At 44.0% G+C, this 71280-nt stretch overlaps 4 protein-coding genes across 18 annotated transcripts; 1 reads left to right on the plus strand and 3 right to left on the minus strand.

The window, feature by feature from the left end:
* Nucleotides 1-5266: 5266 nt before the first annotated feature.
* LOC120684871 lies at nucleotides 5267-5838 on the plus strand. Its single transcript, XM_039966737.1, has 2 exons — nucleotides 5267-5728; nucleotides 5833-5838. The coding sequence occupies exons 1-2, from the start codon at nucleotides 5267-5269 to the stop codon at nucleotides 5836-5838; spliced, it is 468 nt and encodes a 155-aa protein (XP_039822671.1).
* Nucleotides 5839-12567: 6729 nt separating this feature from the next.
* Nucleotides 12568-31967, minus strand: LOC120685399 (putative disease resistance protein RGA3). Of its 15 annotated transcripts, none has more exons than XR_005679545.1 (15): nucleotides 31068-31935; nucleotides 30585-30670; nucleotides 28917-30486; nucleotides 28598-28708; nucleotides 28043-28329; nucleotides 27748-27944; nucleotides 27534-27660; nucleotides 27246-27431; nucleotides 20061-22290; nucleotides 19500-19633; nucleotides 19326-19393; nucleotides 18996-19236; nucleotides 18787-18857; nucleotides 13624-14110; nucleotides 12616-13259 (listed from the first exon to the last, which is right to left on the minus strand). XR_005679545.1 is itself a non-coding variant. In XM_039967298.1 (9 exons), the coding sequence occupies exons 7-9, from the start codon at nucleotides 26280-26282 to the stop codon at nucleotides 22005-22007; spliced, it is 1047 nt and encodes a 348-aa protein (XP_039823232.1). In that variant the 5' UTR covers nucleotides 26283-26505; nucleotides 27246-27431; nucleotides 27534-27664; nucleotides 27748-28329; nucleotides 28598-28717; nucleotides 28917-28977; nucleotides 29055-29819; the 3' UTR covers nucleotides 21889-22004. The 15 variants fall into 15 exon arrangements, 4 of the variants coding, with proteins under 4 accessions (XP_039823232.1, XP_039823234.1, XP_039823233.1 ...); XR_005679544.1 differs by having other exon boundaries at nucleotides 28598-28717; XR_005679539.1 differs by lacking the exons at nucleotides 12616-13259; nucleotides 13624-14110 and adding an exon at nucleotides 25368-26505 and having other exon boundaries at nucleotides 18574-18857; nucleotides 27534-27664; nucleotides 27748-28329; ... (2 more) ...; nucleotides 29055-30486; nucleotides 31068-31939.
* Nucleotides 31968-50489: 18522 nt separating this feature from the next.
* On the minus strand, nucleotides 50490-51455 carry LOC120684872. Its single transcript, XM_039966738.1, has 2 exons — nucleotides 51276-51455; nucleotides 50490-51170 (listed from the first exon to the last, which is right to left on the minus strand). Exons 1-2 carry the CDS (start codon nucleotides 51453-51455, stop codon nucleotides 50490-50492), a joined length of 861 nt encoding a protein of 286 aa, XP_039822672.1.
* Nucleotides 51456-60756: 9301 nt separating this feature from the next.
* Nucleotides 60757-64397, minus strand: LOC120684873 (putative disease resistance protein RGA1). The gene is made up of 3 exons (XM_039966739.1): nucleotides 63793-64397; nucleotides 62136-63282; nucleotides 60757-60846 (listed from the first exon to the last, which is right to left on the minus strand). Exons 1-3 carry the CDS (start codon nucleotides 64086-64088, stop codon nucleotides 60757-60759), a joined length of 1533 nt encoding a protein of 510 aa, XP_039822673.1. The 5' UTR covers nucleotides 64089-64397.
* Between the last annotated feature and the right edge of the window lie 6883 nt (nucleotides 64398-71280).

Genomic DNA, 71280 nt, shown 5'->3' on the forward strand with positions numbered 1-71280 from the left:
AAAAATTCACAAGAATGAGAAGAAGCTTGGAATAACTTGTATGCAGGTTGAATTCAAGGGGTAGCATCCACCATGGTCCTTCAAACTTTACTTGAGAACGAGCAAAGGACTAAGTGTGGGGGTGTTGTTGATGGTCCTTAAGTGTCGTTTTCAACCATCAACTCTTGCAGCTTTTTACTGGAAATAATCACCAAACGTTGATATAGGGCTTACAACTAACCATTTCCATGAGTTTTGGTGAATTGTCATCTGCAGGCACCCACATCTGTAAAAGAGGGAAAACACAAGTGAATACGAGGAAAAATGCACAAAAGATCCACACTGAAACGTGTCACTTACAAGGAGAGCCCACATGTCAGAGCAAATGGGGGAACCAAGGCAAATGCACCACGAGATCTTGACATGGGCCCACAGATCAGACTCCCCGAGGAAGATAAGGATGAGAGGCGACTAGGTGGGGTCGGCCGAACCTGGCTGGCCTCCCGTCCAGGTGCACTTCGACGTGGCGTGCCCCATACTCCTCCTGATCACCTTCCATATATGCTTTTGGCGGGAACCAACCCTAAAGACTATAAAAGGGGGCTCCCTCCACCTCTCACAACACACACCATTTCATATGTGAAGGAGAAGAGCCGGACTTGTCGGCATCTCTTCGGCTTTGTACCTCTACGGATACGGTACATTTGGAGTACATATCCGGGTTCTTCTAATTGGTGAGTTCTAGTTAGGTTGTTCTTTTGTCCTCATTTGTTCTTGGGTTCATCGTCCGTTCTCGTAGTGGATACTCTATAAGAGGGCCCCTGATAAAGACGGGATAATCCTACGCAACTCTAGAGTAGTAGTCGAAGGCATAGGCGTGGTGTCTGGGCCTTAGATTACCTTTGTTTGTCTCGTACTCAGCTGGTATTGTGGGGTAGATGGCAGGTGGTGATAGCCCTGTCCGTCCGCTACGGAGACAGTCTGTGTGGTTAGTACACTCCCCCTCGCCTGGATACGACATAGAGCGATACCGGATATTCCTTGGCAGACCAGAGTCAAACTGGTGCCTGAAGTGAGTGAGTGGAAACATTAGTGTATCTTTGCTTGAACCTATCCATAGATCAGAATCACATTACACTAAGGTCTCTTTATCTCTTATCTTCTTTGGGGTAATCTAGATAAAAGACAGTTACACACCCGTTCCTCGTGGAAAATACGATACCCTGAATACTCCCGGGTGAAGTGCTACAACGGTATTTCCGAGCGCTTGCGGATTCCTCTATGAGAGTTAAGAAATACCAACAATCATTTCTGGCGCCGTTGCCAGGGAACGGTTGCCGTAGTTGTCTTCGAACCTAGTTGCTCGTGTGTCTTTTCTTTCATCCTTTGTTTTCTTTTTATCCTTATTCCATGGATACCCTTTCTATCCACCAACTCTCTGCTCCCTCGGGCAAGTTCTTAGAGACACCACAGTCATCCAAGCCAATCATAGCTTCAGGCTTTGATCTCCGCCCTGGCTTCATAGCCATGGTCCGGGAACAACCCTTCTCAGGATATGAGCTAGAAAATCCATACTATCACCTACGAGAGTTCGAGCAAATGTGCTCTTGCTTGTCCATTGCAGGCATGGCACAAGAAACACTTGGTGGACATTATTTCCTTTCTCCCTTGCTGAGAAAGCGAAACAATTGTACACCCATAACGTAGGAAAGGTAAATGGAGAATGGGAGGAATTGCGGAACAGGTTCTGTCTCGCATTCTTCCCTATTTCTCGCATCGCTTCCCTGCGTAAAGAAATCCTCGACTTTCGTCAGGATGAGAAGGAGACCCTTGGGACAGCCTGGGCTAGATTCTCACAACTCACACATGCCGGCCCAGACTTGTCCATTCTCGACCATGTGCTGCTTCAGTACTTCTGGTTGGGGCTGAACAATGACACAGCCCAACAGCTTGATATCACCACTGGGGGATCTTTTGCCTATAAAACCACTTCCGAAGGGGTGGCACTCCTGGATCGTATCCTGGAGAACATCTCCTTCACAGAACCCCTCCCAGTAGTACAACCTTCAAGCAAGGAGGAAGTTTTGATAGCTGAGCCCATTCACTCTTTAGTAACCCATGACGAATTATCGGCCAGACCTTCCTCTGAACTAGAAGACCCGGAGGAGGAAGAAATTCCGCCTCTGGAATTTCCGTTTAACATTGAGGAGGATAATTTCTATGACTTTGGCAATACCACATTATATCCCATCTAGAAAAGGCCTCCAGTCCCTTTAGATCCACCGGGCGGTCTCGATAAGGCTTCCCTTAGAGAGACCGTAAAAAGGGTGACCGCTATCATGAGCAACGAATGGGTACAGGAAGGGGAAACATCTTCCGAAATAATCCAATTTCATGCCCACTCCTTAACCATTCCATGTTCCATAGAAGGGACTGCAGTCACGACTCTTTACAATCCCACGGTTGGAGTAAACATTATTTCTGCTTTGTTCACTTCTGATCACTTAGGCAAAAGACGTATTACTCCAACTACAAAATCCCTTAGAACTGGGCCACGTTCCACATTAAGAGGGATTGGGATTATGCACGAAGTGCCAGTTTGGCACAGGGAAACGGAGATTTCTCTAGACTTCCATGTCTACGAACTCCAGGACTTCGATATCTTGATAGGGCATCCCATAGAAAAGCTCTTCCTAGATGTTCTTAATCTAGGAGAACTTCAGGTGTTTCTTGGGGGAAAACCATTCACTTTGCCTATCGGCCAAGCCAAAAACTCCATGGCCGAATCTGTTCCCCAATAAGGACCCGTTGAGGAAGTGTTGGCAGTCATGCCAGAAGATGACTCTAAGCCCTCCTTAGAACGAGATGTTGAACTCTTCATCCAAGAAGAGGACGACTTAGAGGAAAAACTTGAATTGCCCATTCACGAGAAGCCGACACAACCTCCAATAGAACTAAAAGTCCTTCCCGACGGCCTTCGCTATGATTTCCTCAATGGTGACACACAAACTCCCATCATCATTAGTAGTCACCTTTCCGACGAGGAGACGACCAAACTCTTAGCTGTATTAGAAAAGCATAGATCTGTCTTTGGCTATTCACTTGAGGACCTAAAAGGGATCAGTCATACCCTCTGCACTCATCGTATCCCTATCGACTCTACCTGCACACCTTCTAGGGATCCACAGCATAGGCTAAACAACACGATGAGAGATGTCGTTAAGAAAGAGGTCCTTAAGCTCTTACACGCCGGGATCATTTATCCCGTGCCACATAGCGAGTGGGTGAGCCCGGTACAAGTTGTACCAAAGAAGGGAGGTATGACGATCGTTCAAAACAGCAAAAATGAACTCATACCTCAAAGACCTGTCACGGGGTGGAGGATGTGCATAGGCTATCGGAAACTTAACTCGGCCACGAAGAAAGACCACTTTCCGTTGCCCTTCATTGATGAAATGTTAGAGCGGTTGGCCAAGCATTCTTTTTTCTGTTTCCTTGACGGTTATTCCGGTTATCACCAAATTCCCATCCACCCTGATGATCAAAGCAAGACCACGTTTACTTGCCCATACGGAACCTATGCTTATCGCAGGATGTCTTTCGGGCTTTATAACGCTCCCGCATCATTTCAGCGGTGCATGATGTCTATCTTTTCAGACATGATCGAGGAAATCATGAAAGTTTTCATGGACGATTTCTCCATCTATGGAAAAACTTTTGATCATTGTCTCGAAAATTTAGACAGGGTATTGCAGCGATGCCAAGAAAAGGACCTAGTGCTGAATTGGGGAAATGTCATTTCATGGTCCGCGAAGGCATCGTCCTTGGACACCTTGTGTCCTAGAGGGGGATTGAGGTGGACAAAGCAAAAATCGATGTTATAGAATGTCTCCCACCTCCAGTTAACGTCAAGGGGATCCGTAGCTTCTTAGGTCATGCGGGGTTCTATCGCTGTTTTATTAAAGACTTCTCTCAGATTGCTAGACCCCTTACAAACCTCTTATCTAAGGATGCGCCCTTCGAATTCACGGATGAGTGCCTTCGCGCCTTTGAAATCCTAAAAAAGACACTCATCTCGGCTCCAATCATCCAACCCCAGATTGGAGCCTCCCGTTCGAAATAATGTGTGATGCTAGCGACTATGCTGTTGGTGCGGTCTTAGGCCAAACCAAAGATAAGAAGCATCACGCAATTGCCAATGCTAGCAAAACCCTGACAGGAGCACAATTAATTTATGCCACTACTGAAAAAGAGCTCCTTGCAGTTGTTTTTGCTATTGATAAGTTTAGATCTTACTTGGTTGGAGCAAAGGTTATTGTTTATACTGACCATGCAGCTTTGAAATATTTGCTCACCAAGAAAGATGCTAAGCCCCGTTTGATTCGGTGGATTTTCTTACTCCAAAAATTTGACCTTGAAATAAAAGATAAAAAGGGAGTAGAGAATACTGTAGCCGATCATTTGTCGCGTATGCAAGTTACTAACCTGCAAGAACCACCAATCAATGACTTCCTATGCGATGACATGCTGCTCAAGGTGACGGACTCCAACCCATGGTACGCAAACATTGTGAATTTTCATGGTTGCAGGTTATGTACCACCTAGGGAAAACAAGAAAAAGCTGATCTTCGAGAGCAGACATCACGTTTGGGATCCACCGTACCTGTACAGGGTGTGTACGGATGGATTATTGAGGAGATGTGTCCCTACAGCAGAAGGGGTATAGATCATAGAGAAATGCCATACTGCAGCGTATGGAGGCCACTTTGGAGCTTTCAGAACACAAGCAAAAATTTGGTAAAGTGGTTTCTTCTGGGCCACAATGTATGAAGACACCAGAGAAATTATTCGAAGATGCCGAAGATGCCAGTTGTAGGGAGGCATCACTGCTCACAATGCAATGCCCCTCACATACAATCTCCAAGTTGAACTATTCGATGTCTGGGGTATTGACTTCATGGGACCATTCCTAAAGTCTTATGATTGTGAGTACATCCTGGTTGTTGTGGACTACGTCTCCAAATGGGTAGAAGCGTTACCCTGCTGAGCTGCAGACGCCAAGCATGCGAGGAAGATGTTTCATGAAATCATCTTCTCTCGTTTCGGAACACCAAGGATGGTTATAAGTGATGGGGGGTCCCATTTCATTAACAAGACCTTCCGTCGCTTCCTAAAAGAACTTGGCGCAAGACACAACATTGCTACACCCTACCACCCTTAGACCAGTGGACAAGCAGAAACTTCTAACAAGCAAATCAAGAGTATTCTGCAGAAAACGGTAAACGAAATGGGTAAAGGATGGAAGAATATGCTACCTGATGCACTTTGGGCATACAGAACAGCATATAAGACCCCCATCGGCATGTCACCTTATCAACTGGTCTACGGGAAGACGTGTCATCTCCCAGTTGAGCTTGAGCACAGGGCCCACTGGGCCATTAAGAAATGGAACATGGACTACAAGCTCGCTGGGAGGAATACACAAATGCAACTGGCAGAGTTAGAGGAATGGAGAGAAAAGGCATACCATAGTGCCAAGATATACAAGGATCGTACCAAAAGATGGCACGACAAGAGGATCAAGCCCAAGGAGTTGAAGCCAGGTGACAAGGTATTAATGTTCAATTCTAGGGTAAAACTCTTCGGAGAAGGAAAACTTCACAGCAAATGGAAGGGCCCGTACACCATCGTCAACACATCTTCTCACGGGGCAATCACACTCCAGGATGATGACGATGAGTATTTCAAGGTAAATGGCCATTGGCTTAAACTTTTTCATGAACCTTTCCGACCCGGTGAAGTTTTCGATGAAATTAAGTTAGTAGATTTCGATTCTACACATCTTCTCCATAGAAATGAAGCCCATGCACTACCTGATCACCTAGCCCACGACCTTAGAAGCCCACACGAAGAATCTGGGGCCCAGTAGGGCCCAGAGGGGGGCGGACGAACCTAGGGGTCGGCCGGCCCCACCTCGTGGGCGTTGGTGCTGAACCTTTGAAATTTAAACCCTCCAACATCCCTTTTCATGTTTCCTTGTGTGGAGACGCTGAACTTCGGAAGGTTTGGCACCATTTTGATCCTCTCTTCCCTTTAAATTCATCTCCTCTCCTCTCCTTCTTCTCATTCATCCAAAGTCCAAGCACTCCACTCTTCCACAGCCTCTTCTCACCTGCAAAGCACCATTACCATGGCCGGAAAGTCCATCATCCCGTTCATTGGGTCTGAGTCCACGTACGGACTCAACGGCGAGCCGTCTCCAGCCAATCAAGCTCTAGCGAGTCCAGCAGTAGAAGAAGAGGCAATGCACATTGCCACAACACTGCTGGCGATCATGCCAGCGTCTGGGAGGAAGATGGAGGAAGGGATGCAACACGCCAACACCGTGAGGAACAAAAGCGGTGACGTAGTTAGCCACCATTACACCACCTCTCTCACCCCCATTAGTGACAACACTCCAAAACGCTTTAGGGTCGTAGGAGTCCGGACTCCCGGAGGGGGGTACGGTAAGGGCCTCTTTCCCGCGCTCTCCCCCAAGGATAAGGGAGAGGCCGAATCCATTGCATCCACCCCTAAAAGTGTGAAAAGGCACCTAACTCCTCCTCCCATCACACGTCCTGGGGGGCAGTACGAGGGTGAGGACGAGAAGGTCCAAAAGGGGCCTAAGGTCGTCCAGCTTCTGAAGACTATAGTTAAAGAAAGAAAACCAGAAGCAGGGCGACCAACTAGCGGAGTTGTCATTAGAACTGAAATCGGTCAAAGACGACCTCGATACCCTCCGTCGTGGCCTCAGCTCCAGGATCTCACGCCTGGAGAAGGGTAAGGACATCGCTTAGGTGTACGCCTCCACCAAACGATAGGGCGCATTTACTTTTCATGTTTAGTTCTTGAGTTTACCTTTGCATCATGTAATACGCACCCTTTTCATTTCAATATAATAAAGTTTGAGCTCCCCGGATTCCAATCCGGCAGAGTTCCCTTTTTATTTGTGCCATATTTTGTCTTGAGATTTTTTACAGGCACAGAAACAAGTGTGGGGGGGATGCACCTCGCAAAAATGCGACACAAAACTGACACGACCAGCACGCAAAACAGGAGGGCGAGATGGCCCACCTCATGGGCGGCCGAACCCATGGGTCGTCCGGCCCCTGGTGGGGCCCACTCGTCTCCCCCAGCTCCAGATCGTTGGTTTGCGTCTCCAAATCCTTAAACCTCCCTGCATTCATTTAAATTCAATGAATTTCTTCACAGAAAAATCACAAATCCCTTATGCTTTCAAAAAAATAAAACCTTGCATGCATTTTATTCTTAGCTTTCTTTTTAACTTAGTGAATAAACTCCTATAGGGACCCCATGCTTTCTATGTAATTGATCAATGAGATATGACTTGGTTTGATGGCATCATGCTCTTCCCTGCAAAAGCACTTGTTTTCTTTTTCAAAAGTTAAAATAATTATAGCTTGACTCCTCAAATTATCATGAATTCCTACCAAAGCCAAAGACAAGTTTTCATACTCTACATTCAAATGATGTTTACCTTTGCTTTGAGCTTTGTCAAATTCTTCGACCCCTATTAGAGATTTGTCATGCTCTCTTGATCAAGATCACGTACACATTATACTTCCCCACTGGGAGATAGTCGCCACATCCATCACTCCACAAAAATAAGAACTCTATGACCCTGCTCTCCAAAGCAACCTGGGCTATGCAAAAACAAAAATAAAAGATGTCTACCCAAAGAATGTAGACCACATGCTCATGGAGTATGCTCAAGGGGTAGCATCCACCATGGTCCTCCACCATGGTCCTTAAAACTTTACTTGAGGACGAGCAAAGGACTAAGTGTGGGGGTGTTGTTGACGGTCCTTAAGTGTCATTTTCTACCGTCAACTCTTGCAGCTTTTTACCAGAAATAATCACCAAACGTAGATATAGGGCTTACAATTAACCATTTCCACGAGTTTTGGTGAATTGCCATCTGCAGGCACCCACATCTGTCTGTAAAAGAGGGAAAACACAAGTGAACACGAGGAAAAATGCACAAAAGATCCACACTAAAACATGTCACTTACAAGGAGGGCCCACATGTCAGAGCAAATGGGGGAACCAAGGCAAATGCACCACAGGATCTTGACATGGGCCCACAGATCAGACTCCCCGAGGAAGATAAGGATGAGAGGCGACCCGGTGGGGCCGGCCGACCCCCTGGGTCCGCCGAACCTGGCCGGCCTCCCATCCAGGTGCACTTCGACGTGGCGTGTCCCCTACTCCTCCTGATCACCTTCCATATATGCTTTTGGCGGGAACCAACCCTGAAGACTATAAAAGGGGGCTCCCTCCACCTCTCACAACACACACCATTTCATATGTGAAGGAGAAGAGTAGAGAGGCTCCACCTCTTTGTATCATTAGCCTAGGGAGTGTGTGAGGAAGGAGTGCGGAGAACAGCCGGACTTGTCGGCATCTCTTCAACTTTGTACCTCTACAGATACGGTACATTTGGAGTACATATTCGGGTTCTTCTAATTGGTGAGTTCTAGTTAGGTTATTCTTTTGTTCTCATTCATTCGTGGGTTCATCGTCCGTTCTCATAGCGGATACTCTAGAAGAGGGCCCCTGATAAAGACGGGATAACCCTGCGCAACTCTAGAGTAGTAGTCGAAGGCATAGGCGTGGTGTCTAGGCCTTAGATTACATTTGTTTGTCTCGTACTTAGCTGGTATTGTGGGGTAGACGGCAGGTGGTGACAGCCATGTCCGTCCGCTACGGAGACAGTCTACGTGGTTAGAGCACTCCCCCCCCCCCCCCCCCCCCCCCGCCTAGGTACGACATAGAACGATATCGGATATTCCTTGGCAGACCAGGGTCAAACCGGTGCCTGAAGTGAGCGAGTGGAAACATTAGTGTATCTTCGCTTGAACCTATCCATAGATCAGAATCACACTACCCTAAGGACTCTTTATGTCTTATCTTCTTTGGGGTAATCTAGATAACAGACAGTTACACACCCGTTCCTCGTAGAAAATACAATACCCTGAATACTCCCGGGTGAAGTGCTACAACGGTATTTCCGTGCGCTTACGGATTCCTCTGTGAGAGTTAAGAAATACCAACAGTAATGTGACACACACACAGAATAGCCAACTCTCATGAATAAAGAATAAACAAGCAATCCTAAGGTTAGTGGGAGCATAGGCAAAGATTCCTAGTACACTATTTATGTTAGCAGATAAGTTACGTTAGCCACATTGCTTAGAGCTGCAGGTGCCGGGAAATTAGGGACATCGGGGAGAATGACCCGCACTAGAGAACATCCAGTCACGTTTCATCTTTGCATGAATTCCTACACCGTACTCAAACATCGGGGAGTACGCTAACCGAGAAGCAGCTTCCCGGCGGACCGATAGGGCTGTCACCACCTGCGGTCTATCCTAGTCACACCGTGGAGCACCGTCATATCCGAAGGATCCTGCATACCCGGGCACCATGCCTGCATATGAGGTCACTACCCTAGCACCCCCGGGTCCCCCACCCTTCGGATGGACAGGTAAGATGCTAAGGCAAGCCCGAAAGCACAACGAACCGATATCCTTACCCAGATCATCTGGTCTAAGCATGTAACTAGAATATCTTGGTAAAGCACAGATCAAGGCTAAACAAGCTACAAACATAGCAAGATATCCAAGAACAAACTCAATATGAATAGCATAAAGAAAGTCGAAATACAAAATCATACCAGAGGCCGAGGATTGCTCGCCGACCCCGAGGATGACTGGATTCGCTAAGGAGATGAAGTATTAGCCTAGGTCCACTACCCTAAGGAGTACAAGTCACAAGAGAGTGTAGAGAGAGAGGCTTCCAAGTGGTGTGTGTGAGAGAGAGTGGTGGGAGGCCCCTTATATAGTGCATGAGGTCGGTTCCCGCCAAAGCTATACATGGAAACATGCCTAACCGACCTCAGGAGGATAAGAACAGGCTTCCCGCCAAAACTCAGCCTTGGAGGCTACTAGGTGGGGTCGGCCGACCCCACCCCCCCTTGGCGCCAAATCCCACCGACCTTTGCTGGTTCACTGCTCTGTGGGTCCTGATGTCAGATGGTTGGTGCCGGGGCTTGGTTTGTCAGTTTGGTCTGGTTTGTGGGCCTCCTTTGTTCATGTTACGCAGGACACGATCGTCTGCGACTTCTGTCTACGTATTCGTCGTGTTTTCGTCTTATTCCAGACTTGTGCTTCTGAAATCATAAATTCTCGAAAATAACTGTGGAGCTAGATTAGTGATACAAATATGCGAGTAAGATGTATAGTTTTCCTTCCTTAATGAGTATAGTAGACGGTCACATTTCGCACTTAAGGACCGTCAACAGCGTCTCGCGCGCGAGCCGCCGAGGGGCTCTGCCAGGGCTCCATGGACGGCGGCGAGGAGCGAGCTGATGGCCGGCGGGGCTCAAACTGATGCGCCGCAAACTGATGGCGAGCGGGGGGGACGGACGCGACTGATGCGCCGGCGAGCGCGTGCTGATGCGCAGGGAGTCGGCACCTCCGCACCAAGGCAGTAGGTGCTCCCTTAGGCTCACCGGCGACCACGCGCGGCGCAACTGATGCCACGCGCGGCCACTGACCATGAGGTAAGCCCTTTTCTTATCTTATCTCAAAACTGATCTAGGGTTAGGGTTTGGGATGGGGATTTGCAGGATTTGTAACTGAGTTGGATCTGAGATTGCATTCCCCTCCTTCTAATCTCACTGAGTGCTAATCTTATGCACGAATTTGACTCAAAACCGAGAGGGTTAGGCCACTGACTTAAAGAAAACCCTAATTTCTTGGATTAAAAACATGAAGAACACCTAGAACCATGACTGTTCTAGGGTTTTAGGCATGAAAACATTTCTGACTTAACTAAAACATGTGTGCATGATGTGAATCTTAACTGAGTAGATTAAAAACATGAAAAAGGCTCATGCACAGATGGATCTACTCCAGAAACTGAACCTAAAAATTGATGGTTTGTCTAGGAGATCAATACTGGATTAGCATAGGTGACTGATACCAATTGTTAGGATTAAAACTAACAAAACCTAGCACTGACTTGATTAACCAGGATCACTAATTCAAAGTAGATCATTCCTAGTACATTAATTAATGCGGAATCAAATGTTCGGTCTATACCAGCGGTAGCGGCGTCCATGGCGCTGGTGGAAGTAGGTGTAGGCGTGACATCGTCGATGGCGTGAACGGCGTCAGGGACGTAGCACAGACGCTCCTTGAGCGTCCTCTCGGGGTAGCAGCGGCCTTCAGGACGCCACCGGCACTGCCCCGGGGGTGGTGCTCACGCTTCTCAGCCTTCCAGTGCTCTGATTGATCGGTGGATGGTGGAAATGATTAGGTTACTAATCCTGGGGTCAACCCCATCTTATTTATAAGCACTCACTACTGGAAAAAGGCCCTTAGGCACCGGTTGAATAGGGCCTTAGGTACCGGTTTTTCCAACCGGTACCCCGCAACCGAGACCAAAGGCTCTTGGCTTTAGCACCGGGTAACACAACCGGTACCAATGGCATTCATTTTTGTCAAAAATTTGCATGCGGTGGTGGCTGGGATTCGAACTTGTGACTTCTTGCGTCACGTGCACCTTTCTTACCATCTCACCTACACATCACTTGTGATGGGAAGAGAGATATTTTTCTTTTGAAGTAACCCTTGGATGAGCCTTAGGTACCGGTTGGTTACACCAACCGGTACCTAAGGCTCATCCATAGGTACCGGTTGATGGTACCACCCGGTACTAATGTAAAAGTTACTACTCGGTACCTATGGTGAGCCTTAGGTACCGGTTGGTGTTACCAACCGGTACCTAAGGCTCATCCATAGATTCCATCAACCCCAAAAGTACCGGTATGAAGATGAACCGGTACCTATGCTAGCATAGGTACCGGTTCATCTTCATACCGGTACTTTTAGAGTGGACCTTTGTCTTGTTTTCTACTAGTGACTGTAGGCCCAAGGCCGAGCCCAATGGGCTTAGGATTGCCTCCCGATCAAGGCAATCGCGGATTGGTTGCTGGGAACCGATCCCTAAACTCACGGGATGAGATATCCCTCTTTTTTTTGTTGTTTCTGTTGTTGACAGAGGTCAAACAAAAACAAAACCAACACAAAATACATCTTTTCTGGTGCAGTTTACTCACTAACTATTTTTCTAATATTTCTTTTGATGGAACATGAGGTCATTAGGACCAATCATCCTCCGCCTATAGTCAAAGGCCACTAAATCTGGTGGTGGCAGCAGGCCAAATCCAGATGCTCTTGTTCACTCTGTAATGGTTATTTCTTTATGGGGAAGGCAGGCAGCCCCACGTGGGACCCTTTGAACTGCCTATCCCCCACCATCCACCCCCTCCCCGGTGATTGACCTGGTTCTACTTAATTTACTTTATCTATCTGCATATGCCATCTGGTGTGCATGTGGTGTTTTCTGTTAGGTTTAATCTCACATTAAAAATTAATGGTCGGTAGCATAACATACAAGGTGAGGAAGCCCTCATACGTGAGACTAATCTTTTTGGTCGACGTAGACCTAGGCTTGGTTTTTGTGGGCTCTAGCGGACCTGAGCCTAGTGGGCTAGTGGGGAGCTAGCACGTGGGTAGGATTGTATTCTGCTAGGATCGATGCTCCCTTACAAGTAATTAGACATGGTTCACTTGAGATGCTTCTAGAAACCAAAAGAGAAATGAGTGACAACCATAAACTAAACATAATAAAAAATGATAGATAAACAAAAGAAACTCAGAAGCACACAAAACATATATAAGAGGCCTCCTTTTTATTTCTTGGTGCATCATCAATGTCATCCTTGCTTGCCATCGTGGTCTTGTTCTGACTTATTCTTGTGGCTTCTGCTTCGTATTCTCATCGTTTCTGGTTTTCTTCTTAGCTTGCAAGGCCTCATCCGACACCTCCGATCCAGAGACATGTTCCCAAAGTTATTTTAAGGTTAGGGACCTTCAAGTTTTTCCTCTGAGCTGCTTGTGAGATCACTGCAGTCCTCAATCCATAATTGTCTAGGGGCATGGCCACTGTCCCCCCAATGACCAGAACATTACTTTGTCGTCGCTGCTACATATGGTCAACGATTTATTATTACCGAGAGGCCAAAATGATTTGAGCCTTGACCTGGCCGTGCCATCGACATTGATGTGGCCAAGTGTTTCCAAGCTAAATGTGGATGGGTTCGAGTCAAATTGCTGCCATGCCACGACCTTATCAGGTGTTATGATATTATCCTGCAGCAGAACCACGCCTTGGAGTGTCAAAAAGAGTTTTGACTTAAAAATAATATCCACAAAAAGGCAACTATGGTTTTCTACTAATACCCGGAGAAGATCTAAAAGGAAGCAAAGAGGTAAAACAATGGAGGACATTGCAACGCTTTGAAAAATGCAAACAGTAGCATTTTATAACAGTAGTTTGACTTCCGGGAACAAGATTATTCAATTGATATGTGCAGTTATTTGTAGCTTTTCTTTTCTCAGTGTAGTTCATGTTAGACGTTATTTTTATCTGAACTCTATAAACGCGTCTGACAACAATTTAGAAGTTGGCAACATGTTATTATGTTGTGCTTTTTTCGGAAGTAACGTTTTATACCTTTCATTTGCTGCTTGGTTTTCATCCTTTGCCCTTGCCGTCGACGGCAGAGGCAGGTGCGGATGAGCGGTGGCCGTGAAGGTGTGTACATGGAGCCAGGAGCGCTAGGTGGCATGCATCGTAGGGCACTGTAGACTGATGACAAAGCGGGTAGTGTTGGAGATCCTGCTGGTGAGGTGTGCAGAAGGAGAATCCAAAGACACCGGTAACAGAGGTGGACGGACCAGCGACAGGCAGCGTATGAGGCATAAGCCTGCAGGGTCTCGCCATGCCTCCCTTGCGACGGACCCGCACGGCTGCAGGCTTGCGTCACCTCTGGGTTCTGCTGGTTCCTGGTGTAGTAGAAGAGCCGATCCAGCTTCCCAGGCTGAATTGCTGCGCTGGCAGGTCCTCCAGTGTGCTGGCATCGTGGCCTACCTCACTTGCACTGTTGTTTTCATCCAGTGTCGTTAACGATTCAAAATCTCTTGACAACTTAAGGACTTCCCTGCAAAAGGAGAATTAAGAAAATATTGATAATGTTATTATTATTAATTGGAGTCTCATTTAAAACCTCCACCGGAAGCCACATAGAATTCTAGGTGAGCACTGAAAAAAAGAAATATTAGAAATTCTAATAAAAATCAGAAATATCTGGCCATCAATCTGATAATTCTAATCATTTTAGGTGAGCACTGAAAAAAAGAAATATTAGAAATTTTAATAAAAATCAGAAATATCTGGCCATCAATCTGATAACTCTAATCATAACAGTCATCATTGAATTTGTTATCTTTCCTAATAAATTACTTACCTATGCCATTATGAAAGTAGACAAAAGCAACCCTCCTAAACATATGTATCTAAATTACCCAACTCTGCTATTATAAAAAATATAAAATAACACCCTAATCTCCATGTAAATTACCCACCTACGCCTTTATAAATATAATGTAAATAACCCCCTAAATTTGTATAGAAATTATCTAATTATGTTATTATTAAAAGTTAAAGTAACCTGTAAATCTTAATCTAAATTATATAATTATAAAAAAATATATTAAGTGTACCAATATAAAATTCTTAATTACTATTTCTTTATTATTATTTTTTATATTATTTACCCATGTGTTAATCTACACCTTAGGTATAGCAGTTTATTCTACACCTATAGCTAAACTGACCAAAAGTACTGAACAATTTTTTAGTAATTTAGTAACCGGCGAGCTATTACTGAACAATGTTCAGTAACTTGGTAAATTTAGTTCAGTAATTTAACTATTATTTTTGCTAATTGTAGAAGAAGGGGAATAGCATTCTACACCTGGGTGTAGAATAGCGCTGCAATACAAAAACAAAGAAAAAAAAAGAGGTTTTTAGAGGGGGCCAAGGCCAAACCAGTCCACTCCCTCCACTCGTGCTTCCTCCCTCTCCCACGGCCTCTCCTTCCTCCCGTGCACCCCCTCTGCTCCCTCTCTCGTTTTCTTCTTCCTCATCCTCCATGGCTGCCCCACCTTCCCCGCTGCAACACCCAATCCTTGGAGGAGAGTAGCAAAACGGAATGAGGAGATCAAGAGGAGCTCGAAGGAGTGCATCTTGGGGGTCGATTTGTCTTTCCCCCTCCCTTCTTGTGGCCCTAGGTTTTGGGGGTAACCAAGATTAGTGGGATTCCATCCTCCATTCTGAAATTAGATGTTTTTGTGCGAGTTTAGGTTGGGGATTAAGTGGTTTAGGGGTGAGAGAGAGGACTTTTGGGTGGCTTCCTTGGATTTCAGATTCGCAGTTACTGTAGCAGTGTTGAGAGAGGATTTCGGGGCACTTGGAGGCCGAACTGGTTTTTGGAATGAATTACAAAGTTGTATGGAACATTCAGATATAGTAGCTGATCAAATTTCGTGATTTGAACCCAAGAGATTTGATAGATATGGATTTTCTGAGCTAGCTGTCTTTTTCTGACGAAAATCTAGACAGGGCTGGAACAAGGAGGTTTATAAAAACCTTAAAGGCATAATTAGACTTTTCAACCTTACTCATAGTACTTTTAATTACCTTTCCAGATTTGTAAAGATTGTATTTTTAGGATAAGTATAGCTTCAGTTTTAGATTTTATAAAATCAGCCTCTCTGTTTTGTTAGCAGAAATTTAAGTTAAGGTTGAGCCCTTCTTTAGGCCATCTTATTGACTCTTTTAGCAAAAGTTCATAGTACCAAAGTTGGAGGTTATGGAGTTCTCTACCTTCTGGTGAAATTTCATAATATTTGGACATACGGATGTGGAGATACATAATTATTTACGCTTGTTGTCCTGATTTCGGGACAGATTTAAAGTTCTGTTTTAGCTGCAGATTTGATCATCTTAAAGCCACAATAAAAATGAAGATCCTCCATGAAAGTTTTAGATCTTTATCTGTAGATTCCAATAATGTATTCTTTTACTATCATATCTTTTGTAAATTAAAAGATACAAAAAAGAGAAGCCGCAGTGCTGCACTTAACTTAGGCCTCTTTTGCTTCATGGGTGGGATGTTGGATTGGGAGAGCATGTAGGAGCACACTTACCAAAAATACTTGTTGGTATGAGTCATTATCTAATCTTGTAATGTCCAAACAGGTGGTAGTACTCCGGATCGCGCCTAAAGCGGTCATCCCTTCATCGGTGGCAAGTAAACATAGCGGTGGTTGCTACTTGCTTTAACTTGTTATTTATTCTACCTTCACTTTAAAATTCAAAACCACAACTAATATAATATGATCTATTTAACCATGTTCTAATTGGGTTGATATATATTCTATGGGTTCAATGTGAATATTTATGTTTCTCTATTTTGTGGTCATCTAAAAAGTTATACATGACTTCCATAGCTATTGGGAAAGGTGTGAATATGTTTTTCTTTCTAACCAATGTAGCTATATGGTGAGTATTTTCTTGACTACTTTAACATGAGTGCCTATATGCATAAAATGTTTGTTGGATGATGGTTTTCATATTATGGTTGACGTTGATAAATTATTTACATGTGATATATACTTAGTAATTTATATTCTATGTCATGTTTTCCCGTGAGTAAGATTTATGAAATGCTTGGCAGTTTACTAATGAGTGGGCTGGTTATAGTAGAGGTTATATTAATCTTAATCTACGATAACCTCTGTGGTGATTATGCTACTTATATTTCCTAGTGCTATCATACATTGGGTAAATTGGAGTTTGGATTACGAATAAGGCTCGAAGCAGTTTCCTACTATTCTTTGGTATATGTGTTAAAATATAAGAATTGAACTTTGGGTTGACTAGCTCTATTTAGAAACATTATTTTTCTTTCTTGGATATGATAGATATGCTTTGGAGCTTGGATTATGAAATTAGAGTTTTTCTCTATGTTTAATTCACTCATGGCTACATGCTATCCTATTTTCTTAAGATTATATATATATATATATATATATATATATATATATATATATATATGGCGATATGATTAACTATTTGGTTGATATTTGGCATATGTGAAATTATATTATTTATTCATGATTGACACTATTTATGTTACAGAAGCACTGCTTGTATCTCTCTACATTAATTATCATGGACTATTCTCTTTTTCCATCATGGAGTACATGGTATTTAGATATGGAGTACATGGTATTTGTATATTATTTGAATATGGCATTTATCTTATGGCATTGCATCATGTTGCATTGCATTGTATTGGCATATGGAGTTATGCCGTGAACCTATGGTTCCAACCGTATCGGTATAGCATCGTTTATTTGGCATAACGATGCAGCTTCATACCTTGTTGGGTATGAAGGCAGGAGTTCATATGCATCCATGTGCATACATCATTGGTTTGGCATAGAGATGCAGCTTCATACCTTGATGGGTATGAAGGTAGGAGTTCATGTACATTCATATGCATTTCTATATGGTTTTGAGGGTTGGATGTGATGAAGTACATTGTGATATACTATGAATAATTATATCTCACATTGCGTTATGGCTTATCGGACTTTGGATATACTATATGTGGGCTGTATGGGTACTTGGATATTGGTTTCATGTAGTTGCATTGAAACTAACATGAGAAGTGATACTTTTCCTTGTGAGGTGAGTTATGGTTTGGCTAAAGGGATCGTGGAGATATTATTTATTTTTTTCCTTCCATGCAATTTATAAGCCCTTCAATTTCTTTATATGTTATTTTATTTGGTTATGGGATATGATCTACATTTATGCTACTTTAATTTTTCCCGATTGTTAAGGCAACCTATATGTTATGGCTTTTGTGAGTGACTTTTTGTTGTTCTATTAGGATCATAAACTATTCATCAGGAGTAACTCATTACAAACTAATGCTATGTTTCCATACCATGACCACCTAATTCTTAGAGAAAGAAGCGGATATGCGAGGGCTATTCTATTCTTATTGCGATATTAAATGAGTAATTAATCTGATGTGGTTTAAATAGCTTGTTAAAGCAGTTTGCTTGCTGAGATTATTCAATCTCACTCTTATTTTTCCCTCCCTAGGTTGTCCTTTGAAGAGAGCATGGGAAAATAGGTTAGTTGCACATCCTACTCTTTTACAAGATCCCATAATGCTAAGATGGTTTGTCCTGAATCCGAGAGATGGTAGAAAACCCTTGCTAATGTTATTAAAGATATAGTTGTTCTGTCAGAGTATCACACTTTTCTTATACATCTATCTTTTGTGGCTTCCGTGTCGTGCTTGTTTATAGGTATATGCTGCTGAAATTTTAATTTTATCATTTAATCGTGTAGTTGTGTGACCTCTCAGGGTTGCGTGATACTTGGGGTGTTACAAGCGCTACCGTATCATTTATATGAAAATAATGTGCATGATATGTGTCACTATGCATTCATGTATGATGAATACCAATTCATAAATAAATAGTTCAATTACATATATACCAAACATCTTGAGGTATGGTGTAAAATGAAATCTATTGCAACTATATAATGATAAATATATATTTTAGAGTATGTGTTGGAATATTTAACAGATGAAAGAGTGAGTGAGATAGATAATTATAATTGTTAGTTGTATGCCTTATTTTTAAATTAATTTTAATTAGACTATGCAGAAGCACATGTTGATAGGCTAGTAACAAATGAGCAGGCATACATGGCACTTCTATACTAGGATGAAATTCTTTAATTTACCCCCAATGCTTTGGAGTGTCACGTTCATATTCGCTGCAATCATCTTGCGCCTTAGAAAATCCAACTTTGTTCTGAAAAGAAACAAAGTTACGTTTGTTCTGAAGCGTCATCATGATTGTGGACAAGCCGGATTTTTTTTAATAAGGTGGACGAGCTGGTTTGAAGCCAGCAGGCAAGACCAATTTTTGGAAACTGTTTTGGCAGCGTACCTCAAGTTTTTGTTCCCGCGCCGACGCCAAACAACCGAATTGTTCATCGAAAAAGAAAAAACCACCGTCCAACCCAATCGTTCTGATGGTTCCTGGCGTAGTAGAGCCGATCCAGCTTTCCAGGCTGAATTGCTGTGCTGGCAGGTCCAGTTGGTGTGCGGCATGACCTGCCTCACCTGCACCACTCTTTTCATCCTTTGCCGTTAACGATTCAAAATCTCTTGACAGCTTAATGTCTTTTCTGCAAAAGGAGAATCAAGGAAACGTCGACAATAAGTAACAAATGAGCAGGCATACTTGGCACTTCAATACTAGGACGAAATTATTTACCCCCATTGCTTTGAATCACGTTCATATTTGCCGTCATCATCTTGTGGCTTAGGAAATCCACCATTGTTCTGAAAAGAAACAACGTTACCTTTGTTCTGAAGCGACATTATGATTGTGGACGAACAGGTTGGAAGCCAGCAAGACCAATTTTTGGAAACTGTTTTGGCAGCATACCTGTAGTTTTTGTTCCCGCGATGCCGCCAAACAACTGGATCGTTTGTTGAAAAACAAAAAATAATCATCCAATTGTTGTTGGAAAACAAAATATCCAATATTTTGTCGGTAAACAAAATACAACCATCCAATCTCTGAAAAGCCAATCATTGAAAGAAAATAAGCCAATCGTTCGATAGTTTGCTAGTGTTTTTAAAAACTGTATTGTCATTGCTAGAGTTTGCGTGTTCGATAGTTGAACACCTTTCTTACTGCTGTGTTGAAATTCGCAGATAAGTGAATCTTTAAATAATCTAGAAAAAACTAATTATTTGTCTATACTATTGATCAAAATTTCATCAATCCATCCTTTTATGTTTTCTTTTGTTTGTAAAAGAAAACAAGGCAACCTTTTTTCTTTTGAGAAAAGGAAGGAAAATATATTAGAAATATATACATTACTGCAATAGTGAACTCTAAGATATGTAAAAAAGAATAGACCCGATGTGTGCTAAGATGACAAAAAGGAGTAGCCAATGCAAATAAAGAACATTATAATGAACAGATTGGCAGGGCACGTACTATTTGTTTGATATGAGCGAGCTTCATCTTATTCTCCTCTGATTTGCACCACTGAACTAGTTCAGGACAGCCATTAATTGTCAGCAGTCGGAGGAATCTGAGTTGTTGTATGCTCTCTGGTAGAGTTTTGATGCCATTGCAGTTGAGTACTTTGAGTTCCTTGAGGGAGGTAAGTTCTCCCAAAGTCTCCGGCAGCCCCACAGTGCCATTTTTGCAATCTTTTACAGTAAGAGTCTCCAGCGAGGAGATGTATTGAAGCAAATCTGTTGAGCTGCATGTGAGATCACTGCAGCCAGTAATATCTAAGTGCATGAGGCCAGGGAGGTGGCGCAGCAAGTTCCAATGATGCAGAGGCGCCTCACAGCATTCAACGTAAAGCTTTTTGGTTGCAGCAGAGGAAGCATGGACGTGACCTCTGTTCTCCCATGACGATAGTAGTGCTTGGTCACTACCATCTATGAACAAGTCGCCCTTACCTAGAGGTGAGCGTGCTTTGAACCTCAACAAGGGGCAGCGTTTTATCCTGAACCGCCTGAGTTTTGGGCACGCAAGCTCATACAAACCATCCTCACCAATGGAGTATGATGTGTTCCACTCCTCCAGGCAATCCATATGGGATAGGGAAAACTCCTCAAGTTGAGGAAATGCTCTTATGTACCCGTAATGCTGTCCATTCTGCTGATCTTCAGCCACCTGAGGTTTTCTAACTGACCAAGTGGTGGTAGGACGTTGCATCTGGGCAAGTCCCGCAGGGTAACATCTCTCAGGCGAGGTAGATAAGTAGCAATGCTCATCATCCAGGATGGAAAGCTAATGCTATTATAACCGTTTAGCGTTAATATTTCTAGAATTCTAGTGTGTCTGGTGGCATCAGTTCTGATAAAACTCCCCTATCGTCTGCAAATCTCCTAGCATCCCTAGTCCATGCCAATTCTAGCTTTATAATACTCTGCTTTTCCACCAATTTTATTCTCATAGCCTCTTCTGCAGACTTCACATTTTCAAGCCTGCTTATAACCAACAAGGATAGATGTTTATCCTCGAGCTCATAAAGATTGCTGCTGGATTCACCATCACCAGCATGGACTACAAAATGTGGTAACAAGACTGTTGTACTATTCTTATTCTGAGGTAGAGTGGACTTATCTAGTTTGGAGCAACCGCTTACATTTAGAAACCTCAGACTATTAATTGCAGATACGCTAGCTGGCAGCCTCTGTAGATTCTCGCAATACGAAAGGTCTAGTGTATTTAGCATTCTGAGCTTCCCAATGCTTTCAGGTATAGTACGCAGATTATACTGCCTAGCTAAATTAAGGTACTCTAGATTGGATAGGCTACAGACGCACTCAAGTAAACTGTCAAACTCAGCGCACTCAAATAAACTGTCAAACTCAGCTTCAACTAGTTCGTTGTCCAGGTCACGTTGTAAATTTAAATTTAAATACCTGAGTTTAGTGAGATTGACCAGGACTTGTTGTAATTCAACATAGCAGACAAATACATTTGATAAATTCAAATATTGCAATGATTCTGATAATCCTGTGAGGTCGCATATTTTTCTTACCCTGTATCCAATCCATCCACACCGTGATAAGTTCACATGCTCCAATCGGCTCAAGCACTGCAATGATTCTGATAATCCTGAAATAACAAAGGTATTTGACAAATCCAGATGCGCCAATTTTTCTAGAGTCCTGAATGAGTCTGGTAATTCATGCATTCTGAAACAGTGTGATAAATCAAGATGCAACAACCTTTCTAGTTCTCCAATTGACTCTGGTAGGGCCATAATATTAGATCCTTGAAGATTGAGATAAATCAAATTCGAGAGTTTTGTGATACATTCTGGAACAATTTCATCCTCGATATTCGGAGCAATAAGATACCTCAACTGCTGAAGTTTGCCAATGGAATCTGGCAAGCTCTGTATGTAGCACTCGCTTAAATCCAATACTCGCAGGGACCTAGCAGGTGCAAATGCAGTACCACTTAGTTTGCTTCTGCAACCGTCGAGAAAACGCAGTGCTATTAGCCTTGCACGTGAAGTCAAGCATAACTCCAGAGACCTGCTACAATCCCTAAGCAATGCATATTGGCCGCTGCTTCCCCTAGTTTTACCTTGTTTGCTCTGATCCAGAATGTTGTTGCCAAGGAGTGAAATTGCCAAGTCATGCACCAGATCGTGCATGGTAAAAAATGTAGCTTGTTTATAGTACGCTTCAGAAGTCTGCATCAAATGTACATCCTAGCAAGTATTAGGTTTTCTCGATTCTACTTAAATTATATAACAAGACGATATACATCAAAAGCCCATGGGTATACCAAGACAATTCCACAAATTTTTTCCTAGAGAACTATACAACGAATTAGAATAAGAAACAATCTTATTATTATAATTGAAGACTCCATTGTACTCAGCTTAGCTTAGTTAGATATGTTCCATGTGTTCCAACCTGTCTACTTAGACTCGGTTTGATTTTTTGCACTTTCCAGAATTTATTCCAATAATAAATAGTACTATTCTTTTAGTGGTATGCGACACGCTCGTTAACGGTGACGCACCAGTATGCTTTCATCAATCTCAAGGGCTGCTGGTTGAATCTATCCGAGATGCTCAAAAAACTTGACCTGCTGGGGTAAGACCACCCCCACGGCATTGTTTGAGAGGTAAAATAGCATTCTCACAGCAGGCCAAGAAAACCCCCGATCCCCTGCCCCAGCCGTACACGAGGCCCGTCGATCTCACAGCAGGCCAAGAAAACCCCGAACCCCTGCCCCAGCCATACATGAGGCCCGTCGCCTTGTGAGTTAGGCCGGGCTCCACAGTGCTTTGGACATGGAGCAGGCGAGGGAGTTCTTTTACACGCAGGCGAAAATTCGCCCCTTCCGGGGATCGAATCCACAACCTGCGGCATGCCGCCGGACTGCCGGAACCAACTGGCCCGACATCCTTTGGCTATCCGAGATGCTCAAAGAGCTGGAATGTAGTCGTGTCTATAGTTGTGAGTGTGCATGTGTGTATATGTCTGCATTAATTAGTCCTCACGAGACATGCTAGAGAAAGGATAAATCAGAGAAATTCTCATATGAAAAAACATAATTGCCGGCCATCAATATGATATACTTCGATCCATTTTGTTTTTCATTTTAGGCGAAAGGGTGCCTAGCTGGATTGGTTAGGTGGCCTGACTAGCACTCCTCAGGTTCTGGGTTCGACTCCCGGTGGGAGCGAATTTCAGGCTGTGGTTAAAAAAATCCCCTCACCTGCGTACACGCCAAAGCACATGGAAATAGGCCCCGGCTCACCCCGGCCTGCTCTCACTCGGGTTACGGTATGGGTTACGGTGCCTCTGTGTAAGGGTGGGGCAGAGGTTCGGGGGTTTTTTCGGCCTGCGTGAGAGGTCTTCTTCTTATATTAATGCTCGGGGGCCGCTTTGCCCCTCGCACGTTGAGTTTTTTTTTCATCTTAAAAAAAGCAGTCAGCTCTTTCATTGTTAAAAAATAGCTAAAGTAACCCTTAATATTTGCTTGTAAATTACCCACCTCTAGCATTATGAAAAAATAGACATACTATAGAAACATAGAAATATATGAAATTAGAGAAAACAAAACAAAACATATAACCATTAAAATGCTCCCCACATAATATTAGGAGGACAACTGGCCCTAAATTGTGCATGCCATATTTAAAGTTTCCCTACTATGACCCTGGGACTCGAGCTCCAGTCATCCCCTCATCTATGTGACAAATTCCACCAAAACGGAACATATGGACCGATACGGGCCAAAAACTAAACATTATTGGATCATGGTTTTACACATCAATATTTTAATTTTTATCCTATTTTTCTATCTGTTGCAATTTTTATCTCTCAAAGTTAGATCTTTTGGGTTTGAACTTTTTTATATTAGAGGGTGCCAACAAAAACTATGTGAGACATGATACATAGTTTATATCCGAGGGAAACAATAGATCCATCTCTTATTCAACAACTGGAATGCCTAAGGTTTGCAAGATTGTTTCGGATGACCCTCTTTGCAATAGCGACATATTGGTGCCTCTGGGTAAAATAGAAAATCTTATGTTCCACCACATTGTTAACATATAAAAAGAGTATAGATTATTTACATTGTATTCTAAAGGAAACAGAAATGAATCCACACATTACACTCCTCAATTATCCAACTTAAACTACTCCTTACAGTCACAGAGAACTGGTAATTGTTTGGAGTCAATCAATTCAATCTTTTACTACTACTTTTTATTATAATGTATTTTTAAATGGAAAAATTCTAAATTATTTCCCTCATGTATGGACAATGCCCCGATAACCCAAAATGTATACTTTAATAAAATTAATTTTTAAGACAAGTTTACTCTGCCTTTTCATTATAATGAGTTTGAAATTGTTGACTCTAAACAAACCTAAAAATAAAAACATCATTTATTTGAGACTTGATGTAGTATAATATATTCTGGCTACAATGTGTCTATTGTGTCAGCCTCTATGGGATTTCACTACAAGAAACAGTCCATTAGTACCGGTTCCGCAACAGATACTGAGCAACCCAGACTAAAAATCTAGATCATTAGTATCAGGTCATGCACCTAGTACTAAAAGTTCCTTTAGTACTGGTTGGTACCAAAGCGTAAAACATCAAAATAATATTTCAAATCTCGGAGAATACACACACGCATGATTTTTCACAGAAATACGCGTGCGTGCGGTGCTTAGGACTCGAACTTGGTAGCTCTCGGGCTTACCATCTCACCTACACAGCAGTTGTGATTGGGAGAGAGATGCTTTCCTTTTGAACCTATGGAGGACCCTTTAGTAGGGTGGTAACACGAACCGGTAAAGGCAATACATTAGTACCGGGTGGTATTACCACCTAGTCCCCATGTAGACCCTTTAGTACCGGTTTAAGTTACCACCCGATACTAAAGGCCTCCATAGTCTTCCATCCACTCCAAATTTACTGCTAGGAACTAGACCCTAGCGGTATATTTAGGTTGGCCTGATAGCTTGTTTTCTAGTAGTGTTTCTCTAAAGTTTTTCTTCATTGCTCTGTGATTAAAGATACTATTTTTTCAAAATATTAGCTCTTCACCACTACTTACTTTTTAATAAATATAAACTACAGCTACATTATTGTGTTAAGTGGTTGTGGTTGTTCCAATCCAATGTACCGCATATGTTGTCAGCATGGATTTACCAAAAGTTACATCTATACATTTCTTTTCAATTGATTCAAGAAGTAAGAAAAATTCGAATGTTGTATTGATATGTAGAAATGACACACCTTAGGTGACACTGGTTGTTGAAAAAAAGACAATCCTAGGAGCTGCACAATATATCTTTCACAAAGCTCCATATTCGAGAGTAGTTTTGTTGGCTTGACGAAATCCAAAGCAATCCATTGGTAAATAAGATCATCTTTAACTATATTGTGACCTTTTGGAAAGGTTGCACAGTAGGTAAAACATGGCTTCAAGCATGGAGACATATAGCTATAACTTAACATCAAGGATGCAAGAACATGATTTGGCAAAAATAAATCCTTTGAAACAGGTTCATTCCAGATATCACTGTCCTTCACTTTCATCCATTCATGAAAATTCATGGGCCGTAAAGTGAACCCAAGAGATAGAGCTGCTAAAGCCACACCACCACACTTCTTAGCAATCTCCCATCCAATACCCATGAGTTGTTCTTTGTCATTTCTATCTTTGAAACCACTTCTTTGTTTTATTAAATCCCAGCACATGTTATTTGTCAAGGGTAATATCTTGTGTGGTTGAAGGTTAGTACAGATTCTCTCCGCAATAAGTTCACTGCGTGTTGTTACTAAAATAGTTATGTTGCTGTCATCATGATATAACATATCCTTCAACTCCAGTAATAGGAACTGATTATCCTCCCATAGGTCATCTAAAACAATCAGAATCTTCTTGCCACAAAGTAGTTTCTTGAGGCGACTATGTATCATCTTACATTCATTAGCCAGGCCCTCTTTTCCAGATAACTGTAAAATTATAGATTTATAAATCTTATTCGAGTCAAATCTCTGGGACACATGGACCCATACCTGAGAATAACAATTAAACTTTGGATCATTATAAATCAGTCTTGCAAAAGTTGTCTTGCTAATGCCTCCAATACCATGTATAGGAAGGATGACGATCTTTTCTGACATGGCCTCAAGCAAAGAGGCCATTACTTTCTCTCTTTTTTTCTGTCCTCCCTACAATGTGTTCTTCTACTATATCTGATGATGTTTCCAATGCATCGTGAAGTTTCAGCTCATTGCAACTAGGGTCTGACCTCAAAATATTATTCTGGTGTTGATCAGTGATATCCGTTGATTATGTTCGCTTCTCTATTTGTCTATTATGCATTGTCATTTTGGAAACAGTTCTGTGACATCCTTTTTCGGGAAGCTACAAGATTCCAGTTAGTTTTGTCAATAAACTAGACAATTCAAGTAAAGTCACAAAAACGACTTCCCATGGTCAACATTAGGACAAACAATTTCTTTGAAATCTGTAATTCAAATAATAACTGGAAATACAATTTTCATGAATTTTCAGGCAATATCAGTATTGATAGTATTGCATTGTTAACCTCAGTCATTATTTATAAATTGGAGGTCAAAGTTTGATGATGATGAATCATAAAATGGAAAATATATTGGATTTGAGGAATTGTGTTTAAAAAGCGCTCAAATTTTAATTTTTCTATTTGTCAACACACAATGTAATATGGGCCTAGGTTACACAATAAATTTGCCATGCAACTGTAACTTATTACCAAATTATTTAGTACCTAAAAGAAACTAATCAAGAGTTGTTGTCCCATGTGCCGATTATCCAGTTTCTACACGAAAATATGACAATATAGTTTCTGATTTCAAACAAAAGATAATATAAACTATAACAGAGTTGAGATTTCATCCTGTGAATAATATGATTTAACATAATCAATATCAGTTTTAGAGGATTCAAAACCAGATTTATGTTCTTAAGCTCATCAATCATGGAGGGATCAACATTGTTGACAATCAATTCCTAATATGCTTGAAAGACATAACTAAGTGAAACGAACACATGATTGTGCCTGTAGTAAGTTAAATTTCAATCCTAGATATCCATTGTATGCCTCTACAAATGATATTAACTACCTGGCCAACGTCAATTTCAGTCTCATTCAGCTTCTCAGTGATTGTCACTACATCAGGCCTTCTAAAGCTATCTGTCTCCACACAGCTCAATGCTATCTGAATGCATGTGTCTACTTGGTGGCAATATGCTTCAAACAAATCATCTGTACATGTTGCCTGCAACCTAGTCCTCCAGTCTCTTTGGACCTAATAAAGAGAAAGTCAAGCTGAGCCGATACCACTACAGTATAAATATGACATAGTATTAAATTAAAAGATGTTACTGTTAAAAGAGATATCATTTCTCACTTGATCAAGACAATTGGGGTAGCCCTTGGATCCTGACACTATCTTTATAATCACAACACCCAAGCTGAATATGTCAAACTTTCCTGAGATTTCACCTTTGTCAATGTATTCCGGTGGCTGGTACCCACTGCCTGGCATCACGTGCAATGATTTTTAAAGCAAGTGTTTTGTTGGATTAGAAAAAGGATGTGTTCTGTTGAGGCATTAATCTTACCATGTCCCATAAGGATTTGGTGTGATCCGTGCCAGTTCATTACCAAAGATTCTGGACAAACCAAAATCTGCAATCTTCGGCACCATGTCCTTATCTAGCAATATGTTGTCAGGTTTTAGGTCCAAGTGGTAGATAGGTTCTTCCAACTCATCATGAATATACTTTAGACCCTCACAAATTCCCTTAATTATTTTGAACCGCGTGTTCCAGTCAAATTCATAAAAATCATTTGCATTAGCAAGCAAAAAGATTATTAATGAAATGAAAATATAAACAATTTTCTTTCAAGACATACCAAAAATGAAGCTGCATAGTACCGGAAAGATGCTTTTCGATGCTCCCTTTGTGCAAATACTCGAAGCAGAGAGCTATATGTGTTTCATCAACATACACCTTACTTCCATCGGGCATGATAAAAGGTTTTTTCTCTATTTCATAGCAATAGCCAAGAATCTGTACAACGTTTTGATGCTTAAGTTTTGTGAGGTTATAGAACTCATTTTGGAACTTCTTAAAGTCAAGGTTGACATCACAAAGCTTAAGTTTTTTCACAGCAACTTCATCACCGTTTTTAGTTACTCCCTGCCAAATATATGTTGTCAGTACTCATCAGTACAAGTTGACCATTTTCACTATACTACTTATCATATATTATATAAGCAAGAAATGAAAGTTTCGGCACTGTTTTGTTTGTTGTTTGGTGGTATCCAGATTCAAATATAAATTTACTGTATGCTTGTTGGCCACTTCGCAGTAACTCCATATTGTTTCCAAGCACTACATAGTGTATTTTGGCCTGACTCATGGTGAATATATTTGTTTGTAAAAGCCAATCATGCCCAAATCTTACCTTGTAAACAACTCCAAATGCTTCTTCACCAAGTATCTGTTTCTCAGAGAAACCATCTGTAATTTCTCGTAAGAATTGAAATGGTACATCCTCTAGTTCCATAACTATGTCCTGTAATATCTACAATAAAAATTACAGACCCCAGGATGAGAAGATTGAATCATATACTACCTTTTACAAAACAAGAGTAAGAGATCTCCACGCAGGGTGCAGCGTGAGGCATGCTAGAACTTCTGAATAAATTGGATGGAGCTGCGCATGGGATGCACAGTGCAGCACGATGATGGAGTAGATGCAAGATCAGATTAAAGAACCGAACCTGACTAGGGGCAGCCCTGCTGCCCTGCAATGGCATGACAACCGACGAACTGAAACCCAAGCTGCAGTGGAGGCGATCCTTACTAAAGTAGATGCGCAGACATGGAAGCGAGGGTTGACATGTAAGCCAAAGGACTACCTCAAGCTTCAGCCGCCTGATGAATCGTCCACTAACACCCTGCTGACCAAATCGAGATCCTCAGAGGCAAATGATGCTTCTCACCACGGGGATGGATCTCCTGACCGCCTCTATCTATCATCAACCGGCAAGCCCAAGATCAAGCTCCATGCCACCGGAACCCGAGGCCCTGCTGCCGAGATCCGAGCTTGTCTCTGGTGGGTACGCAAGGATCAATCCCCACGATGCCACACAGTGACGCAGAGGTTAGCAGGAGGCGCCGGGAGAGAGGAAGGCTGTGGAGAGTGGACGAGGACGAAACAGGCTGGGTGCTTTTAATATGTGGACCCGCCTATGTATAAACGCTAAGGAATGAAACACAACACGCGTGAGAGAGATGGTTGGAGTCGCCTCGGAGGACAACAAGTCAACAAGTTTCGTCCTCAGGCAATAGGGAAACCAGAGCACTGTCGATTTGAAGCAGAGACATGCCACATGGGAAGCACCAGGAGTATAGGACCACGCATGCTTTACTACTCAGGCTGGAGTTTTCGGCCCGTTTGGTTGTCTTGGCCGGCCAGCTTCTAACTTGGCTGAGCCTCTTCCACGAGGAAATCTACCGCCGGGAGCTCCAATAAAAATTTTGCTGCTTGCTGGTTCCCCACGAATGGGGCGTGGGCTAACAGTGTTCCTCTCTTGTATGCTTCTCAACACTGGGGTAGGGGTCTTGGGGCCTCCAGACCCCTACCCCTGCAGACCATCGAGCCTCCAAAGCCCTCCTACAATTTTCAACCACTAGTAAGATGTTCGTGCTAACGCCATGGATAAATTTCAGATATACACAAAACAACATATTAGATCACAGTTAGCACATGTCACAAACAAATTAATGACGGCTTGTTCAAGCAGACTAAAACTGATTTGTTTTTCATACATATCAACAGAGCAGCCATCATCAGAATAAATATATTACACATTTTTAGATATTTAGCAAAACCGAGACCTAATTGTTCACACAGGCAGCCTCCTCTTGAAGCCTTGATACAGCACTGGAAATAGCTCAGAAACTTGTTCCCTCCCTATGTCAACAAATTTCGGATCAGTAATGATGGTGCAGATTAGTGTTTCAGAAAAATGACTAAGTAATTAGCATTCCTCTAGAAAATTACATACTATCTGAAGTCCAGTTCAACACTCCTTTCTCAGGCTTGGAGTGCATACTTTTTTTCTGCACCATATATTTCAAAGCCTATATTTGTACGGAGCAATAGACAAGAGGCAGGTCGGCAGGTACCCTTACCTCAAAAGGCTCGGCTCACCACATATTTGTCGATTCAAATTACAAAACCTACAGTAATATAGAAGATCTCTCTTACTGAAAGTGGCGAGGTGCGGATCCTTGTTTCCAGCAACTCTGCCAATCTGAGACTTTCATCTTCCATGCTGGTGATGCCTGTAATGTAGTCAACATGAACATACCCGTGTGGTTTCTATATGTACTTTCGTTGAGCGAGGAAACAAAATGTGGCAGCAAATTCTGCGCAAACAAACCTTGTAACGCCTCAGTATATGGAGGCACCTCCGGCTCAGTAGATGGAGGCACCTCGAGAAAACCCACTGCTTCTCCTGCGTAAAAACTTCAGAAATGCAGGAAGTCATCAATGAAAATACAGAACGATGATATAATGCACGCGAAATAGCAAGCACTAACTTCCAAGCAGTATCCATCTCTTGATAAGGACAGTCCTCATCATCTCCATGTTTTACAGGGATTTTGTCGGCAAATATTCAGTGCTCACTTTGTACCATATGCAGAATCCATTAACAATATATAAAAAATATAATGGACCACAACTGTACATTATGACATGAACATTTATTTGTGCAGAGAAGTGTAATAATCAGACATGTGTATAAAACATGATGAATTTCTATTTGTTTGCTACCTTCATTTATTTCTGATTGCACAGATACATTCATAAAAACATGGGAATCAATTGAAATTGTAAAAATATGGGAGGGAATGAGCCTCACATTCGGTGTTGCTCAGCCGGCAGGGATGCTTCCTTCGGTGCTGCTAGTCTAGCGACGGGATGCCAGGTAGAACTGTAGAAGCAGAGTTGATGCCTTGTTGGTGGTCGTCGCCTCCTCATCCTCGCTAGCAGGATCTACCGCCGCGGCGTTGGCCGAGTCGCTGGCACCGGCGCGACATCGGCGGCCTGCGCATCCCTGGGGGCGCGGAAAAGGGTCATAGCCTCCAAATCCAGCCGGACTCGAGGGCTTCGCGCCCCAGCCGCCACGGCCTAGCGTCGCTCGGCGGCGGCCCCACGCGGCCTCGCCCAACAGTGGCCGCTCGGCTTCGGGCCCTGCCCAGCAGCGTCCGGCGGCCTCTTCCTCCCCCTCCCGCTCTCGGCCAAGACCTCGGCGGCGGCGCTCAAGACCTGAAGGCCCGAGATCCGGCAGCGGTCGCTGGACCCCCGCTGGTCGCCCCCAGATCCACCGGCGACCAAGCGCTCTCGACCAAGTGCCCAGCGACGGCTTCCGAGATCGGGCTTCCTCCACCCCCTCCCGACCATGCGCCCAGCGACGGCTTCCGAGATCGGGCTTCCGAGATCCGGCGTCGGCTCGCTGTCCCGGACAGGCCGCCCCGAGATCCGTCCGGCGGGTGCTGGGGGCAACATTGGCCGCGGCGTCCACAGGCATTGTGCGGCACTGGACGCGGGCGTGGGCGTTCGCCGGCGGCGGAATGTTGGAGGCGGCCCGTCACGCGGGAGCCGAGCACGACGCCGCCATCCCCGTCGTCGAGCATGCTGGTGGGGAGGGGATTGGCACTGGGAAGCGGCAGTGGGAGGGAGCGACGCGGGGAGGGCTGCGGGTCTGCCCCTTCGTTTCTTTTTTTTCGGTGTGTCCGTGTGTGGCAAAATCGGCGCCGGTGGGGATCGTACTCGCGTCGCGAGGCACGGAGTAGGGATGGCCGGGGTGGAGGTATGACGTGCGGGATGATCCAAAGAAGATGGGTATGAGCACATCATGGAAGAAGTGTAGATCGTTGATTTTGATGGAGGTGGATATTTGTGTGTGTTTGTTTGGGTGCACAAAGATTTCCCTACTTAGTAGGGGACGTTTTCTAGGGTGGCCATAGATTTATTTACATCGGTGCTTTAGGGGATTGGTGATGATTACATTAAATCAAGATGAGGAAGATGAAAATGAGGAAAAAAAGAAAAAGAGAGAAAAGGAAGAACAAGAGGAAAACGAGTCCTCCCCCATAAATCCAAATTTTAGATCCGCCTTGTATTGGTGATATCATGACCAGTTGCACAGACGACAAGTAGGTGATAGGAAAGTTCTAACTGAAAGCGCGTATAACTTCGAACGTTTGACCACTAATTAGAAATATTAAATGTGGATAACTGACAAAACTTATTCCATAACTCTTAGGTAAAATCGCCAAAGGATGCTAGCCCAGTTGGTTAGTCACTCCGGCGGCACCCCTCAGGTCCTGAGTTCGACTCCCCGTGGGAGCGAATTTCAGGCTGAGGGTAAAAAAATCCCCTCGCTGGCCCCGTGTACCAAAGCACTGGTTGTGAGACGACCCAGGTCGGCCTGAGGACCCTTACATGGCCCAGGCAGGTAGTTCCCAGGGGTTACGTCTCCCAGTGTCAGGGCGGGGCCAGGGTTCGGGGATTTTCTCGGTCGGGGAAGCCAAGGCTTCTTCTTAAGCTAATACCGGTGGAGCGGTCTTTCCCCACCCGGCCGAGTTTTTTTTAACTCTTAGGTAAAATCGTGAGACGAATCTAATGAACCTAATTATGCAATGATCAGACAATATCGTGCAACAGTAAACAACCACTAATGATGAATTAATTAGGCTTAATAAACTTGCCTCACGATTTTCCGTCCATCCGTGTAATTAGTTTTATAATTAGTCTATGTTTAATACTCCTTATTAGTGTTGTAAAAGTTGCCAAAAATTCTTGCCCAAAAATTTTTGGTAACTAAACAGGCCCTAAACTGTATTTTGTACGCATGAATATCTCTAATCCTTACGGTGTGATTGGTTTAATTTGCTGCATCAGTGTTAGTATTGATCGACTAAAACTTAGAACAAACTTACTTAACCAGAATCACTAATCCAAAGTAGATTACACCTAGTACATGAACTAGTGCGGAATGATAAAGTTCGGTCCTATACCGGCGGTCGTGGTGTCCATGGCGCCGGTGACGGTCGGTGTAGTCGTCACGTCGTCGATGGCGTGAACGTTGTTGGGGACGTAGCGCAGACGCTCCTTGAGCGTCCTCTCGGGGTAGCGGCGGCCTTCAGGCCGCCACCGGCACTGCCCTGGGCGAGGAACTCGAGCTTTTGAGCCTTCCAGCGCTCTGAGCGATCGGTGGTGGTGGAAAATGATGAGATATCTAACCCTAGGGTTAATCCTCTCATATTTATAAGCACTGTAGGCCCAGGGCCGAGCCCAATAGGCTTAGGTTTGCCTCCCGATCACGGCAATCTTGGACTGGGTTTGTTTCCCCGTTTCCGAGTCTCACGGGGTGAGATCGCCCCCTTTTTCTCACGGTTCTGTTGGTGACCGAGGTCAACCAAAACAGATCCAACACATCGCCCTTCAGCCAGGTTGGTCATAGTGATATGTTTGGTTAGATGTACCACATGCTGAGCCTAGCTCCTGCGATGCAAATCCGGCTGGCAGCCTGGCTCCCCGAATATGAGAAATTTGGTCGCACTCGGCGGGCCTGGCTCGCGCGGTTCTTGTGCAATCGTAATAGCGAGTGTGCCCAGTGAAAAAATAATGCTGGTGTTCTTCTATCTAGGCAACCAATCATCATGTCTAGCTGGCCTGGTCCATGAGGAATACCAACCAAACAAAGCGTCACTGCATCTGGCCATCCTGCTCACCGCGGGTTTGGATGCCTGGTTGAGCCAGGCTACCATGGGTAGTGAACCAATCATGACTTTAATATCTCCTATCTCTTGATGTCTTGCTCATGTTTGTACCGCTAATTAGCATAAACAAGTAATAAATCATTTGATAGCTTAAACAACATTAACCTGCTAATGCGGTATTTGGCCAAATTAATCTTATACAATTTTTAATGGCCGCCATTGAAGCTCCCTGCACAGTCATACTTGTCATTGTAGATGTAGTAGACATAACAGGTGTGATGCAGAGTGTCGAATCAATGCAAGAACCAAACCAGTGGCGCGTTCTTGATTGGCTTTTAGATGTTGTCACTGATGAGTAGCACCGGCTTTCTGGACGCCAGCGGCACGAACCTAGACAAGAGACACGAGCTTCTGCACCTTACAGCTCCCTAAGCGATTGGTGTTTAGATCTTTGGATAAAGGTTCAGAACTTCATTTTTTTAACCCAGCAGCCAACCCTTAGATTATAGCAGCTGTTTGGCAGGGTCGAATTTATCATTTAGTAAAGGATCACGATATGAGAGTCGTTGTCACACACGTAGGTCAAAAAACATGGAGAACAAGTTCATCTCGCTTATTAACCAAGAAGTCTACGTTGGTTTTTGTTTTTTTTTCAGATAATTACTTTCCAATTCAACAAATCTAGAAAAGTCTAGATAATGCCTTTTGAACCCAAATAAAGCATTTGGAGCTTGTAAAAAGATTTCTAGACGCCTCCAAAAATGGACTAGTTCTAGATAATAGAATAATTGCCAGAAAATCTGAAAAATTCTTAGAAAACGTAAATGATGGATAAGCTCAGTCTAAAAGCTATTCACATCCTAAAATAGTATTTGAGATTGTGACAGTTCAAATGCTCCAATTTGCTCAAGCTCTGCAATGATTGCGATGCACGTAGAATTCCTGAAGCAATCTGATAAATCTATATTCATCAATCATTCAAGTTTGATGGGTAGTAGTACAGGGTCAACAGATAAATGTCTCACTATTGCTGAATTTTCTCACCATCCTTCACATCATCGGAGGCAAAAAAATTTAAGTTTACATAGATGCAAATTGCATACACTAAATTTACATGTTGCACTACTTGAATTGTGGAGTCGTTCCACATTATCGGATGCTGAAATTAGATTTATCTTGGCGCTTGCAATTTCGTTATACTGAGATTTGAGATATCAATTTAAATATTTTTTTCCATACTTTTGAATGAAAGGAGGTCGTATGGAAAAAAAACAAATTCGTTGATGAATCCTAATGAGATATGGATGGATCAAATGCGGATGGACGATATTGAAGCTAGCTGGTTGTGCAATTTCTACTGAACATGCAAAGACCATAGTTTGGCTGTGGCTGTTGCCTGGTGTTGATTTGTTATGAGAGAAAAGTACTGCTGGTTGGCTGGTGGCTGATGGCTTGTACTGATTGGGCCAAGCGAATAGAGTGAGTCTGTTCAAGCATCCAAAGACCAATACAGAGTACATAGAACAGGGGTGGCCATCAGAGTTGCCAAGAAATTACTGCGTGAATGAATGGACGCACATGCCGCTGTCTGTGTCTCCGTGGTCATGGTCTTCTCCAGTGCACAACAGCCTTTTGACTCGAGCAACTGCAGGTTACCAAGTGTTTTCTTGGAATCTCAGCAGTTTTCCGATCAAATTACTAGGATATTTCAAGTCTTCTTTTTGGCAATACGAGTCTCGACCCTACTACTTTTAAGTACTGAATAAAACCAGAAATGTGTAGAAAACAGAGAGATGGACAGCGCCTAGACCATGTTACCTGCTTTAAGCTGACAATCTACATAATTGGATTCTGAGGATTAGTTTTCCAACCAAAGATTCAAGTGTCAGTGTGAGAACTTTGTTTATCCACTTATACTAGCAACTAGGATGTCTGCATGTTGCTAAGGACGTCAAAAGATTTCCAGAGCAGTCTACAGAGCATGAAAAGCATGGTGTGTTACGCCTCCTGCATGACGAATACGGAAAGAGACGAAGACGTATTCTGTAGTGGGTGCGTGTGCCACCTGCGTGTGGTTGTGTGGGCCCATGTGGGCAGCGAGTGAACGAGTATACATACACCGTGTAGGCTGTAACAGAGACCAAGTTGAATTTGATTAATGGAACACTCGGGGAAAGGGACAGGGGTTTGCCTCCTTCCACAAGCTGTCCTCTGAATCTCGGTGTCCCTAGTCTATCTCACGCCGGTGGCTCGCCAATGGCCAAGGGTGTGACAGGTGGTATCAGAGACGGTTATCCTCGGCCGCGGGTTGCTTCTCCACCACAGATCGGTGAGTTGTCGTCCCTTCCCGGATCCCCAGTCCGCGTTGCTTCATCGGTGACCGAAGTCGCTCCGCCGTGATCTTCCCGATCCCGGGGCCCATGCCCTACCCACCGGCTCCTAGCCGGCAGCGGCCACCGCATAGCACCGGTTAGCTGTTCCGGCGCCGTCGCCCACATACCATCCCAGTCGCGCCGCTTAGGTCCTTCGTCAGGGGATCGACGTGTTCTGTTCTGTTTTTCTTCTTCGGGCAGCAATTTCGTCTTCCCACACCTTCTTGGATTTCCTCTCCGTGTTCTTCAATCACGGCGCTGCCCAAACCCTCAGCGCAGACCCAATTTATTTTGCAAGCTATGGAGGAATCTGACGAGCGGGATGAAAACCATTGGAGCCTAGTAACTTCGAGTCTGGATCTCTTGTTTGCTCGTGTCAGCGAGATTGGGGCTTCTCAGAAGGAACAACGAGCACGATTGGATCACACGACTAAAGCTATGGATCTCTACGCAAGGGAACAACAAGTCATTGCCCGGCAAGTGGAAGCTACAGGACAAGCTGTTGCTCGTCTCATTTTGGATATGCTGTTTGATAGCAGTGATACTGATGGTCCACCTGAACATAGAGATCATCTTCCCCGCCACAAGCGTGTTCGACCACCTCCCGTGGGCGAATCTTCCGGCCACCGTCCTCCCGGTTTTTCGGCACGGCCTGTCAGAGACAACCATCAACTTCCCCGTTCAATTATACCCAAGATGCAATTCCCATTGTTTCCTGGAGAACAACCCAAAATCTGGAGGGATAAGTGCCTTACATATTTTCATATCTCTAACATCTTTTTTTTTGACGTGAAACTGTGGGGGAGTTCCCCACAGCAATTAAATTAAAAGGTAAACAAGCTGTACAGGGTAGTAATACTTACAAAGAGAGATACAGGAGGTGGGAGAGAGAGCAAATTAAGTAAGAGACTCTAGCCATTGTACAATTGGTGGTCTATCTATTTCTCTAACTCTCAAGAGTTGGAGGTGTGCCTGCTGCTTGAAATTTGTCAGCCATAACCGAAACGTTGGTCTTCCATTGTCAAAAATTTTCGAGTTCCTTAAGTTCCCGATTTCCCACGAGGCTATCAAGAAGACTTCCATGAAGAAAGGAATACCAGTGCTGCTTGCTGTCAGGAGTATTCTGTCATAGATATCATTTTCATCTGCCCATTGTATGCCAAGTCTTTGCCAACACCTGGCTGCAAAGGGACAGTAGAAGAACAGGTGATCTATATCCTCATGTGTAGAAGAAGAGCACATGACACAAAAGGTATTGGGCTGAACATGAAAGTTCCTTCTGAGCAGCATCATTTTCGTATTAAGCCTGTCAACTAGCATTAAGCATGCAAAAAAATTTATTCTTTGGGTGCACTTCGAGCTCCACAGCTTTTTGAAAATTGGGGAAACTTGCAGATATTGAACAACCATCTTGTAGTATCTTCTAGAAGTGTAGATTGGGCTACCCCAAATAAGAGACCATGTATCTGTCTGATCTGCATTATAAGGGATGGTGACTAGTTCTTGTTGCAAGATGAGCAATTCTTCCATAGCCTGCGGGAAAGAGGTAGATGTAGAATTGAATCAAGATCTTCAGCATTCAGTAGCTCCTGTACCGAGGAGTTGTTGTTTCTGACAAAGGAAAATAGGACAGGGAACTTTGTAGCCATGATTTCATCAGACCAAAGGTCCTCCCAGAAAGTGACAGTAGAGCCGTCTCCCACAGCACATTTTGCAATTCCTCTATAGAGAACATTGAGCCTAAGGATATCCTTCCACCAAAAGGAGCCTACTTCTGGTGAGGCATGAGGTACTTTCATGGGGTAGTGCTTGAACCAAACCATCTGAACCCAAGGTATGTCTGCCTTGTTGTAGAATTTATGCAGCTGCTTCATAAGGAGAGCATCATTCTGTAATCTGTGATTAATGACACCCAATCCACCCTTGGATTTGGGCTTTTGTACCATTGACCATGCAGCTAGGTTGCCTCCCCTTTTCTTCTCTACATTTCCTCTCCAAAGACATTGTTTTCTAGCTCTATCAATATTTTCAATTACCCCAACTGGTAGCTTGATGGAATACATAGCATAGGTGATGATTGGGGAGATGGAGGAGTTCACCATTTGTAGACGTCCAGAATATGAAAGAAAACTAGAACATGAGACTAGTCTTCTTTCCACTCTATCCATGAGAGGAGTTAGATCCTCAAATCTGGGCTTAGTGGTTCCCATGGGCAGTCCCAAGTATGTGAAAGGCATGGACCCAACCTGACATTCAAAGGCTGCTGCTAAATCATTCAATTTATTTGTAGGAACATTAACTGGGATCATGGAGGACTTGTTGTAATTGACTTTCAGGCCAGTGGATGCAGAAAAGAGAGAAAGGATTCTCTTAAGGTGCAGTACTTGGTTGATATCAGCTTGCATAATGAGAATTGTATCATCTGCATACTGGACTACAGGGAAATCACTGTTGTAATATGGGATTGGCAGAGCAATTTGTCCCTGGTGCAATGCATCATTGATCACAAACTGCAACAGTTCAGCAGCTAGGACAAAAAGAAGTGGAGACAGAGGGTATCCTTGTCTAACCCCTCTCTTATATTTAAATTGTTTTCCTGGGATACCATTTAAAAGAATTGAAGAAAAGCCTGAGTTAAATATCATGGAAATCCAATTCAACCATTTTTCAGGAAAACCCATCTGCCTCATGACTTGGGTGACTGCGTGTGCTCTATGGTATCGAAAGCTTTGGCAAAGTCAAGCTTAAGGATGATAATTTCTTTCCTGCTCTGATGGCATTGATGGATGTATTCAAAGCACCATGCAATGCAGTCCTGTATTGTCCTATTTTTGATGAAACCATACTGATTGCTGTGCAAGAGTTGTAGGATGACACGCTACAATCTATCAGCCAGAAGCTTTGTGAGAAGCTTTATACTGCAATTTAGCAAGGATATCGGCCTAAATTCATTCACTATTTCTAGGTTGTTGATCTTAGGAATGAGGGTGATGAAGGATGCATTAATGCTTTCTAGGTTCACCTGGCCATCAAAGAAATCAAAACAGAGCTTATAAAAATCATCTTTGATAAAGGGCCAGCATTTCTTTAGGAATACAACAACAACAACAACAACATAGCTTTTTTTCCCAAGCAAGTTGGGGTAGGCTAGAGATGAAACCCGAAAGAAATAAGTTCAAGGTTCAGGCACATTGATAGCTAGTCTCCAAGCGCTCCTATCCAAAGCTATCTCTTTAGAGATATTCCAATCCTTAAGGTCTCTCTTAACCAACTCATCCCACGTCAGTTTAGGTCTACCTCTACCCCTCTTTACATTATCGACCCGCTCAAGAACCCCATTACGCACCGGCGCCTCAGGAGGCCTTCGTTGGACATGTCCAAACCATCTCAGCCGATGCTGAGTAAGTTTCTCCTCAATTGGTGCCACCCCGACCCTATCCCGAATAACTTCGTTCCGGACTCTATCCCTCCTTGTGTGCCCGCAAAACCACCGCAACATCCGCATCTCTGCTACACTCAGTTGCTGCACATGTCGCCTTTTTGTAGGCCAACATTCAGCACCGTATAACATCGCCAGACGAATTGCTGTCCTATAGAATTTGCCTTTTAGCTTTTGTGGCACCCTCTTGTCACAAAGGATGCCAGAAGCTTGCCGCCATTACAACCAGCCAGCTGAAATTCTATGCCTAACATCTTCATCAATGTCGCCATCCTTTTGTAGCACCGATCCTAAATACCGAAAAGTATCCTTCTGGACCACCACTTGCCCATCTAGACTAACGTCTCCCCCCTCATGCCTAGTCGCGCTGAAATCGCACATCATGTACTCGGTCTTGGTCCTACTAAGTCTGAACCCTTTCGACTCTAACGTGCGTCTCCACAGCTCTAACTTCCTATTAACCCCTGCCCTACTCTCGTCAACTAGCACCACATCATCAGCAAAGAGCCATTTGGGCCTGGTGCTTTATCAGATGGCATGTTTTTGACAACTTGATCTATCTCGTCCTTAGTGAAAGGCTCAATAAGAGAGCTAAGATCAACATTCAGGTTTATTAGCTGATTCAGATCAAAAAGCATCTGAGGTTGCAAAGAAACTCCCATTCTATTCTTGTAAGCCAGATACAAGAGAGCAGCTTTGCCATCATGATCAGCAATCCAATTTCCATTTTCATCCCTTAGCTGAGAGATTGCATTTCTTCTAAAAGAAATGGTGGCCATTGCATGAAAAAACTTTGTGTTCTTGTCATCCAACTTGATTTTATTTGCAGTGTATCTCTTTTTCCAATAAATATTTCTATATCTATGCAGTTCTTGGAGATGATTTTTGATAATCACTCTTAAATTCCATTCAGGCAAGAAAAGAGGTCTACAGTCCTCAACAGCATCTAAAAAGAGAATGACTTTGTTGCAGAGTTTGATCAGCATGGACAGGTTAGATAAATGTCTGCTCCGATTCTTGAGGGTTTGCCTGGTATTTTTGAATTTACCTGCAATTCAACTAGCTGAATCTTTTTGGTTCCTAACTGGTGCAGACCAACCAGTTGTGGTAGCTTCTAGGAAACCAGGGTGTTGGGGCCAAAAATTCTCAAATTTGAAGATATTTGACTTTGGAATACTCGTGCTAATTGAGATCTTACAAGGAACATGATCAGAAGTGATCTTGGCTAATGGTAATACCAGTGTGTTTGGATAGGCCAACGTCCAGTTATTAGCAGTGAAGAACCAGTCCAACTGCTCAAGGAGAGGTTCCTGTTGCATATTGCTCCAAGTAAAAGCCCTCCCTTTAAGGGGGAGTTCAACCAAACCCAAATGACCAATGATATCATTAAAAATGAGAGTATCTTTTAGGTTACCCCCAGGTTTATTTCTGTCTGTGAGAGATCTGTAGAAGTTGAAATCACCAAGAAAGATCCAATTGGCATCATCATCGATTTGGTGATTTTTTAGCCAATTTACAAAGTCTGATCGAGCAGGCTCATGACATGGGCCATAAACAGTTGTCAAATTCTAGGTAGCTAAATTATGCCGAGAAGTGAAAGAAAGTGTGAGTCCAAAATTTTGTTTGTCCACTATAATAGTAGAAAATATAGCACTGTTCCAAATGACTAAGATACCTCCAGAAGCCCCAAGAGAGGGAACAAAGTCAAATTTATCAAATCTGCGAGGGATAAATTTTCTCAGAAAAGGCATATCAATGGCTTGCATTTTGGTCTCTTGGAGGCAGATGATTTAACAAGTACTTTCCTCTATTTTGTCCCAATAGCATCATGCTTTTCAGTTGCATTAAGGCCACGAATGTTCCAGCACAAGATGGACCAATTTCTACTATTCATTAACACATCTGAGATTGCAAGCCAGAATGATTATGACTAGCACAATCAAAGGATTAAAAAGGGGCATGTGAAGGACCAGGTCCAAAGCCAAGTAGAACCAGAGGAAATCACCAGCATAATATAACCAAAATAAAGTAGCACACCACCATCCAAGAAGTTTAACAGACCAGGTTTGCAGATGGACAACATAAAGTGGTTTCATAACACATAAAAGATAAAAAGCCAATAGACACTAGGAGATGTAGCTTCCAAAAGTAACTTCATAGGACACTGCTTCATGGAGCCAGTTGTGCATCGCGGGTCTTGTCTGCATCTTGAGACTTGCTGGAAAGAAGCTGATCATCAGTTACCTCACTAGGAGGAACACTGCATTGAATCCCCCAGTCTTGGAGTGTCTTGAGAGGGATTGGTGGTGGGATTCCATCTGCCAAGCTTGGTGGAGCATCCAGATTGAAACAAGAAGTGGAACTATCAGAATCAGAAGTGCTAGCAGAACCTAGCCTTCATTTCTTAGGCAGGTTTTCAAGAGAGGTGTGCATGTAGCCACTTTGATTCTGTAACCTTGGACTCCTCCAGCAGGCTTCCAAATTAATTGGTTTCCTGGATCTTGACTTAGAGATAGTCTTGGGTAGTGACATAAACTGTCCATCATGCCCTGAGGCTTCAGATGAGGCAGCCTCAAAGAGTGATGTCAGACATTTCTTTGCAGGTGGGGAGGGGGGAGGAGATGGAACTGATTCTGCAACATCAGGCTCTGCAACATCAGGCTCATCAACATCAGGATCTGCAACCTTAGACTGTGCAACATTAGGCTGTGCTGCAGCCCACAAGGAGATCAAAACAGCTTGCAGAGTGGGCTGGTATGGGATAATGGCCATGGATTGGTCACTAATCTCATTTCCAACAAAGTCATCAACTCTTATCTGTGGTGACTGAAACCTGTCAAAGGTTACTGGGAGCTGTAGCACTGCCGGCAAAGTGAACTTTGCAAGTTTATCAAAAACCAAGGAGTCAAGAACCTGTAGGGGGCCTGACAGGGGGCTTTTGGCAGAAACTTGTAGAAATGAAGTAGCTTCATTTGTAGAGGATGATGAAGAGCCATCAACCTGAAAATTTCCTTGCAGAATATCATCTAAATTCAGAACAATGTCAGGGCCATGTGCTCTTAGATATTCAGCAGTTGTACCAGACTGATCAAAGGAAATAGAGCTCTGCTGCTATAAATCTTCCTGCATAATATCATTTTCTCCTTGATTTGGTTCAGGCCAAGCATCCCAGTTGTTACCCATGTTAACATTCTCTTGAGGATCCTGTAATTCCATTTGGATATCTTCCATCTGATCATTATTAAGCCCAGCATCAAGATGTACCTATTGCCCAGCACCATGCAGTTCATGTTGCCAACCCTGCTGAACATTTGTGTTGCCATGATTAACATTCCCCAATTCTGGATGAGGGACACTGTCAACTGGCACTGGGTCCTCCTCTTGGGGAAAACCATCAAGGAAATGACCATTGAGAATAAAGACAGGAACTGACCAGGATCTGCCATTACCACCCTGAAGTGATCCTTGGGAAACTACCAAGCTGTGGGGAACACGTTTCGGTGTAAGTACTAAGCATTTTACCAGAACCCTAGACTTGTTGGGACCCTCGAACCAACGTATCAGTCTACCGAAAGGGGCAACTGCAGCCTTGATTACATCAACAAGTTGATAATCCAAGGGAAATCCTAAGAACATCAGATAACATTCCCGAATGTAGTTGCATGATCTAAGGTTTAAAGCTTCATCACGTTTCTGAATAGTCAACAAACCATGCACGAACTGGATTGGGGAAGCATCAACAAGCACTTCTCGCTGAATCTGACTACCAAATTCAAAGAGATCGAGCCCAAAAGGCGATGGGAATGCAGAGTTGATTCTCACCGGAAACTCCTGTTGAAGAAACTCTGAAACCTCTTCAAGAAGACCATGAACTTGACCCTGGGGTGGCGCAGGCTCCATCATTATCACTGCAAATTCCTCATGGCGGCGCAAAGGCTCACCACCAAGAGCCACGCGGGCGCGAGCCGATCGATGCCAACCATGATCAACATGAAAACCAGCTGGGAGGAAAAGCATTGGGTTGCAGGGGAAGTTTGCCATCTCTGACAAGTTGCAATCTGCTGGTAATGGGGTTTCTGGGGTTGGCGGCGATCGGGTGATGACCTCCGGCGACTGGGGTTTACTGTTGATTGGGGAAGATGGGGGGTCGCTTGGAGTTGGGAACTCCGAAATTGGCACACGAGAATCAAGGCACGGCGTGTGCGGTTGTTTCTCCTCAGTAAATGAAAACGCCTCTGATTGCACCGTCGACTCCCCTGTTGCGGCACTGTCATCTTGGGCTGAGTTGGACGAGTTGGCTGGGCCAACTTTGGGAGCCCAAAACAGCTTGGGTTTGGATTTGGTTAAACACCAGCGAGATTTATGCCTATAGTTGAAGCAGGCCCAGCAACGCTAATCTGAGACACACTGTGAAGCCCATTGTCCAGAGACCAAGCACTTGGCACAAGAAACCCACGGCTTGCTAACTTTCGAATTTTGAAAATCCAAATTCTGCGATCTGCGCGAAGAACACGCCTGAAAGGGTGGATCTGATGAAGCAGCCTTGTACCCAGCAAGGCAGCAAGATCAGACTTCAAACGATCAAAAGCAGAATCCACAGGAACACAAATTGGAACGTTGAAAGCACCAATGTGAATGGAGTCCAGCTTTGGTTGATGCATTCGTGTAGGAGGATCTTGTACAAGCTTAGGCGCAAAGCGAACCCTTTTAGCAGGAGTGGCACGGGCACATTTCTTCGGGGAACGTTGAACTAGTGTCCATTCAAGGTCTTGTTCTTGCTCCTAGATGCGCTTTTCACGTTCCCAATGAGGAGCACCATTGCTCCAAAGATGGAAGTAGATATCAAAACAAGTTCCAATCACACGGCACAAATGATAAACTAAGAAACCCGCTGCTTTGCAAGAAACTGAGAAGCAGAAATGCCTTTCACTTTGATAATTGACATGAAAACTGGTAGCAGATCCACCAAGACAAGCTTGTAAAACTAGAGCCACTGATTCCTCCGACAAACAAAAAGTGTATCTCCAAAAAGTAGCAAGAAGGAAGAAAGAGCCAGAAGGGGAGGATGAGGGGTGATGAACTGACTTGCCAAGGGAGCGACGGACTTCATCCTGAAAAGATTTTCCAGGGCCAAAGTCCAGTTTGGCAGCAAGATCGGCAAGATGATCCATACCAGGGAGAGGTGGATCCATGGACAAATCTAGAGATCGCCATGGGATCGCCTCAGGGACGCCACGAGGGAGAGGGGAGTCGCCATAATTGGGTGAATTGTTGTTTTGCATCGGGGCAACAGACTTCTTGGAGACTCTTGTGCTCATATCTCTAACATCGATAAGAGCATGTGGGTGACAGTAGCATCTCTACACTTTGACAAGAATGCAGCTAAATGGCTTCAAGTGTTTAAGAAACAGCATCCCACAGCCACTTGGGATGAATTTGCTGATGCAATGGAGGCTCAATTTGGTCATTATGAGTACAAGGAGGCATTGGATGACTTGTTGCGGTTGCGACAGACAGGATCTGTGGAGGAATATGCAGATCAGTTTGAAGACCTGTATTTCCAAATCAGCTTGAAGCCTGAGATTGGCACATCTGTGCATACACAAGTTCCAACCACTCTGCATCGTGGTATTATGTTGGCCAAATTACAGCACAAGGTCCAGGATCGTACCAAGGTGAAATTTCGGAAGCCATCTCTCTGTTCCAAACCTCAAATTGCTCAGCCAAAACAGGTCTCTCAATCTACCACTCTGTGGAAGGAATGCAGAAGCGAGATTATTTCATGCCAATGGGTTGTGTTACTGGTGCAATGAAAAATATGATCCAGCCCATGCAGAAATCTGCACCAAAAGACCCAAAGCCCATGTAGATGCCCTTTCCTTGAACAACCTTGATGTGGATTTGAATGAAAATATTTTAGCACAGTTGGAATTGGAGGATGCTCTCTCCCAGGATTTTGGCTAGCTATCTTTGAATGCCTTGGCAGGCACCTCCCAGGGCCAAGCTATGAGAGTACAAGCTTTGGTAAAGAACAAAGTCATGCTTCTGTTGGTGCACAGTGGGAGCTCACATACTTTTATCAGTACCTCTTTCCTGACCAAGGCTGGTCTTACAGCTATACCTTGTGCCCCAAAGACAGTCAAAATGGCAAATGGCTCCACTTTGCTCACTGATCAGATTGTACCAAACTTGGAATGGTGGTCCAATGGCCACACCATTACCACTGATATGAGGGTACTAGACTTGGATGCATATGATGGCATTTTGGGATATGATTGTAGTCCCATGACTTGTGACTGGGAGGCCAAAACCATTGAGTTTGAACAAGGATCTAAGCAGATTAAATTGCAAGGAGTGCCTCCCCCCCCCTCCCCCCACTTCTTCCTTCAGTCACCATGGACACTTTCTACAAATGGGTTCAGAGTAATGAAGTATGGGCCCTGGCATTGGTGGAACCTGTTCCCACATCACTTTCTTCCCCTACTACTACTTTAGTGGATCAACTTCTTCACCAGTATGCTGATGTGTTCACAGATCCTAAAACACTACCACCCAAGAGAGTTCATGATCATCCTATTCCACTACATCCTGGCACCACTCCAGTAAATTCTAGGCCCTACAGATACTCACCCCTCCACAAGAATAAGATTGAAAAGCAGGTCAGAGAACTCCTACAAGCCAATGGAGACATCATTGCTACTTGCAAAACAATGGAATGCGGAACACTTCATTTAAGAAGGGCAGTTTCTTCTTCGTCCTTGTTCTTGTGTTGGAGTCGTATACGACATATAGAACGGAAGAAGTACGTTAAATAACACTATGTTTCCATGGTTGTGCTGTGTAACTTGATATCCTTGTCATTCTTTCTGCAGATACAAAGAACCTTCGGAAACAGATAGTCATACGCTAGTAATAGAAAAGTAGCATTCTAACAAACTATTACGACTATAGTGGAAGCTAAATCTACTCCCGCTGCCTCTTTCAGATCCGCGTATGGATCAGATCGGTTGTCACGACGGTCTTAACAGTAGCCCTGGCGCTAGCTCCAGAAGTAGTTTGACGCTTGTTCTAAGAGCGGCAACATGGACTTTACCCTTACGCTTGGCGAAGGCATTGCTAGTCCCGGAGCCTATACACTTGATATTGCCACACACAGCACATTGAGAAGGTGGCTGATGGCATCGACTACTGTTCATGGGAGAACTTCGTCGGGTACGAAATGGATGGGGCATGGGGCTGCATACCTTGAGTCCATATCGCACCACTAGATGATGCTGTTCAGGTTTAAAATCTCGGCTAGTACTTACCGGGAAACCAAGATTCTCTCTAATACTGGTTCAAAACAAATCGGTTCAATTCAAATTTTATTCAAGTGTCGAGTTTAACAGAAATACTTTAAATTTCACCAGAATACAATTTTTCTGAAAGATTCGCATCGGAAAACATGAAAACAAAGAAAAACCCAGCTATCTGTTTTACAGGATTTGTGTCTCCGAATGTTTCGCTGTTGGATCCCTATACACGAGTGTTTCAATATAAACATCAAATATTTTGTTGAAAGAAGTCTACATAACCCCCCTCAACTATTGGACCTAGACTACTTAACCCCCCAAACTATAAAACCAGTTATTCTATCCTCTGAACTTTCCAAAACCGGCAAATAACCCTCCAAGGCGGTTTTGGAGGGTGGTTTTGTCTTTGTCTTTTTTATTTATTTCAGCTGAATCTTTGAAAAATCATAACAAATCACAAAAAATCCAAATATTGAAAATCTAGTTTTGTTGGACTCTACATGAGTAGATCTACATAGTGAACATACAATATGGTATGCTTTAGTATAAATTTTTTGTTGTAGATTTAGATTTTGCAATTAATGAAAATAATTCATATCTGCAATTTCCATTGTTCAATTGTAGTGGAATTTTTATGGTGGGCTAATTATTGTATGCGTCAACTTTAGTAAAAATTTCATACTCATTGAATAATGCATAATTTAGTTATAGGTTTATTTCAATTTAACTAGCATGAACATATATAAATAAATTTATAACAAAGGTATATATGATCCAATGAGTATGAAGTTTTTACTAGAGCTCAAGCATACAATAGTTAGCCCATCATAAAAGTTTCACCACAATTGGACCAAAATGCAGCTATGAATTATTCTATTTAATTGTCGAAAATATATATATCTAAATCTACAACAAAAATTTTATATGAAAGCAAACCATATTATATGTTTACTGTGTGGATCTACTCATGTAGAGTCCAACAAAATTTGATTTTCAATTGTTGAATTTTTATGTGATTTGTTATGATTTTTCAAAGATTCAGCGGAAATAAGTAAAATAGAAAAAGACAAAACCACCCTCCAAAACCGCCTTGGGGGGTTATTTGGCAGGTTTTGAAAAATTGAGGGGGCAGAATAACTAGTTTTGTAATTTGGGGGTTAAGTAGTTTAGGTCTAATAGTTGAGGGGGTTATGTAGACTTCTTTCTATTTTGTTAGATGAGCTTCAGTGATCCTTTTTTAAACAGTCTATGGGCAGAATGCAGACATGGAAATTATCCATGCTACACTCTAGAAGAAAAAGTCGTAGCGCCCAGCACCCGCGTGCAGTGCCTGCGACAAGCGCGTAGCACCCAGGGCCCGCACGCAGCTCCCACGCTGCGCGAGGCAGGCGGCGTCCGCCGCCCAGCGTGAGGGAGGCGCATGGGTGGTTCCTCTCTGGCGATATGCCCAGGAAGATCGATCTAGGGTTCGGCGGTTGGGTGCTCCTTCAGGAGATTGGCGTTGGGACTGGAAGTAAGAGAGCACTTGGGAAAAAAACTAGTGATAGTACTTCAATTTTGGAGGAGTATTCTTGTCTTTTCATCATGCCCTTTAACAGCTCTATTAGCTCATTTTGACAGTAATGGCATGTAAGGGATGAAAAATTATAAACAATGGCATAGAAGGGATGTGGTAATTTTTAATGGCACATAAGGAATTAGCTGTATTTTTCAATGGCATATAGGAAATTGACTCACAATCTGCTTGTATTTCTCATAGTCGCCACCACATCAAGTCACTGCCTGCCAGTAGCGGAACTGGACACAAAATTAACGGGGGCCTGAATGCCAGATAGATTTTTCATTGTCCACAATACACTAGCTAGCCCTAACATAACTATGAGTCATAGGCTATGACTATGACTATAGTAACATATTACTCATGGCAATGCATAAAAAAGAATAATTTGCCAAAGTCCAGGTCCTGCAAGAAGAAAGTCCAGGTCGCTCGAAGGCATCCTGGGTGAGTACGTATAGACCGAACGGGAAGCATGTCTCGTCAAAGACCACATGGCGAGAGATGACGATGCACTTAGTGGACATGTCGAGACACCGGTACCCCTTATGAGAAGAGGGGTAACCAAGAAAGCCGCAAGCTTCAGAGCAGGGAGCTAGCTTGTGGCGAATTGTGGCAGTCACGTTTGGGTAGCAGAGACACCCAAATACCCGCAAGTGAGAGTAGTCAGGCGTGGTGTTGTAGAGCAGCGAATAAGGAATGGCATTGCGGACAGCATAGGAGGGGCGCCTATTGAGCAGATAGGTTGTCGTGGCGAGACCCTCAGCCCAGTAGGGAGGAGGCATGTGCGCATGGATCAGCATGGTCCGGATGATGTTGTTGAGGGTGTGAAGAACACGTTCAGCCTTGCCATTTTGGGGCGACGTGTAGGGACAGGAGAGACGTAGGTGAATGCCCCATGTAGCGAAAAGAGTGAGGAGGGCATTGTTTATGAACTCTTTGCCATTGTCGGCCTGGAAGGAGCGAAGAGCAAGCTGGAATTGTGTTTGCACAAAGTTGCAAAAGGCAGTAATATGAGCAGCAACCTCAGATTTGTGGACAAGGGGGTAAGTCCAGCAAAAATGAGTATAGTCATCTAGGAGAACAAGGTAGTACTGCACACCAGAAATACTAGCAACTGGGGATGTTCGGACATCACAATGAACAATCTCAAACGGAACCGAAGTAGATGAACTAGAAGCTGAAAACGGGAGATGCACATGTTTCCCGAGCTGACACGAATGACATAAAGTGTTTGCTACCCTATTACACTGGATAGACTTATTATTCCTAAGGATGTCAATAACAGAGGAGCCGGGGTGGCCGAGACGGTGATGCCATAGGTCGGTGGAGATGGCGAGGTGGGCTTGCGGTGCTGGTGGGGCGTTGGAGAGGGTGTAGAGGTCGCCAGCACTATTGCAGCGAAGTATCACGCGTCTGGTCAGGATATCCTTCACAGAAAAACCCAAGGCGTCAAATTCTATGGAACAGTTATTATCCCTAGTGAACTGACGAACAGAAAGAAGGTTGCGTACAAGAGATGGAATAACTAGGACATTGCTAAGAGCAAAAACAGACGCTGCTGTAGGAAGGACCGACTCGCCACAACAAGTAATAGGAATAGTCTGACCGTTGCCAATGGTAAAGGAAGAAGCAGAAGGAGGAAGACGGGACAGGAGTATACGGTATACCATCTGTGGTGCTCATGTGGGAGGAAGCACCAGAGTCCATGACCCAGGTAGACTGGTTCTGGAGCGCCAGCTGGTTGAGGGCAGCGATGAGACCTGCCTGGTCCCACATTGGTGTCGACGAGGACATCTAACAGGAGCGAAGGCGGTGTACGCCTGGGGAGCGGCGTCGAGGAGGCCAGGGTGCCAAGCGCCTGGCGCAAGACCCTGCTGCTAGGTCGGAGAAGGCCCCTATGGCGCCCAAGGATTGTAGCAAATCCAGGGGCCCATGGGGTGGTAGGGCTGGGGGGCGGCGCTGGTGGACGCCTGCTGGGTGTGGCCGCCGCCACCGTTGCCGCCGCCGTTGCCCCTGTGAGGGCCGCCGCCCTTCTTCTTGTTGCTGGAGCTGCCGCCGATCTTCTGAGGAGGTGCTACACCGTTGCTGGAGCCTCCAGAGGGGGCGCCCGTGGTGCCGGAGCAGCACCCGCCCGGACTGGTACAACCAGAACCGGCGAATGCGAGGAGGGCGGTGTTGGCGATGCTCTTCTCATCGTGAGACAGCCTAGTCTCCTTGAGGATGAGCATGTCGTGGGCGCGGGTGAACATCGGAAGAATGGTTGAGTTGGTGATGTCGTCGACGGTGCTGGCGAAGCGAGGGTTGAGCCCTCGGAGCATGGCGAGGATGAGCGCACGGCCCTCGACGGGGTTGCCGACAGTGCGGAATTTAGCACCCTTCAACTTGATGCGCTGACAATACTCCGAGATGGTGGAGTCACCTTGCTGGAGGGTGTGGAACTCCTCAGGAAGGAGGAAGGCGCGCGGCTCCTGGTTGGCGGTGAAGATCTCCTCGATGGCGACCCAAAGTTGCCAGGTGGTATGATCATCACCGGCGAGGGCGAGGGCGAGGATGGAGTCGCCGATGGAGCCAAAGAGCTAACTCTTGATACAAGAGTTGGTGATGACCCACTGTGAATCATTGGGGAAGGCGGTGACTGGGGCGTCGATGTGCGGATGGAGGCCGAACTTGCCGCACAGCACCTTGAGGTAGGAGACCCACTTCATGTAGTTGGAGTTCATCTCCAACGTGAAGGGAACATGGGTCTTCACGCAGACGGCAGCCGCCGGATGGACGAAGAGGGGCAGTGCAGAATCGCCGGAGCCGAGGGAGGCGCTGGAGGAGCTCGCCGTGGAGGAGGAGGTCGCAACGCTGGTCGACATGGCAGCGAAGGGGCGCAGCACGATCTGGAAGAAGGGTGCTGCGTAGGGCTGGAGGCGTGCTGCAGATCAATCTGATCTGCGCACAACCAGGGAAAGGGGGCGTGCAGGGAGGGGATCCTGGCGCGAGGGGCACGCAGGGGAGAGCCCTGCATGGGGGAAAGGTTGGGGGGGCTAGGGCAGGGCAGCCGGGGCGCAGGTTGAAAACCTAGCGCAGGGAGCGGAAGCGAAAGGATCGAGAAATCTCAGATACCATGTAGAAAGGTATAGAGAGATGGAAAACACCGCACACCCTCATAGGGGGTGAACTTTCATTATATAGGCCGGATGGCTTGGAGTACAAGTTGTACATGCCCAATATGGGCCTACATGCCCAATATGGGCCAAGTGTATACATACACAACATACAAGCCTAATAAAGATCAATAAAATTTTCCATTTCAGCTACTTGGTAGGCACGCAGGTCATCATTTCTCTTAGAAGATAAAACATAATGTTGACAACAAAACTAAGATGATAAAAAAAATTAGAAACATCTTGTACTTCCTTAGACAACAAGAGCCGATTGTAATTGATCACCAAAACAATGGACAAAATATGCATAAGGACACTCTGCAAGAAATTTTGCTTGTAGAACTCTCCACGCATGTTACTGGCACCATCATACCCTTGTCCTTGAATAATTTGAACATCCAATTTATATTTAGATAACAAAGAGCATGGGCCTGCACACATGGCCTGACAGGTCAAAGATAAGGGGGTACTAAAGACCTTTTTTTTTGGTTGGTTGGTTGGGGTGCCTGCACCACTAAACCACCCCCGGACCCGCCACCATGCCCATGGTCAATGTAGTGAACAAGTACTATTTTCTTTGTTTGCAATCTTACAAAAAAGGGATACAGTGGCAACAAGGTCGTTGCATTGCCCACCTCGCAGTGACATGTTGTGCAAAGATATAGGAAACTGGCAATGGGAAGCTCATTCTTCGTGGCTAGAAACTAGAAAGAATTCCACGTTCATCACTATCACAGACTTACTCAGCCTGCTGCTGAGAGGACGTAGCAGCATGATGCAGGATTGATCCGAATTAAAAGCAACAAGGTGATGAAACGGGATTAAGATATATGGGCACTAGAGATTGTTTAGGTGTTCTATATTGGAGGAAAAATGTTTAGGTGTTCTATCTTAGGAAGTTTCCTTATGTTCTCAGGGAAGGACTTGATGCCTCTGCAATCTATGATTTCAAGTCTCCTGAGAGAGGTAAGATTCCCCAAGCATTCTGGCAGTGACTGAATGTTTCTGCAGTTATTCAACGATAGTGAGTGAAGTGAGCTGAGGTATTGAATGTTCATTTGAAAATTTCTCAGCTTTGGACAATCTGAGATGAGCAGTTCTTCTAGTGAGGTGAGCTCACCCAACCATTCCGGCGTTGATATCATGTCTTTGCAACTAAACAACAACAGTGCACGTAGGGAAGTGAGTTGCTTCATGATCTTCAGCGGCGCTTGCAGCTCTGGGTACCCACATATATCCAATTACCAGAGAGTGGTAACCTCACCCAACCATTGTGGTAGTTCTGGTTGACCATTGTCTTCCAGGTGTAGTGACTGGAGGGTGGAGAAACCTCGCCTGATCTCTTGCGAAATGCATGTCAGATCGCTACAACTCTCGATTCTTAAACTAGTGAGAGCAGGGAGGTAATGCAGCAACCTCCACTGATGCAGAGGCACGTTGCTATTCCTCACGGTAATATCTCTTAGTCCTGTAGAGGAGGACGCACATATTTGTGTCCCCTCATCCCATAGTGCTAACACATTATCACAATTCACTATCTCCCATTGCTTGGCACTAGGTGGGCATGGTTTCAGCTTCAATTTTGGGCAATCATATAGTATCAACCGTTGAAGTTTCGCAGACATCACTACCTGCACACTGTGTTCTTTGTCAGAATACATTGTGGTCCACACCTCCAAACACTCCATGCATCTAAGTTCAAATTTCCACAGATGAGGAAATGCACCTACACCTCCGTAGAAGTGTAGAACCCCTCAATTTTTGTGATACTCTCCATTCCCCCAATAAGTAGTTCTCTTAGACTTCGTAATTGACCAAATGGTGGTAGACTGTTGCACTTTGGCAAACCCCACATCCTTATTTCAACAAGGTTTGGGAGGTACTGAGAAATGGACATCATCCAGGCTGGAAAGCTTATACTATTGTAATAACCTTGCAGCTCAAGATGCCTCAAAGTTATTGGTGTTAATAGCTTTCCTAACACGTTCATGTCCTCACAAGACCTCTTATCATTTCTATTCCACTCAAGCTCCAGTTTTTCAATTCGTTGATTTCTCATCTGCTCTATGCTGAGAGCCAACTGTGCAAACGTCATGCACTCAAGTCTACTTATTTTCAGCCTTTTGTCAGGTTTGACATGCCCAAGGATATGGTGACTTGTAGAATCACCACCAGTTTGGACAACAAGGTTTGACAACCCGCCAAAGAAATTTGGTTGACTTAGGGTGGACATATCCAGACTATAGCAGCCCTCTACCTTGAGAAGCAACAAGCAATCCATTTTAACCATACCATCTGGAAGCCTCTCTAGATTGTTACATGCCGAGAGGTCTAGGGTACGTAGCTTCTTAAGGCTGCTAACAGTTTCAGGTAGGCTCACTATGTTCTGATTGTGAGACAACTTTAGATGCTCTAGATTTGTTAGGGAGCTGACATGGTTAATGAAACTGGCCATTTCAATTGTTGATAGGCCAGGAACTATAGAACTCATGCTCGATAAACCTAGATAATGTAGGTCAGTGAGATTTCTCATGGCTTTTTGCAACCCTGATAATATTTTCTTTCCCAAAAATGTTCCAGATAAATTCAAATACTGTAGTTTGGCAAGGCCACCCAAGACTTCCACATTACCTTTGACACAATAGCACTTTGATAAGTCCAGATATGCCAACTCTTCCAACCCCTTAAACAATTCTGGTACAATGTGTTGGAATTATGGGCTTGACCCATTTATTCTATTCAATGCATTAAAAGAATTCAAAACCTACTATTAAATGCTAGGGAATCAATTGCTTAATTCCATATCGGCATTTGAGGAGGATCTCAACCGACTTAAAGGGTGGACTCTATGTACACCACTTGTGAAGCCGGTAAGAGGAGGTCGGTGAACCACACGCGCGCGTGCTCGCTCGCCTCGCCGGGCCGGGCCGGGCCGAGGGCATGGGCGTGGGCGGCCGGACGTGACGTGCAGGTGCCGGAACCTCTGCACGCTGAAGATCCTGCACGGGATAGCGGGCAATCAGGTTTTTGGGGAGCGTCTTGACGCGACTGCTCGCTCCCTCTCTGAACGATTACCTCGGCTACTTCCTGGTGATCGTTCGTGGTTCGTGGGACTGCACTGCGAACATCTTCCTGCATCAATGTCATTCGGCTACTTCAAGCAAGGCCAGTGGAATAAAATGTCTATTCCAGCTGGTAACGGCGCACCCGGTGCCTCCGGCACTGGTCCCGCCTTGGAGTACACTCTAAACCTATTCTGGTTTAATATTTTGTTCATGCTTATTAGTGAGAATAATATGAACACAAGCACATATTTTGTTCACACATTATCACTCTTTTATGTCATGAAATTGCTAGTAATATTTGGAATTAAAATATAGCAAAAATTGCCTAGTTGTCTAACAATCCAAAAACTGATCTTGTTAAAAGGCTTTCGGTATCTAGTTTTGCTGCAACAATCAAACCACCACCTTTTGATGGTTCAAATTACAAACGTTGGCAAGAGTGGCTTATACTATGGTTGACAGTGCTGAGAGTGATGCATGTAAAAGAGGATAAACCTAAACAGTTCACTCCAGATGAAGGGAGTGCATTCGATGAGGTTGATACCCTCTTTCGAGGCTGCGTCATTAGTGTTCTCGCTGAAAACCTGGTGGATTCTTATGTCCTACTGCCAACTGGCAAAGAATTATGGGATGCTCTTGAGGCTCAATATGGAGTGTCTGATGCCGGCAGTGAGTTGTATGCGATGGAGCAGTTCTTTGACTATAGGATGGTCGAAGACCGTTCTGTGGTGGAACAGGCTCATGAAATACATACTCTGGCAAAAGATCTCAAAAAATTGTAGCAAAGAGTCCCCATGTGTGTTACCCGATAAGTTTGTGGCCGGAGGTATTATCTCTAAGCTGCCACCTTCTTGGAGAGACTTTGCTACTTCACTAAAACAAAAGAGATAAGAGTTCACCATAGATGTACTCATTGGGACTCTTGATGTTGAGGAGAAGGCGAGAGCAAAGGACATACATGGGAAAGGAGTTGTTGGTGCTTCAAGTGCCAATCTTGTTCAAAAGAACAACTCCCACAAGAATAAGAAAAAGCCACCGCTGAACCAACCAAAGACTAAGCAGACAACCACCTTCAAGAAGAAGAAGAAGAAGGGAGCTTGCTATATGTGCGCTAGTATGGAACACTTTGCTGCAAAGTGTCCGAACTGCAAAGGCAAGGATTCCGCCAATATGGTAATTAGCGAGCCTGGAGGAACATCAGGGTACGGTAATTTATTACCTACAGTTCTTTTAGTTTTTTGTTCACCCGAGTGGTGGGTTGACACTGGTGCTAATATTCATGTTTGTGTTGATGCTTCTTTGTTTTCTTCTTACCAGGTCGGCGGGACTTCCTCCTTACTGATGGGGAATGGATCTCATGCGCGTGTTCTTGGTGTTGGTACGGTAAATCTGAAGTTTACTTCAGGGAAGACCGTGCAGCTGAAGAACGTGCAGCATCCAGCATGTCCCCACCATCAAGAAGAATCTAGTCAGCGGCTCTCTACTGTGTAGAGATGGTTTTAAATTAGTCTTTGAGTCCAATACTGTGTAGAGTTTGGTACTTTTGTTGGAAAAGGTTATGAAAGCGGAGGCTTGTTCCGTCTTTCTTTGACAGATGTTTGTAATAAAGTTGCATACAATATTATTAACATTGATGAAACAAATGTTTGGCATTCGAGGCTTTGTCACGTTAATTTTGGTTGTATGATGTGCTTAGCTAATATGAGTTTAATTCCAAAGTTTACTTTTGTCAAAAATTCTAAGTGACATGTATGTGTTGAATCAAAACAAACTCGCAAGCCTCATAAGCCCGCGGAGGCGAGGAGCTTGGCACCCTTAGAATTAATTCATTCCGATTTGTGCGAAATGAATGGAGTATTGACAAAAGGTGGTAAAAGATATTTCATGATTTTGATTGATGACTGCACTAGATTTTGTTACATCTATAAAGCTGAAGTAGAAAACCAACTCGAGAGAAAGATCAAAAGAGTTAGGTCAGATCGTGGTGGCGAGTACTTCTCAAATTTATTCACTTTATTCTGTGAGGAACATGATATTATTCATGAGAGGACGCCTCCCTATTCACCTCAGTCAAATGGGGTTGCTGAAAGAAAGAACCGCACTCTAACGGATTTGGTTAACACCATGTTAGATACAGCGGGACTTTCCAAGGAATGGTGGGGTGAGGCTATATTGACTGCATGTCATGTCCTAAATCATGTTCCTACAAAGAATAAAGAGATAACACCATTCGAGGAATGGGAGAAGAAAAGGCCAACACTTTCATACTTATGTACATGGGGTTGTTTGGCAAAAATGAGTGTGCCAATAACCAAGAAACGTAGCTTGGACCTAAAACTGTGGATTGTGTCTTTCTAGGTTATGCTATTCACAGCGTTGGGTATAGATTTTTAATAGTGAAATCTGGAGTACCTGACATGCATGCTGGTACTATAATGGAGTCCAGAGATACTACATTTTTTGAAAACATTTTTTCCCATGAGAGATGGAACAAGTTCATCTAGGAAAGAGTTCATCGAGGATGATAGCTCTGCTGAGCCGATAGAACACAATGAACCTACACTTGTGGAAAATCCTGAGGAGGATAACAATGATGCTCCGAGAAAGAGCAAGAGACAAAGGACTGTAAAGTCTTTTGATGATGATTTCATTGTATACCTCATGGATGGTACACCCAGAACCATTGAAGAGGCATATTCATCTCCTGATGCTGACTATTGGAAGGAAGCAGTGAGGAGTGAGATGAATTCTATTATGTCTAATGGAACCTGGGTGGTCGTTGAACGTCCTTATGGATGCAAACCAGTTGGATGCAAGTGGGTGTTCAAGAAAAAGCTTAGGCCAGATGGTACTATTGCAAAGTACAAGGCTAGGCTTGTGGCTAAAGGTTATACCCAAAAAGAAGGAAAAGATTTCTTTGACACTTATTTACCAGTTGCCCGATTGACCACAATTCGAGTGTTACTTTTCCTGGCAGCCTCTTATGGTCTTCTCGTTCATCAGATGGACGTTAAGACGGCTTTCCTCAATGGAGAGTTGGAAGAGGAGATCTATATGGATCAGCCAGATGGGTTTGTATCAAAGGGTCAAGAAGGAATGGTTTGTAAGTTGTTGAAATCTTTATATGGTCTCAAGCAAGCGCCTAAGCAGTGGCATGAAAAGTTTGACAGAACTTTGACGTCTGCTGGCTTTGTTGTGAATGAAGCTGACAAATGTGTGTACTATTGCTATGGTGGGGCTGAAGGAGTGATTTTGTGCTTGTATGTGGATGGCATACTGATCTTTGGCACTAGCCTTAATGTGATTAAGGAAGTCAAAGACTTTTTATCTCAAACTTTTGAGATGAAGGATCTGGGAGAAGCTGATGTTATAGCTGGTAAAAGAAAGCAATGGTGGGGTGATTCTTACACAGTCTCACTATGTGGAGAAGGTGTTAAGTCGCTTTGGTTATATCGACTATAAACCTGTCTCAACACCATATGATGCCGGTTTAATTCTAAGGAAGAATAAAAGGATATTGCGAGATCAGCTAAGATATTCTCATATCATTGGGTCATTGATGTATTTAGCTAGTGCAACAAGATCTGACATCGCATTTGCTGTAAGCAAACTGAGCCGGTTTGTTTCAAACCCGGGAGATGATCATTGGAAGGCTCTTGAAATAGTAATGCACTATCTAAAGGGCACAATGAATTATGGAATTCACTACACCGGGTATCCTAGGGTACTAGAAGGGTATAGTGATTCAAACTGGATTTCTGATGTTGATGAGATAAAGGCCACAAGTGGGTATGTGTTTACACTTGGTGGTGGAGCTGTTTTCTGGAAGTCTTACAAGTAGACCATCTTAACAAGGTCAACTATGGAAAGCAGAACTCACAACATTAGTTACCGCCACTGTTGAGGCTGAGTGGCTTCGTGAGCTCCTTTTGGACTTGCCGATAGTTTAAAAAATCGATACCAGCAATTCTAATGAACTGTGACAATCAAACGGTGATTGTCAAGGTGAACAGTTCAAAGGATAACATGAAGTCATCAAGACATGTGAAAAGGCGGTTGAAATCTGTCAGAAAATTGAGAAACTCTGGAGTAATAGCCTTGGACTATGTTCATACGGCTAAAAATCTGGCAGATCAGTTTACAAAGGGTCTTTCACGGAATGTGATAGACAATACATCTTTGGAATTGGGCTTGAAACCCACGTGAGTCATTCTATAGTGGAAACCTGTCCTATGTGATCGGAGATCCCGTGAAGTAGGATGGTGAAACAAACTAAAGTCTGACTGAGAGAAGAGAACCTTTGTAAAAAAGCTCATTCCGTGTATAAGGTACATTTCTCTTCAAATCTGTATGACAGGTTGGTCTATACCTTAATATGTTCCAGGTGGTTTCTTTAAAATAAATGAGTTATTTTCTTAAAACAAAGATGTTGTCCTACAGAACATCTAAAAGGAACACACCTATATGAGCCTGACTATTGGTCATAGTCTATGAGAACTGGGTATGCTCTAGAAACTCATGAACGGCCTGGAGTATGACTTATAAGCTCCAAACCGCGGAGATGCTTATGTAGCCAAGTATCAATGTAGGGCTCTGGTCAAACTTGTGTGTACAAGACGGCAATTCAAGGCATAGTTCATTGTATATTTGCGAATAAGTGTAGTCTTTGTCCTAGATTGAAGTTCAACTTAATAGTCTCTATCAAATACTGGTATATCAATGAGGGAATAAGAGCATTTATAGTGTGGCTTGAAATTCTTGGTGGGGATTGTTGGAATTAAGGGCTTGGCCCATTTATTCTATTCAATGCACTAAAAGGATTCAAAGCCCACTATTAAATGCTAGGGAATCAATTGCTTAATTCCGTATCGGGAATTGAGGAGGATATTAACCGACTCAAAGGGTGGACCCTATGTACACCACTTGTGAAGCCGGTAAGAGGAGGTCGGTGAACCACACGCGCACGCGCTCGCTCGCCTCGCCGGGCCGGGCCGAGGCCGAGGCCGTGGCCATGGGCGTTGGCGAGGCGAGGCACGGCGCGGCGCGGCCGGCCGGACAGGCGGTGCGTGTGCGTGGCGCGGCCGGATGTGACGTGCAGGTGCGGTGCGACAGGATGTGCTGAGATGAGAGAATGTTTTGCTGTTGAAAGCATTACATCAGAGGCAAAAAAACATTGACATTTACAGGTGAATGATGACACAGAATAAACCCTTTGCGGTTAATGAGATTCCTGTGATTCAATTGCACCAGTAATTGCTGCTCATCAAAGCCCATTATAACATCCAGGTTCGTTGAATCTGAGCTACCTCCACGCCTATATAAACCACCCTCTCCTCCACTCATCCTCACACCTTCAGCTCTTGCTTCAAGTACTCCTGCTTAGGAGACCTCTTCCTTCTCCCTCAGCTGCTTTCTGCAATCTCCATCGCTAGCACTGCGCGCACAGTTCTAGCGAGAGCAGGCCTCCGGAACCTCTGCACGCTTAAGGTCCTGCACGAGATAGCGGGCAATCAGGTTTTTGGGGAGCATCTTGACGCGACTGCTCGCTCCCTCTCTGAACGACTACCTCGGCTACTTCCTGGCGGCGTGAACGACTACTTCGTCTACATCCCGGCGACCAGAACGACTAATTCGTCTACTACCTGGTGATCGTTCGTGGTTTGTGGGACTGCACTGTGAACATCTTCCTGCATCGTCGTCGTTCGGCTACTTTAAGCAAGGCCAGTCGAATAGAATGTCTATTCCAGCTGGTAACGGCGCACCCGGTGCCTCCGGCACTGGTCCCGCCTTGGGGTACACTCTAAACCTATTCTAGTTTAATATTTTGTTCATACTTATTAGTGAGAATAACATGAACACAAGCACATATTTTGTTCACACATTATCACTCTTTTATGTCATGAAATTACTAGTAATATTTGAAATTAAAATATACAAAAAATTGCCTAGTTGTCTAACACAATGTTAAGACTTCGGCAGTTGTTCAAGTCCAAATGAACCAATTCCTTGAGATCCACAAATGATTCTGGAAGTTTCTGTATTTTCAAACAATACGACAAGTCAATGTGCATAAGACAATTCATTTCACCAATTGACTCTGGCAGTGCTGTTATTAGAGATCCTCTAAGGTTGAGGTAGTTTAATTTGAAGAGCCCTGTGATACACATGGGAATCATATCATCTTGAACTCCCTGAGCATTAAGATATCTCAATTGCTTCAGTTCACCAATAGAATTGGGCAACTTTGGAATGTTGCATTCACTTAAATCTAAAACGCGCAGGTATTTAGCTGACGAAAATGCAGTGCTACGAAGTCCAATGCTGTCATAACCAAGAAAACGCAATGCCCTTACTTTTTCAGGAGATGCCATATATAGTTTTAATGGACGGCTGGAATCTGTGAGCAATGCATAGCGGCAACTATTTCTCCCAGTGCATCCCATTTAGCTAGTGTCTAGAACACTACCTGCCATTATTGACCTTGCGAGATCATGCACCAAGTCATGCATGTTGAATAATGTAACATAGTCACGGTGCAGTCCAATAGGCTGTAACAAAAGAAGTTCTGGTTTAGATTTTTCATTTCCATTTATGTTATTCTTTTTACATAGTTATGAAAGTCAATTCCATGACTCATTTTCACCATGCATGTCATGATGAATATAGATTTTCCTCATAGTTTTCAGTGCAATCTTACAGTAGCATTATGTTGAGGTCTCATAATGTGGACACAAACAGTTAGTTGGGAGTGTATTGTTCAGCCCCATAACAGAAAAATCGAATTATCTAATAAGCATCATGTAACTAAGTTGATTCCACAGCAACGTGAAACCACCAAGTCATGCTAAATCTTACCATTGAAATGATATCATTTACACATAATTATATCTCAGATGAATTCATTGTGTGTTATGACCATCCTCTTTTACATTTAAATGTTCTTCATGTCATATGGAACATCACTATCTAAGTGCATTTGTAATACAACATCACATACTACCAATGCCCTTGAGTTAACACCTTTGTTTATGAATTTGCTATGATATAGATGCAATAGAATAAATTGATGACAGAATAAAATGTACTTTTCTAAAATATGACATTCTAATTGAATATTGGGGCAATATGAACTTCGTGGGAACACAATAAGACACATCGGATTGTGCGAACAATTTGCTTCAAGAGGAGAATGTGGGGATGGTTACATATTCCTTGGGCATGAAGTAGAGCATTGACTAAAACTTCATGTTACGAGTAGTAGTAAAATTGATTGAACGAAAAAAAAACAGCTGTGAAGGGGTATATATGGTATTTAGAAACTTACAGAAGATAGCTTTGAATGTTGCAGGAATGACATTCCCAAAAGCCGTTTAGCATACTTCTCACCAAGCTGTCTAGTTGAGAATATGCTAGATGGTGGAATAAAACCATGAGCAATCCATTGGTAAATTAGATCATTTTTGTCTAGCTTATAACCTTTTGGGAAGAATGCACTATAGGCAAAACATAACTTCAGGGGTGGTGGCATACTCCTGTAGCTTAATAGTAAGCATGCAAGCACATTGTGGTGTGCCAAAGATTCTTGTTCTGAAGTAGATGCATTCCAGATATCACTGTTTCTCACTGACTCCCATTCACCAAAAGTACGAGGTTTCAACATGTATCCAAGTGCTTGAGCTGCTAAAGCAACACATCCACACTTCATGGCAATGTCCCTCCCAACCTGCTCCAGATGTTCTTTATCATCTCTAGCTTCAAACTCACTTTTTCGTTTTATTATAGCCCAGCAAGTTTCATCTGACAAAGGTAGTAGTTTATATGGTTGAACGGTACAAATTTTCCTTGCATTGTGTTCATCGCGTGTGGTCACTATTACAACGACCTTGCCACCCTTTATGACCGGTAGCATAGTTTTCAATTCATTCAACTGAGAATCATTTTCCTCCCACACATCATCCAAAACAATCATAATCTTCTTGTTATAATTAGGATCAGTGAGTAGCTGTCCAAGGTGGTTGCGTATCATCTGCCTTTCAGTCAGATTGCTCTCACATTTTGATAGTTGGGATATAATAGAGTTGCCGATTTTATTCACATTAAGCATCTGGGACACGTAGATCCAAACCTTTGAGTGATCTTTGAAATAGGTGTCATTGAAAATTAATTTTGCCAATATTGTCTTGCCAATGCCTCCAATGCCATATATAGGAAGGATAGTAATATCTTGTGCCATGCTCTCTGAGAAGCAAGATAGTATTTTTCTTTTATCTTCGGTCCTCCCTACTACGAGCGTTTGATCATCCATATAGGAGTCTGTTTCCCGTTCATCAGGAACTGGTTGCACATTAGATTTACTGTCTGTCTTGAAACTGAACTGCCGGTGTTGATCCTTAATATTCTCCACTTCCTGCCTCATCTTCTTCATCTTATTAGCAATCAAAATCTTTGAACCAACTGCAAGATATGGCATCCTAGCTGCAACCTACGCGAGAATCAAATTTATATCAGCACGTCCAAAAAATGAGTATTTTCTTGTTCGAATTCATGGACTTAGCTGATAAATCACATCTACCCTCATAGGCCCACATATCACACATAGTATGTCAAAAGAAAAAAGAGTGCCGTTCTGGATTGTTGATTGCATCATGTTTAATTTATTGAAGAATATAGTGACACGTAGCATTGCATTAGTGCAGAAGGTATACCAATGGATAACATATGAAATGTATCATGTATACGACGGATAACATAGCATTGCTTTAGTGCAGCAGGTTTATTGTGATGGTTTCAGACAATGCAGGTACTCATCCTTAGCCCAAAAGGTACTGAAGTAAGATTTCTCAATTCTCACTCACCACTGCTGGTAGTACACTGAGATTCAGTTTTCGTGATAACTCTAATAATGTAGAAATGTTTCAGCAGTATTACAGTCAGTTACAAATATTCTAACATAGCAGTCAGAACGAAACATAGTGAAATACTGCACACAGACCTTCCGTCCAGGTGATTCCATAGTTTCAAACTCGCCAAGGATGTCAGAGATGCCATACATAGCGTCCGTAAGGCGCTTCAGCCATAGCCTTACTGCCGCATCCCGGATTGACCGCCTCTCAGCATCCTGGAGCACTGCTTCCATCGACTCCAGAGTCATCTTCATCTTCCTAAAGTCGTCACTGAAGTACCACTGCAGTTTTAACTGGCCACCGATGATGGAACCAAGCTGCTGCGTAACCATCTTGAGCATGGCGTAGGCGAGCATGCCCCCGACCTCGGCCATGGCTGCGGGCTGCCTGCTCTTCCTCTCGTGCTAGCGTTTCTCAAGTTTGCGAAGGGCGTGTGGATCGGAAACAGTTTGAATGCTCTGGTGGTGCCTGGAACTAAATGAACAAATCCCAGTTTGGATCAGAGAAATTAAGGAAAAAACGGGGAAAGTATAGAATTGAGTATTGCATCGACTGCATATAATTGAGTAATAACAGATCGAGATCCAAGCAAAGAGCGGACAAATCAAAACAAAGCGGGCATGCAGATAAGGGGAGCAGATCACTATCAGTTGTATGCTAACGACGTCGCCTCCCCCGAGCGCTTTCCAGGAGACTCGCCTCCCGCCCCCCTCTTCCACAACCCCTGCTGGCCGCCGTCGCTGCCGGTTGTTGGCGGCGGCCCCGCTGTTCCTCCCTCCTCCCTCTCCTTTCCCACCTCCCTTCTTCTCCCGCTCAAACCTAAGCCTATTCTATTGGATTGATCTCCTTACTAATAGACCCAACGGTCTATTAGGGCCTTAATCCGTGCCCTGATCGGGGGCGCCCAACGTTGGTGGGCCCCCGCTGCACAGCGCCAAAATAAAAGGGGGGTGAGGGGCCGGGGCACGTAGCACAAGGTTCGCCGCGCCGCCTACATCCTCACCCACAGAAACCCTAAGCCGATCTACTAGGGGGCGCTGGAGCAGTGGGAAGTTCCGCCGCCGCTGCAGTCGACTCCGTCCCGCCGTCGCCTCTACCGTCCTCGACACCGTCGCCCCTGCATCGACCTCACTGCGTCACTCGTCGCCGCCTTTGAGCGGATCTCCATCAGCGAACAAGGGATGGCCGGCTCAAGCTCCTCTGGTGGCGCCGAAGGTTTCTCTACCCTCTTTCTCTCTATGTGTTTCCGTAGATCTGGGATCTCTTATACTCAGAATCATAGAAAAGAGAAAGAAATCCCGCTCGATCCGTGCACAGTGTTGATCTTAGAATCCTAACAATAGTATCAGTCGCCTACACACGTGTAAATCGAGGTCGGGATAGAAAGATTCGAGTGCGAATCGAAACAAAAGTCAAAGAAAAATGTATCGATTTCGAATCGAACAGATACGGTCCAAACCCTAACCCTAGAGTAAAGATAGGCGGCCGGACTCACCTGGGTCTCGGCGCGCCTCCCACCGCCGGCTACCGTCGCGCGGGGAAGTTCTGTGCCGCCGCTCGCGGAGGTGCAGTCAAGAACAGGGCCGCCGCTCGTCACTCCGGGATGCTGGGGTAGGACGCGGGGCTCGAGAGCGTGGCTCCGTCCTCGGCCGGCTCGACGGTGGCGCGCTCACCCTCTGGCGAGCGCGCACACCGGCGAGCAAGCTGCGGCGGTGCCGTCCCGCCCGCTCCGCCCGGTCACCGTGGCTAGAGACGCCGCCGTTTTCGCGTGGAGAGAGAAGGGAGAGGGAAGAATGAGAATAGGGTTTGAAGGGGACGACGCCGGCGTCGCCGGTTTTGTTCAGGCGAAAAGGCCGGACGACCGTCGGATTTGATCCGACGGCCGGCGGCGGCCGAGCGACGAATGGGCCACAAGCGGCCCGAGAGGGATGCCGCGGCGGGCCAATTCGGCGGCCCGGCCGTTGGCTGTCGGGCCTCGGGCCCACGAGGAGGCGGCCGAGCAGGCCGCGGGCCGCTGGGCCGAATGATCAGTGTACTGTTTTATTGTTCTTCTATTTTCCAGAAGCAATTTCAATAGTATTTTGCATGAATTTGTTTATAATTTGATCTCTATTCAATTTTGCACCAATGTGTATATTGTTTAGAGCTAAAAGTTCACAGTATTGCTTCTGAAAATAGAAATTTTCTACTTGTTTCCGCTGCAAAAGTCATTACAGTTGCTCTTTACTTTAATTCGAACCAACGAGACAATTAAAGTTTAAGAGCATGGTTAAAAGATTATTTTTGAGCATTATGGTATTGTTAATTTTCTGACCAACGTTGTTAATTACAATACTGTAATTTCATAGTTTTTGTGCATTTACTTCTATTTCTGCCCAACGGTGATATAGATTTAATTGCATAAACAGTTGTATGTTCTATTTTGACCAACGTTGGAATTTTACATGCAATTATTGTTATTATGTTCTCACTATTTTTTGAAATTTTCAGCGGGGATGAACTTGATGGGATTCATCAGTCACATCCCGACTCTAAAAGGAGACAACTATGGCGAATGGATCAAGAAGGTTGATCTTGCTTTCGTCTGTGGAGAAGTGGATGAGATAATCACCACTCCAAAGCCCACTGAGCCACCGGCTCCAGTGAGAGGAGATTCTGACACTGATGCTGAGTGGCAGAAAAAGCAAAGGGACTATGCTCCCTTAAAGATGGCTTATGATCTCGAAAAGACAAAGTGGAATAACGCCAACAAGAAATGTGTGGCAGTTATAAAGAACACAATTGATCCTAATATTTTGGGTTCAATTGGAGAGTGTGATTCAGCTGCAGAATACCTTGCAAAGATAAAGAATCAGTTTACTGGTTCTTCAAAGACTTATGCCACACAGATAATAGAGCAGTTGGTCACAAAAAGGTACTATGGCAATGCCGGTACGATAAGAGATCATATCATGGGGATGTGTGCTTTGAACTCCAAGCTCAAACCAATGGACTTGGATCTCAAAGAAGAGTTTATGGTGCACCTGGTGTTTGCCTCTCTGCCAAAAGAGTTTGCAACGTTCGTTGTAAACTATAACTCACAGCCAGAGAAGTGGAACATGGAAAAGGCAATTGCAATGTGTGCACAAGAGAAAGATAGACTCAAGAAACAGAATGGTGGGTCTGTCAATTTTGTGCATAATAACAAGAAAAGGCCTTTCCAAGCTGCTTCTTCCTCTAAAGCTAAAGACAAAGCCCCTATGCCACAGAAGTATCAGCAACAGCGTCAGCAACAGCGCACTCCAGCTCAAGATGAGTGCTTCCACTGTTTTGACAAGGGGCATCGCAAAGCAGATTGTCCCGCTTATTTAAAGATGATAATGGCAAAGAATGGTGAGAATGTAATTTCATTTGTTAATGAATCCCTGTATTTAAAGTTTTCTAAATCTACTTGGTGGATTGATTTTGGTGCAACTGTGCATGTTGCAAATTCTTTACAGGGATTCCGTTCGACAAGGACTACGCTAAGAAGCGAAAGACAAATTAAAGTCGCGAACGGAGTACAAGCAGATGTGGAAGCTGTTGGCGATATCTCCCTCGAGCTAGTTAATGGTTTCATGCTTGTATTAAAGGATGTTTTATTTGTTCCTTCGCTTCAAAGAAACTTGATCAGTGTATCACGCTTAGACACAGATGGTTTTGGTTGTCATTTTGCGAATGGCAAATGTGAACTATGGTTTGATAATAATTGTATTGGTGATGCTGTCCTTTACAATGATCTTTATTTATTATCTATGCGTGGTAAAGTGCATTCTGTATGTAATATGAATGTGAATGAATCCTTGTCAGAGAAAGAAACAAAGAAAAGAAAGAGAACTCAAGATACTTCATCGAAATTATGGCACTGTCGTTTAGGCCATATTTCGAGGGGGAGAATTGAAAGATTAGTGAAAAGTGAAATTCTTCCACAGCTAGAGTTCTCTGATTTTGAACAATGCGTTGAATGCATTAAAGGAAAATTTGTAAAGCAAATTAAAAAGGGTGCCAAACGAAGTGCAGGAACATTAGAAATAATTCACACTGATATATGTGGACCGTTTCCTGTGAAAAGTGTGGATGGCTATGATTCGTTCATAACATTCACAGACGATTACTCCCGCTATGGTTACATTTATCCAATCAAAGAAAGATCTGAAGCATTGGATAAATTTAAAATATTCAAAGCTGAGGTTGAAAATCAGCTTGACAAAAGAATTAAAATAGTAAGATCAGACCGTGGAGGGGAGTACTACGGTCGACATACCCCTTATGGACAAGTTCCTGGACCTTTTGCAAGGTTTTTACAGGAAAATGGAATAGTTGCCCAATACTCTACACCGGGGGAGCCTCAGCAAAATGGAGTAGCTGAAAGGCGCAACCGTACACTAATGGATATGGTGCGCAGTATGATGAGTTATTCCTCATTGCCATTGAGTCTGTGGATGGAGGCGTTGAAAACCGCCATCCATATTCTCAACAGAGTGCCAAGCAAATCGGTGCCCAAAACGCCGTATGAGCTATGGACAGGAAGAGAACCCTCACTGACTCACCTACGGGTCTGGGGGAGCCCAGCTGAGGCTAAAGTGTTTAATCCAAATATTGGAAAACTGGATCCCAAAACTGTAAGCTGCCATTTTATAGGCTATCCTGAAGAGTCGAAAGGTTTTCGTTTCTACTGACCAGACAGACATACAAAGTTTGTAGAAACGAGACATGCTGTCTTTCTAGAAAGTGAAATGATCAGGGGGAGCATGGTACCTAGAGAAATTGACCTTGAGGAGAAGCAGGTGTATGTGCCTACTCCTATGATTCAAGAGCCATTTTTCTCACTACCTGTTGATGCTGCACCAAAAGTTCCTGAAATAGTGACACCAGTACCTTCTTCGGTTGTTACTGCGCCAACTATTCCAGTTATTACGGTGTCAACACCTGTCGCAACTCCAACCATACCAACAGTGAGCGAAGGTTTGGAACCTGTCATCCAGGAACCGCCCGAACCCACGATTGGACATGAGGAGGAGGAGCTACAGCCCCCTATGGAAAATATGCCAGAAGTTGAGGCACAAAATGTGCCACAAGCAGTGGTCCTTAGAAGGTCACAAAGAGAAAGAAGGTCGGCTATTTCTAGCGACTATGAAGTTTATAATACAGAAGAGGTTCATATGGAGGGTGATCCCACTTCATATGAAGAAGCCATGAGAAGTATTCACTCATCTAAATGGCTGGAAGCTATGAAGGATGAGATGAAATCAATGAGTTCCAATGGTGTTTGGGACTTAGAGGAAATTCCTAAAGGAGCCAAAACAGTAGGCTGTAAATGGGTTTACAAGATAAAACATGACTCCAAAGGGAATGTAGAAAGGTTCAAAGCACGGCTCGTGGCAAAAGGCTTCACGCAAAGAGAAGGGATAGACTATAACGAAACCTTTTCTCCGGTTTCGTGTAAAGATTCCTTCAGAATTATAATGGCATTGGTGGCACATTATGATTTAGAGTTACATCAGATGGATGTAAAGACGGCATTCCTTAACGGGGATTTGTATGAAAATGTTTATATGGCACAACCAAAAGGTTTTGTCATGAAAGAAAAAGAACATATGGGGTGTCGCTTAAAGAAATCCATTTATGGATTAAAGCAAGCCTCTAGGCAGTGGTATTTAAAGTTTGATGAAACCATAAGAAAATTTGGGTTTAAAGAAAATGAGGAGGACAATTGCATTTATGCAAAGTTTAGAAGTGGAAAATTTATTTTCCTGATCCAATATGTGGATGACATTCTACTTGCTAGTAGTGATGTTGGTCTGCTACTGGAGACAAAGAAATTCTTGTCCTCAAACTTTGATATGAAAGATCTTGGTGAAGCTTCATTTGTTTTGGGAATTGAAATTCACCGAGATAGAACAAAGGGGGTATTGGGACTGTCACAAAAGGCATACTTAGAAAAAGTTCTAAAGAAATACAGTATGCATATGTGCAAACCTTCACCTGCTCCAATAGTCAAGGACGATAGATTTGGGAAATTTCAATGTCCCAGGAACCAGTATGAGATCGATCAAATGAAAGCGGTTCCATATGCTTCAGCTGTAGGAAGCATACAGTATGCTCAAGTTTGTACACGCCCTGACTTAGCTTTTGTTACCGGGATACTTGGCAGATATCAGAGTAATCCAGGATAGGCACACTGGATTATGGTAAAGAAAGCATTACGTTATGTGCAAGGCACAAAAGGCCTCATGCTAACATACAGAAAATCCGATTCCCTAGAGATAGAAGGGTACTCAGATGCGGATTTTGCGGGGGACATCGATGACCGAAAGTCCACGTCCGGTTATGTGTTCACACTCGCAGGGGGAGCTATATCGTGGAAAAGTTCCAAACAAAGCGTCACTGCATCATCAACGATGTACGCTGAATTTGTGGCGTGTTATGAGGCCTCGGGGCAGGTTGAATGGTTAAAGAAATTTATACCCGGTTTAAGAGTGGTAGACAGCATTCAAAGACCACTCAGAATGTACTGCGACAATGAACCAGCAGTGTTTTATGCTCACAACAATAAGTCAAGTGGCGCTGCCAAACACATTGACATAAAGTTTTATGTTGTGAAGGAGAAAATCCAGAATCACTCTATTACACTCGAGCATATAAGTACAAAGAAAATGCTTGCGGATCCGCTAACTAAAGGCTTACCACCCAATGTGTTCATGGAACACATAGCCGGCATGGGTTTAAGGGAAAGCCTGTGATTTCTGGAAAACAAAAGGGCCCAAAACATAAAGAATTTGTTTCAAAACAGTGATGTATATGGTAGCTGTTGAGTCTATCGGTCTTGGACCGTGACGATAAAGCATGCTCTATTTATCAATCTGTGATGGAACAACTAAAGGAAAAAGTTTCATGTTAAAGTATAAAGTTAAAGTACAAAGTGAGATCAAGGGGGAGAATATTGGATTGATCTCCTTCCTAATAGACCCAACAGTCTATTAGGGCCTTAATCCGCGCCCTGATCGGGGGCGCCCAACCCTTAATGGTTGGTGGGCCCCCGCTGCACAGCGCCAAAATAAAAGGGGGTGAGGGGCCGGGGCACGTAGCACAAGGTTCGCCGCGCCGCCTACACCCTCACCCACAGAAACCCTAAGCCGATCTACTAGGGGGCGCTGGAGCAGTGGGAAGTTCCGCCGCCGCTGCAGTCGACTCCGTCCCGCCGTCGCCTCTACCGTCCTCGACACCGTCGCCCCTGCATCGACCTCACTGCGTCACTCGTCGCCGCCTTTGAGCGGATCTCCATCAGCGAACAAGGGATGGCCGGCTCAAGCTCCTCTGGTGGCGCCGAAGGTTTCTCTACCCTCTTTCTCTCTATGTGTTTCCGTAGATCTGGGATCTCTTATACTCAGAATCATAGAAAAGAGAAAGAAATCCCGCTCGATCCGTGCACAGTGTTGATCCTAGAATCCTAACATATTCGGCCACTTTACCAGTGACACTTAGGTCGCCGCCGCCGGGCTCGTCGCCGGCCGCCGGTAGCCAGATCCGTGCCATCCGCGGCTGGAT

Source organism: Panicum virgatum, chromosome 8N (assembly GCF_016808335.1).
Source record: "Panicum virgatum strain AP13 chromosome 8N, P.virgatum_v5, whole genome shotgun sequence".
Taxonomy (NCBI): domain Eukaryota; kingdom Viridiplantae; phylum Streptophyta; class Magnoliopsida; order Poales; family Poaceae; genus Panicum; species Panicum virgatum.

Bases quoted from the DNA above. Each gene is read 5' to 3' on its own strand.
- LOC120684871 (XM_039966737.1), top strand. From the start codon at position 5,267: ATGGGTAAAGGATGGAAGAATATGCTACCTGATGCACTTTGGGCATAC.
- LOC120685399 (XM_039967298.1), bottom strand. From the start codon at position 26,282: ATGGCCTCTTTGCTTGAGGCCATGTCAGAAAAGATCGTCATCCTTCCT. The intron at 22,291-25,367 runs GTGTGTCATTTC...CATTTGATGCAG, and splicing joins AACAACCAGTGTCACCTAAG to ACTTCTGAAGCGTACTATAA. The intron at 22,028-22,181 runs GTAAAACTAGGG...TGCACCTGCTAG, and splicing joins TCTGGATCAGAGCAAACAAG to GTCCCTGCGAGTATTGGATT.
- LOC120684872 (XM_039966738.1), bottom strand. From the start codon at position 51,455: ATGTCGACCAGCGTTGCGACCTCCTCCTCCACGGCGAGCTCCTCCAGC. The intron at 51,171-51,275 runs GTGCTGTGCGGC...ATCAAGAGTTAG, and splicing joins AGTGGGTCTCCTACCTCAAG to CTCTTTGGCTCCATCGGCGA.
- LOC120684873 (XM_039966739.1), bottom strand. From the start codon at position 64,088: ATGGCCGAGGTCGGGGGCATGCTCGCCTACGCCATGCTCAAGATGGTT. The intron at 63,283-63,792 runs GTATTTCACTAT...GGTTGCAGCTAG, and splicing joins GGACGGAAGGTCTGTGTGCA to GATGCCATATCTTGCAGTTG. The intron at 60,847-62,135 runs GTAAGTTTCTAA...TTGAAAATACAG, and splicing joins AACATTCAAAGCTATCTTCT to AAACTTCCAGAATCATTTGT.